Source organism: Chrysemys picta, chromosome 4 (assembly GCF_011386835.1).
Source record: "Chrysemys picta bellii isolate R12L10 chromosome 4, ASM1138683v2, whole genome shotgun sequence".
In the NCBI taxonomy this organism is placed as follows: Eukaryota; Metazoa; Chordata; order Testudines; family Emydidae; genus Chrysemys; species Chrysemys picta.
This window is the reverse complement of record NC_088794.1, coordinates 5,385,806-5,449,110: the sequence shown is the minus strand read 5'-3', so window position 1 is coordinate 5,449,110 and position 63,305 is coordinate 5,385,806. Positions and strand designations below refer to the sequence as shown.

At 45.0% G+C, this 63,305-nt stretch overlaps 6 protein-coding genes and 1 pseudogene across 7 annotated transcripts; all 7 read right to left on the bottom strand.

Annotated features, from left to right (window-relative positions):
* Positions 1-7,292: 7,292 nt before the first annotated feature.
* On the bottom strand, positions 7,293-8,231 carry LOC101936085 (olfactory receptor 5G9-like). The gene has a single exon (XM_005315236.2). The coding sequence runs from the start codon at positions 8,229-8,231 to the stop codon at positions 7,293-7,295; it is 939 nt and encodes a 312-aa protein (XP_005315293.2).
* Positions 8,232-15,769: 7,538 nt separating this feature from the next.
* On the bottom strand, positions 15,770-16,708 carry LOC135983478 (olfactory receptor 5W2-like). Its single transcript, XM_065595786.1, has one exon. The coding sequence runs from the start codon at positions 16,706-16,708 to the stop codon at positions 15,770-15,772; it is 939 nt and encodes a 312-aa protein (XP_065451858.1).
* Positions 16,709-24,961: 8,253 nt separating this feature from the next.
* Positions 24,962-29,257, bottom strand: LOC101948389 (olfactory receptor 5W2-like). 2 transcript variants are annotated; one of them, XM_065595785.1, is made up of 2 exons: positions 29,240-29,257; positions 24,962-25,897 (listed from the first exon to the last, which is right to left on the bottom strand). In XM_065595785.1, the coding sequence occupies exon 2, from the start codon at positions 25,895-25,897 to the stop codon at positions 24,962-24,964; it is 936 nt and encodes a 311-aa protein (XP_065451857.1). In that variant the 5' UTR covers positions 29,240-29,257. The 2 variants fall into 2 exon arrangements, with proteins under 2 accessions (XP_065451857.1, XP_065451856.1); XM_065595784.1 differs by lacking the exon at positions 29,240-29,257 and adding an exon at positions 28,281-28,289.
* A 5,402-nt stretch (positions 29,258-34,659) lies between these two features.
* Positions 34,660-35,598, bottom strand: LOC135982855 (olfactory receptor 5W2-like). Its single transcript, XM_065591231.1, has one exon. It carries the CDS (start codon positions 35,596-35,598, stop codon positions 34,660-34,662), a length of 939 nt encoding a protein of 312 aa, XP_065447303.1.
* A 4,481-nt stretch (positions 35,599-40,079) lies between these two features.
* On the bottom strand, positions 40,080-41,024 carry LOC135983477 (olfactory receptor-like protein OLF1). The gene has a single exon (XM_065595783.1). The coding sequence runs from the start codon at positions 41,016-41,018 to the stop codon at positions 40,080-40,082; it is 939 nt and encodes a 312-aa protein (XP_065451855.1). The 5' UTR covers positions 41,019-41,024.
* An 11,656-nt stretch (positions 41,025-52,680) lies between these two features.
* Positions 52,681-53,622, bottom strand: LOC101931697 (olfactory receptor 5G9-like). The gene has a single exon (XM_005279379.3). It carries the CDS (start codon positions 53,617-53,619, stop codon positions 52,681-52,683), a length of 939 nt encoding a protein of 312 aa, XP_005279436.2. The 5' UTR covers positions 53,620-53,622.
* Positions 53,623-60,431: 6,809 nt separating this feature from the next.
* Positions 60,432-61,720, bottom strand: LOC101931989 (olfactory receptor 5AR1-like; annotated as a pseudogene).
* Positions 61,721-63,305: the final 1,585 nt, after the last annotated feature.

Below are 63,305 nucleotides of genomic sequence, written 5' to 3'. Positions count from 1 at the left end.
TCATTCCTGGTTTCAGAATCACCTTATTGTTCTGGCCGCAATAGGTGGAATGTAAAACCTGTAAGACATGTAAGAGTATCCCAGATTATCTAGCTATTTATAGCATGCCAATCATCATGGTATCCTATGTCCTTCCCTTGCTAGGTTACTCCCCAAAGTAGGAAGGATAGGTTCACTTATTTTGCTGATGGAGACCACATGATGCGCAGAGGAGCTCAGGAGGACGCCACAGCATGCTACAGACTTTTGCAGTTCACAAACTATCCCTCTTGCATGCATATTATCTGCACACAGAGCTCAGCTTTAAGATGCTAAATAAAGCTATGAGTCAACTAGAAATAGTCATGCTCTGATTGTAAATATTATTACAATATTTTTGATAATGTACAGTAACTCTCCACTTAACGTCCTCTCGCTTAACGTTGTTTCAATCTTACGTCGCTGCTCCATTGCAGAACCTGATTGTTTAAAGTTGTGCAATGCTCCGCTATAACGTTGTTTGGCTGCCTGCTTTGTCCACAGCTGGCAGCCCTCCTATCAGCTCCCCTACGCCCCTGCAGTGCCTCCCGCCAGCACACTGCATAGATCAGCATCTTCCCCCTGCTCCCTCCACCTTTGGCCCATGGCTATCAGCTGGTTTGTGGCATTCAGGAGTCAGTGGAGGGAGGGGGAGGAGCGAGTATGCAGTGTGCGGCGTAAAGGGGGAGGAGGTGGGAGCTGAAAAGGCGGCTTAAGGGTGGGGTATTGGGGGAAGGGGTGGAGTGGGTGGGCCGAGGGCTAAGCCCCCGACACCTGGTGCTTGCACAGTAGGGGAAAATTCCCTGGAACCTAACCCCTGCCATTTACATTAATTCTTATGGGGAAATTGGATTCGCTTAACATCGTTTCACTTAAAGTCGCATTTTTCAGGAATATAACTACAACGTTAAGTGAGGAGCTAATGTATGTGACGTTATAAGATTACAATGTATCAGGTTATTTCTACGTGTTCCAAACTCAGGCTGGCAAACTGGTCTGTCTTAAATGAAGAAATGTGTGCTCTGCTTAATTTTGTATCTAAACAGTAACCAGAGTTATCAAGAAGGAAGGGAAACAAAGGAAGCCCAAAAAGGTTAGGAAAAAGCAGCAGGGAACATCCTTCTACATAGACATTTTGTCTTCTGGTAACCAGGTGGAAATGTTTCTCAAAGGGGGGATAGGACTATAAAAAAAGGGGGGCAGACATCCCAAGGCATCTCTTTATCTCTCTCTCTCTCTCTCTCTCTGCATCTGAAGGGATAAAGGAAGCAGCCCTTGGACTTGGGGAGGGGTCCTGACCTAAGAAGTTTGGTCAGTAAGACAGCTGAAAGTATGTGGTGAGGAAACTTTTGCTTTGAATTTCACATCATTTGTTAACTTAGGCACAAGTTGCATTCTAGCTTTATTTTTCTTGTAACTATGTCTGACTTCTATACCTCCTTATTTATATTCACTTAAAATCTATATTTGTAGTCAATTAATCTAATCCAGTGTGTTAAAACAGAAGTGTCTGAGAAGCTAAGTTGCATGGATATTAGTGCTACTAAAGAATAATGGACAATGTAACTTGTATTGTCCAGGAGAGGACTGGGCAGCACAGGATGTACATTTCTAGAGGGAAATCGAAGACTGGGGAGTGTGTTGGGGTCACCCTGCAGTATAACCAAGGGTGGTGAGAGCCTGAGTGTAACCCAACTATTCCTGGCCAGGCTGCAGTTACACACACATGCTCAGGGTGTGATTTGCCTGCTAGACGGTTGTTTGTGAGTGACCCAGGTGGAAGCCACTTCAGCAAGGCATTGCCAGGTTGCAGGCAGATGTGACACAGCTGCTGATTAACCTGGGTTGGACCCTGGTATGTCACAGCCACCAACCTAGAAACTATCCCAATAACACCAAAGGTGTGGTGCTGATGGGCTGTAGTATTCGATTGACATGAAAGGGTGAGGTCACCAACGGGATGGGCCCATGCACTGATCCATGGCTGCAGATGCACAAGGACATTGTGATCATCACCTCCCCCCAGGAGATCCTGGCAGGCCCAATGATGACTCTTCTCTTCTTCACTATGGTTGCAGAAATTATCCCCCATGGGTGTGCAGGCTTGGCTGGTATTATCAGTGCTCCGGGGCATGTTGGTGCCCCCTTCTCCTAAATGGTGCCAAGCTGTGAGGCACTGCAGGGTTGATTGTATTAGCAGGAAAAATTGATGATACAAGTCAGCTACATTCTTTGGTATAATCTGTGGGGGAGGGGTTACAAAGAATTTACGCAAAGTCCTGCTTCCCTGAACACCAGTAGAAACAACCAACAGCCAGCAATCTCCTTATTCAGAAACTCCCAAGTCTGTCACTCCAGGTCTCTACCCAGGAAACTCTATGCCCCTACTTCCTCTAGGAGTCATGCTCATAACTCCTTCTCCTGACTTCTGTGCCTCCTCTGACCCGGAGGTGCTTGGTGCAGTTCTAAGTGAAAATGCCAAGGTCAGGGTAGGCTGCAAAAAGAAGGTTATCAATACTGAAGATCTCTGCAACATTTCTGCAGATGCCGCTACAAAAAAACTCTGAGCATGCCAGCTCCCACCCAATTCTTTTGTTAATTTTACTTATTTCCTATAATTTATAGTCCGTGAAACCGAGTGTAATGTTGCACCCCATAAGGCTTTATAGAAATATGCGCATGAGTGTAAATATGACATAACTGGAATATGTTTTATGTCAGATAGGCCATGTAACAGATCTCTGCAAAGGTTACGATCTACTGGATATATTCTTCCTATTTGGTTGCATATATCATTTTTCCATTTAAAGTTATGAATACTGGCTATGTACTTGTTTGATTTTAAGTAGCCTCAGTGAAGCAGTTGGTCAGATTCTTGGGAAAAGACTATTTTCAGTAACTGCCCAGTCAAGAAACACGCAAGCTAACAATGAACTTTGAGAGACACCAATCCACATCTGAGCTTTCCTGGGAATGTGGTGTTGGCCTGTAAGGAACTGAGTCATGCATGGACATGTGATTTACCCATGTGACTCCAAAACTCCATCTTGGACCTGGATTCTGCATAGGAGATGGAAGGGGTTTCCATCCACAAGAGAGAGACTATATAAGCCCCTAGGAAACCCCTCCATTTTGTCTTCAGCTGGCACCCCAAGGAGATGCCTGAAAGAAACATGAACAAAGGACAGTAACTACAGGGGTGTGAGTGATTGCTGGACCCAGACTAGGAGGAAGTCTAGTCCATAAAAGAGGCTTATTGGACTATCTCTGAGGATGAGATTTACCTACATTTAGTTTTTACTGTGTTAGGCTTAGACTTGCGTGTTTTATTTTATTTTGTTGGGTAATTTACTTTATTCTGTCTTTTATTACTTCGAACCACTTAAATCCTACTTTTTATATTTAACAAAATCACTTCTTACTTATTAATTAACACGGAGTATGTATTAATACCTGGGGGAGCAAACAGCTGTGCATCTCTCTCTATCAGTGTTAGAGAGGGCGAACAATTTATGAGTTTAAACTGTATAACCTTTATACAGAGTAAAACGGATTTATTAGAGGTTTGGACCCCATTGGGAGTTGGGCATCTGAGTGCTGGGGACAGGAGCACTTCTTAAGCTGTTTTCAGTTAAGCCTGCAGCTTGTGGGGGACACGTTTCAGACCTGGGTCTGTGTTTGCAGCAGGCAAGCGTGTCTGGCTCACAAAAAGGGAAGGTACTGAAGACCCAAGCTGGCAGGGAAAACAGGCTCAGAGGTAGTCTCAGCACATCGGGTGGCAGTGCCAAAGGGGTTTCTGGGATCCAAGCTGTCACACAGAGTTTAGGAATATAACTATAAAACAAAGTTTGTTGGGAGGAGGATATGACAAGAACCGATGGACTTCAATTGTAGCAAGGGCGGTTTAGGTTGGACATTAGGAAAAACTTCCTAACTGTCAGGGCAGTTAAGCACTGGAATAAATTGCCTAGGGAGGCTGTGGAATCTCCATCACTGGAGATTTTTAAGAGCAGGTTGGACAAACAAACCGCTGTCAGGGATGGTCTAGATAATACTTAGTCCTGCCATGAGTGCAGGGGACTGGACTAGATGACTTCTCGAGGTCCTTTCCAGTCCTATGATTCTATGATCTCACAAGGAGCAGGGCAAGGGACACACACCTGCCTAGACTTGACATTCAGCTCCACTGTACCCCCCACTACATGCACACACAGAGTGCCCAATGCACACCAAACGCACACACACACAGTGCCCACTACACACAACACACACAGTGCCGACTGCACACCAAACAGACACACACAGCCTCATATAGAGCTCAATCAGAATGCAGAATAATCTCTACTGGGAAGCTGGGACAGCTGGAATATTTCCAACTAGCCTGAACAAAAGGAACCGAAGAGGACTCTGCTGCCCTGGCAGGGAGACAGGACTGGATTTTCCAATTGGTCTATTCCATTGGCAGCTTCTCTGAGGCCTGGTTTATGCTTAAACAATAGATCAACAGAGCAAAGCCGTACGGGGGTGTGAGGGGGGACTTTTCACACCCTGTGTGAGGCAGTTAGCTTGTAATGAGCTTCATTGTAATTCTTCCATTGACCTAGCTACTGTCTCTTGGAGACGTAGATTAACTACATCGAAGGAAAAACCCTTCCATTAATGTGGAAAGCATCTACACACAATAGCTAATGTTAATGTAATGGCCTTAGCATAGACATTCCCTGAATCGATGGGGGAGTTTTTCCCCTTCCTCTTAAAACTATTTTTCTCTCCTTTTCCATCACTTTTCTCCCTCCCTTGGTAAAGCTCTTTCCTTCTTTTGGTAGGTAAACATGTTCAGAAAAGTTGAAATTTTTCCTCTCAGGATAATTCCTTCCTTGCCCTCCCATGAATGGCTCACGGTCATTTCAATTAAAGGCCGAAATTCTCTGAAACTGACTTGTTTACCCATGACTTGGTGACACCTCTTTGTTTTTCCTTCCTTCACTTACAATGAGTTGAGGACGGAAGCAGCATCTGCTCAGAACCCTAAAATCAGAACCGTAAAATCAGAGTCGAATCTTTCCCTGTTTGCTAACCACACCAACATTACCCTTAATACCTCTGTAGCTTCATCCTTGGGTGGCACAGGCTAAATTTGGCTTTGATGACTTTGAGATTTGCTCCCTGGAGCATCTTTGCTTCCAGGACAACAGGTGTGCACAGCACATTCAGGTAATGTTGTTACCGTGTGTTTCCTTGTGGGAATAGAACACAGAGGTCCAGAGATTCAGCCAGTCTGTATCGCTGTCTCTCCCGTGAGGACATTTTAAAATGATAAAAAACTGAGGTGAATGTATTCAACTTTATTTGTCTGTCACCTCTTCAAAGGTCTCTTTAAAAAATTTCCGAGCTTTGGGACACAAATGTGTCTAGAAATGTGTGAATTTCTTCTGGGCTAATAATTTATTGTCAAAAACAATACCGTTTGGATTGACCTGAAACTATTCACAAATGTGTTACAAATACTCCTAATAGCTTTATTCCAAAACAATGTGTGTGTGCGGGGGGAGGATTTAAGTGCCGGTCGCAACGCAACCACCGTAGGAGGCGGTGGTGATCCGTCCCGTTGTAATTTTTAGCCCAGTAGTTGGGGTGTTCACCTGTGAGGTGGGAGATCCAGGCTCAGTTCCCCCTTCTGTCCAGTGCTGGGCAAAGCTGTGTGTGACAATGCACTCCATATGCTTATGAAAATATGCTTCTGAATAGGACATAACTGGAATATGCGTTATGCTAAGTGCCCCATGTAACATATCATTATAAAAATCATAATCTACTAAGTGTGTTCATCCTATTTGTTTACATGGACTATTTCAATATCTGGAGTTAGGAGAATAAGATAAAAACTTGGATTACTGATGCAGACATATTAAGTGGAGGCCATTAAGGGTGCTTCAGAAACAATGAACTCTGAATGGCTGTTTACCTGCCAGTATTCCTGTCTATGTGTGGGCCAACCCAGGAAGAATGGAGACTGGGGTCTTACAGTGACATGTAACCATATCACCTGATACTGAAATCCATCTTGAAGCTGGTACTTTTCCAGACGGGGGTGGAATTCGAAAAAAAGGTTTCCCACCTTAGGGAAGTTCTATATCAAGTTGGGAAGCAAAGAATGAGTGTCTTTAGCTGCCGTAAGAGACGGCCTCCCCCACCACAGAGATACCTGCAACCACCTGGAAACAAAAGGACTGTAACCACAGGGGTGGGTGAGAACAGGCTGGACCCAGGTCAGAAAAGGTATCTGTCCTGAGAAAGATTTTACCTGAAGTAACAACCAGGGTGAGAAGTTAACATTTGCAGTTGATTTCTGAGTGTTTTAAGCTTAGACTTGCATGTTTTGTTTTATTTTGCTTGGTGACTTACTTTGTTCCGTCTGTTCCTACTTAAATCCTACTTTTATACTTAATATAATCACTTTTGTTGATTTGTAAACGCAGCATAAATAATTGTTACCTGGGGGGGCAAAAGCTCTGAATATCTCTCTATCCGTGATATAGAGGGTGAACATTTATCATTTTACCCAGGATAAGCTTCATACAGAGTAAAATTACGTTATTTGGGGTTTAGATCCCATTGGGAGCTGGGTGTCTGCGTGGTGGAGACAGGTCTCCTGCTGAGCTGGTTTCAATCTAGAGCTGCAGCTTTGGGGGCGTGACCCAGAGGCTGGGACTGTCTTGCAGCAGGCTAGAGTGTCTGGCTCAACAAGGCAGGGTTCTGGAGGCCCAGGCTGGCAGGGAAAATGGGCTCAGAGGTAATTTCAGCACATCAGGTGACATCCCCAATGGGGGTGTCTGTGACCAAAATGGTCACACTCTGCACTTGGGTTCCTGCATTTCCAGAAAGTATCCCAGCCCCTGAGTGCTGTGCTATTCCAGTCTGGGTTGTTTTCAATCTCTCCTTTCAAAGTTGTTCTAATGTGGTTAACTAACTAAATAACCATTGGAACACAGACGTGAAGTTGAGCATCTCAGCCTCTAGGTTGCTGCACCTAGCTACCAGTCTCTAGAATCATTCTCTCTCTCTCTCTGTCCCTGTGATCCTTCCCATGTTCTCTGCACTGATCTCAGTTGGGGCCTGCAGACCTTGTTGCAATACAAACAAATTAATAATAATAACAATATAAAAATGAGCAATACTACCACGGGCTCTGCGAAATTACATTGCAATGGGATGGAAATTGAAATCACCTGTTTCCACTCCCCATCACTAAACATGTAATGGGTATAACAGCTTCAGGAATTGGTTAGGAGTTTATTCATTGCTTTCCTCAGGGCGTTCTTCACCTCCGTGTTCCTCAGGCTGTAGATGAGGGGGTTCAACATGGGCATCACCAGCGTGTAAAACGCTGAAGCCACTATGTCTATGTCCATGGAATAGCTGGAGGGGGGACGTAAATACATGAAAAGTGGGATGCCATAAAACAGGACAACAGCGGTCAAGTGGAAAGAGCAGGTGGAGAAGGCTTTGTGCTGGCCCTTGGCGGAGCGGATCTGCAGGATGGTGGAGATGATATAGACATAGGAGAGGAGGACAGGCACAAAGCTGATCACCTGAATGCAGCAGGTGAAAGCAAAGATCACAATCTGATTGATGCGGGTGTCAGAACAGGAGATTGCCAGCAGTGGGGGCATGTCACAGAAGAAATGATTGATGATGTTGGAGCTGCAGAATGACAGCCGAAATGTAAGCCATGTGTGTATCATTGAATCCACCAACCCCACAGCATACACCCCAGCCACCAGCTGGTTACAACGCTGCCTGGACATGGTGACCGTATAGAGCAGCGGGTTACAGATGGCCACATAACGGTCATACGCCATCACAGCCAGCAACAGGCACTCAACATCTGTAAAAACAATACAGAGATACAGTTGCACAGCGCAGGCAGTGTAAGAAATACTTTTCCTCTCAGCGAAGAAATTCAGAAGCATTTTAGGGAAAATTATTGAGGAAAAGCAGAGATCACAGAAAGACAAATTCCTGAGGAAAAAGTACATGGGGGTGTGGAGTTGGGGATCAATCGTGACTAACAAGATCATCCCCCCATTCCCCACCAGAGTGATACCATAAATCAGTAGGAACAGCACAAACAGGGGGACCTGCAGCTCCGGACGATCTGTCAGTCCTGAGAGAATGAACTCAGTCACCTCTGAGTGATTTCCCTTTTCCATCTCCTGTGAACAGAGCTCAGACAGCTACAGAGATGTGGGCAGGTGGATGGTGCGGAAAACCTGTCCCTTCTTTGTAATGAAGTAAGTGAAGATAAATGGAGATCAGTTTCTCAATGGACATCAGTACGTGCTCAGGGAAGGGCTTAGTCCACAGAGCCAGATGTTCACGGCTGGTCATTCCAGGTTTTCGATAAAATACACACTGCGTAAATACAATGACACACAGGTTAATCATGCCCCACAGACGAAAACTCCTGTTCACGTATCTGAGCAGCAAGTAGTGACTTGTGGCTCTGCTGTAAGAGAATCAGGGTGAAAATTGTTTCAGTCTGAAGAGATTATTTGTATGCTCAAAAAGGGGTGATACTAAAGGAGTCTCAATCTTCCTACCCTCTTTGGGCAAGGGGAGCTCTGTGGCTTGGCATGTCGGGTTGGGGTAAAGTTGCTTATTGTGCTAATTAAGCTTTTACTGTAGCCTGTATGAAAACCTAGAGACATAATGGAAAGCACTGGCTTCAGTGACTATGTAATCCCCTATTTTTTCCAAGTAAGGAGGTCACTCCTTAGGCTGAAGCGGTAGGAGTTGGGGCTGAGACTCTCAGTGCTTGAATTCAAAACCTGCTGATCCCCATGGTGTCTGCGTGTGTGTGTGACTGTAATTCCGGACAATCGCACGTACCTGCTGAGAAGAGAGAGAGCGACGTGGTGGCATTTCCCCATCAATAGAAACTGCCAGTTTGGAGAATTCAGGAAGTTTTATACTGAGATGTGTGATCTATGGGACATGATTCGTGAAGCAACTGGGAATACCTGAGCTCAAAGAGCCATAACATCTAACAAATGTGTTCAGTGAACCAAAGCAACCTTCGGTGTAATTGGTGCCCTGGGGATTAATTTGACCTACTCTTTCTTACTGTGTTATTAAATGATGCAATTTCTACAGCGTATGATGTTAGGGGTATATTTCATCCTGCTGTGCAAGTTGGGTACTGGGTAGAGCTGATCCACAAAGGGTTATTTTTTGTGTGGAGACCGAATTTTTTTTGGTAAAAACTTAATATTTCGACTCACGGGGGTACCTCAGATACCACACATAACCAATCTCTTCCATGGGCCAGGCTCCCAGGCTGAACTACACCCCTCCCATGATGCATGGTGGTCTCTCCTCTTGCTGAACTGTCCTAGAATTTCACCAGAGTCCCACAACCATGGTTTAGGGAGGAGGGGAGCTTGGTATTTTAATGGAAAGCTGATAATTTCCAGAGAAAAATAATTTCATGGAAAAAATAGTTGAATGTAAAATCCAATTTCCCATCAAAAAAACTTCTCAAGAAAAATTTTCCACCAGCCTTAGCAACAAATTTGGAATCAAAGGAACAGAAAGTTAGATACAGGTGAAATGTACCAATTGTTTGTAGCTGTAGCTGATATCTTCTCAGTCATTCCTTGTTTCATAATCACCTCATTGTCCCAACCCCATAGGTGGAATGTAAAACCTCTAGCTATGTATAGCATGCCAATCACCATGGTATGCTTTGTCCTTCCCTTGCTAGGTTACTCCCCAAAGTAGGAAGGATAGGTTCACTCATTTTGCTTGATGGAGACCACATGATGACCAGAGGAGCTCAGGAGGACGCCACAGCATGCTACGGATTTCTGCAGTTCACAAAACTATCCCTCTTGGACGCCTATTATCTGCACACAGAGCTCAGCTTTAAGATGCTAAATAAATCTATGAGTCAGCTAGAAATAGTCATGCTCTCATCACAAATATTAATACAATGTTTTCTGATAATGTATGTGAAGTTATAAGATTACACTGAATTATGTTATTAATACATGTTCCAAACTGAGGCTGGCAAACTGGTCTGTCTTAAACAAAGAAATGTGTGCTCTGCTTAATTTTGTATCTAAACAGTAACCAGAGCCATCAAGCAGGAAGGGAAACAAAGGAAGCCCAAAAAGGTGAGGAAAAAGCAGCAGGGAACATCCTTCTACATGGACATTTCGTCTTCTGGTAACCAGGTGGAAATGTTTCTCAAAGGGGGGATAGGACTATAAAAAGAAGGGGTAGACATCCTAAGGCACCTCTCTCTCTCTCTCTCTCTCTCTCTCTCTCTCTCTTTTCCCTTTGATTCACTGCATCTGAAGGGATAAGGGAAGCAGCCCTTGGACTAGGGGAGGGGTCCTGACCTAAGAAGTTTAGTCAGTAAGACGGCTGAAAGCATGTGGTGAGGAAACTTTTGCTCTGAATTTCACATAGTTTGTTAACTTAGGCACAAGTTGCATTCTAACTTTATTTTTCTTGTAACCATGTCAGACTTCTATGCCTCCTTATTTGCACTCACTTAAAATGTATTTTTGTAGTCAATAAACTTTGTTTTATTGTTTTATCTAATTCAGTGTGTTTAAATAGAAATGTCTGAGAGTTGCATGCATATTAGTGCTGATAAAGAAATAGTGGACAATGTAACTTGTATTACCAAGCAAAATAAAATAAAACACGCAAGCCTATGCCTAATACAGTAAGCAAGTGATTACAGATGAAACCTCACACTCAGAAATGTTCCAGTAAGCTTCTTTTACAGACTAGCCTCCTTCTAGTCTGGGTCCAGCAATCACTCACACCCCTGTAGTTACTGTCCTTTGTTCCAGTTTCTTTCAGGTATCTTTCGGGATGGAGATGCTATCTCTTGAGCCAGCTGAAGACAAAATGGAGGGGTGTCTGAGGGATTTAAATAGACTTTTTCTTGTGGATGGACACCCCTCCCTCCCCCTGTGTAGAATCCCAGCTACAAGATGGAGTTTTGGAGTCACATGGGCAAGTCACATGTCCATGCATGACTCAGAACTTCCAGGTAGCAGCCATGGTTCACATGCTACCTTGAAAGTCCTCAAGTAGACTTCTTATGTGGATTGGTGCCTTCCAAGAGCCATTGTCCATTAAGTGTTTCTTGATTGGGCACTTAACTTGCAAATTCCTTTCTAAAGAAGCTGCCCAAATGCCTTACTAAGGCTACTTAAAATCAAACCAGTACACAGCCAATATTTATAACTTCACATTCAAAACTGATACATGCATACAAATAGGTGAATAGATTCAGTAGATCATAACCTTTACAGAGATATGTTACACGGCATATGTAGCATAAAACATATTCCAGTTATGTCAGATATACATTCATGAGCATATTTCCATAAAGCCTTATGGGGTGAAACGTCACACTCATAACTCCTGAGTTCTCTGCTCCCTGTGACCTGGAGGTGCCTGGGGAAGTCGTCACTGAAAATGCCAAGGTTAGGGCAGGCTGCAAAAAGGAGGATATTCCCTAAACTGGTGGTTAACACTGAAGATCTCTGCAGCATCACTGCAGATGCTGTTACAAAATATCTCCGAGCATGTCAGCTCCTTCCCAATTATTCTTTTGTTAATTTTATTTATTTCTTATAATTTATAGTCCATGAAACAGAGTTTAGGAATAAAATTGCAAAACAATGTCGGGGGGAAAGAATAGGACAAGAACCGATGGACTTCAATTGCAGCAAGGGCAATTTAGGTTGGACATTAGGAAAAACATCCCAACAGCGAGGGTGATTAAGCACTGGAATAACTGCCCAGGAAGGTTGTAGAATCTCCACCATTGGAGATTTTTAAGAGCAGGTTAGACAAACACCTGTCAGGGATGGTCTAGATAATGTTTAGAACGGCCATGAGTGCAGGGGACTGGAAAAGATGACCTCTCGAGGTCCCCTCCAGTCCTACGATTCTATGATCTCACAAGGAGCCCTGCACTGGGAGGATGGGGGATGCTTGTCCGCTCTGCACTGGGCAGGGCAAGGAACATGCACCTGCCTACACAGGGCCGGCTCTAGGCACCAGTGCTCCAAGCATGTGCTTGGGACAGCACTTTGCTTCGGCGGCAGTATTCCGGGCTTTTTTTTTTTTCTTCAGCGGAGGCAGCAAAATACCTAGAGCCGGCCCTGACTGTACCCCTCACACACAGAGTGTCCACATCACACAACACACACACACAGTGCCCACTGCACACCAAACACACACGCACACAGACAGAGAAACCAATAGACACACACAGCCTGACACTGAGTTCAACCAGAATGCAGAATAATCTCTACTGGGAAGCTGGGACAGCTGGAATATTTCCAACTAGCCTGAACAAAAAGAACCGAAGGGGATTCTGCTGCCCTGGCAGGGAGATAGGACTGGATTTCCCAACTGGTCTTTTGCATCAGTAGCTTCTCTGAGGCCTGGTATATGGTTAAAAATTAGATCAACAGAGCTCTGTCGCACAGGGCAGGGAAATTTTTCACACCTTGTGTGTGACAGTTAGCTTGTACTGAGCCTAAGTGTAATTCTTCCATTGACCTAGCTACTGCCTCTTCCATCAATGTGGAAAGCACCTATACTATGGCACGGCTGCACACCATAGCTGAGTCAATGTAATGGCTTTAGTACAGACATTCTCTGAATCAATGGGGAAGTTTTCCCCCTTCCTCTTAAAACTATTATTCTCTCCTTTTCCAGTCACTCTTCTCCCTCCCTTGGTAAAGGTCTTTCCTGCTTTTGATAGGTAAATATGTTCAGAAAAGTTAAAATTTCTCCTCTCAGGATAATTCTTTCCTTCCCCTCCCATGAATGGCTCACTGTCATTTCAATTAAAGGCCAAAATGCTCTGAAACTGACTTGTTTGTCCATGACTTGGTGGCACCACTTTGATTTTCCTCCCTTCACTTACAATGAGTTGAGGACGGAAGCAGTACCTGCTCAGAACCCTAAAATCAGACTTAGAGACGAATTTTTCCCTGTTTGCTAACCACACCCACGTTACCCTTAAAACCTCTGGAGATGCTTCCTGGGATGACTTTGAGATTTTCTCCCTGGAGAATCTTTGCTCCCAGGACAACAGGTGTGCACAGCACATGCTATTAATGTTGTTGCCATGTCTTTCCTTGTGGAAATGGAACACAGAGGGCCAGAGCAGCAGCTGGTCTGGATTGCTGTCTCACCCGTGAGGTCTTTTGAATATGATACGAAACTGAGGTGAATGTATTCCACTTCACGTGTTGATCACCTCTCCAAAAGTCTCTTTAAGTAATTTCCCTGCATTGGGACATACGAGTATCTAGAAATGGGTGAATTTCTTTGGACTAATATTTTATTGTAAAAAACAATGCTGTTGGGGTTGACCTGAAACTATTCACAGATGGGTTACAAAGTCTCCTAATTGCCTTGTCCCAAAAGAATGTGTGTGGGGGAGGAGGATTTAGGTGCTGGTCGCAAAGCGGCCACCAGTAGGAGGTGGTGGTGCTACCTCTCTTTGTAATTTTTAGCCCAATAGTTCGGGTTTTCACCTGTGAGGTGGGAGATCCAGGTTCAATTCCCCCTTCTGTCCCATGCTGGGCAAAGAGGTACATTTGGGTTTCCTGCATTTCCAGGAAGCATCCCAGCCACTGAGTGGTGTACTATTCCAGTCTGGGTTGCTCTCGATCTCTCCTTTTAAAGTTGTTCTATGGTGGATAACAAATTAAATAAGCCTTGGAATAGGGACATGAAGTTGAGCATGTGGGTGCCCCAAACTACCACTCTATAGAGTCATTCTCTCTTTCTGGTCCTATGATTCTTCCCGTGTTTTATCCACAATGCTAAGTCGATGGGAGAGGAGTCACTTGTTGAAGTCTGTACTCCACCTCCCTCAGAGACTATGTTCCACCATGGATCTTTCTCAGGGCTGGGCTACAGTAACGCTGTTGGATGATCTATGTTACACTATTTCAGTTACTGGACTGGGAATGGCTGAGCCATTACAAACATTGAAACTATCTCCCCTTGTAAGTATTCTCACACTTCTTATCAAACTGTCTGTACTGGGCTATCTTGATTATCACTTCAAAAGTTTTTTTTCTCTTACTTAATTGGCCTCTCAGAGTTGGTAAGACAGCTCCCACCTGTTTATGCTCTCTGTATGTGTGTATATATATCTCCTCAATATTTATTCCACTCTGTATGCATCCGAAGAAGTGGGCTGTAGTCCACGAAAGATTATGCTCTAATAAATTTGTTAGTCTCTAAGGTGCCACAAGTACTCCTGTTCTTTTTGCGGATACAGACTAACACGGCTGCTACTCTGAAACAATACTTCAGTTACGTAATTCTCCCATTGACATAGCACGGTGTGGACACCGCTGTAAATCAGACTAACTTAGTCAACTTGAAGTAGCATAACTGAGATCAATTTACAGCAGTAGTGTAGACCAGTCCTGAGAACGATGCAGGACAGAACATAGCCCAGTCGCCAGGGCACTGTCCGGCAATGTGGGAGACCCACTTTCAAATGGCTTCTCCCCATCGGACAGGGGGGAGATTGACCTGTATCTCCCACATCCCACAGGAGTGATCTAATCACTTGTTTAAAGTCTACGAGGGAAGCAGCACCATTACCGCCTCTTCCATTCCTATCCATTTTGTCACTGTGGCCCTGCATTGTCTTTGCTTTTACATTGAAAAGTATCCAGGAAGGAAAGGAAATGTTCCATTTCTGGTCATGCTAAATATTTCCTTTGACTCCAAATGAAATTTTGTCAATATTTTCAACTTGCCAAACATTTAGGGAATTTTCAGATTTGAATCAGGTTGAACTGAATTTGTTTTTCATTTTTTTGTAAACACCCATGAACTCAAAAATCAACTATTGCCCCAGCTCTATCCATTTCTCACTCACCATAACCCAATTTGTACAATTCCCCAAATCCCTATTCTTCACAGTCCATAATATTTTCCAGAAGAACTAAGAGTAAGACCTCATAGCTAACCTGCTGATGTGGAATAAACATCTAGTGTCTGATATGACTTTTTCTTTCTGTTTAATTCATATGGTTGAGAAAACTCACCCTTTCCATATTATTTTATATTCAGTTCAGTGCAGATTCTCACATAGGATGCACACACACCATGCTCTCTTTTAGAAATGTTACCCTTGTACTTACTTGTTTTGTTGCTCCCTTAACTTAAAAATAAAGGCCATTGTGATGGAAATCACCTTTTTCCTCCACATGCATGGATATCAACGAGGTCTCTACAACAACCCCACAGAAGACATATAGGGCTGCAGAATATCAGGAGGGTGTGCAAACTCCCTTTGGTTCAGCCATAGAACCACACTTCATACTTGCAACTGCATAACAAAACCAAACCCACGACAAAGCAGAGGGAGATAGATTTGATGCCCCCCCCCCCTCTTCTTTCCCACTACAAATAGCTCTGTGCTTTCAAAGCACATCACATATATTCACACATGTGAAACAGGTGCCTCCTGGAATTTTACTGGGGTAATACCCTAATAAAGCCCCGATCTTAGTTGGGGCCTGCAGGCCTTGTTGGAATACAAACAAACTAATAATAACAAGAATACAATAATGACCAATACTATTACGGGTTCTGTGAAATTACATTGCAATGGGCTGGGAATTGAATTCACCTGTTTCCAGTCCCCATCACTAAACGAGTACTAAGTTAAACAGTTTCAGGAATTGGTTAGGAGTTTATTCATTGCTTTCCTCAGGGCACCCTTCACCTCCGTGTTCCTCAGGCTGTAGATGAGGGGGTTCAACATGGGGATCACCAGCATGTAAAACACAGAGGCCACTTTATCTGTGACCATGGAATAGCTGGAGGTGGGACGTAAACACATGAAAAGTTGGATGCCATAAAACAGGACCACAGCGATCAAGTGGAAAGTGCAGGTGGAGAAGGCTTTGTGTCGGCCCTCGGCAGAGCGGATCTGCAGGATGGTGGAGATGATATAGACATAGGAGAGGAGGACAGTGACAAGGGTGCTCACTACAATACAGCCAACGAAGGCAAACATCACAATCTCATTGATGCGGGTGTCAGAGCAGGAAAGCACCAGCAATTGGGGGATATCACAGAAGAAATGATTGATGATGTTGGAGCTGCAGAATGACAAACGAAGTGTACAAAATGTGTGTATCATTGAATCTACCATGCCCACAGCGTATACCCCAGCCACCAGCCCTTTACAAAGCTGCCTGGACATGGTGACCGTATAGAGCAGCGGGTTACAGATGGCCACATAACGGTCATACGCCATCACAGCCAGCAACAGGCACTCAACATCTGCAAAAACAATTGAGAGATATAGTTGCACAGCGCAGGCAGTGTAAGAAATGCTTTTCCTCTCGGCTAAGAAATTTTGCAGCATCTTAGGGGAAATTATAGAGGAATAGCAGACATCACAGAAAGACAAATTACTGAGGAAAAAGTACATGGGGGTGTGGAGTCGGGGATCAATGGTGATTAAGAAGATCATCCCCCCATTCCCCACCAGGGTGATACCATGAACCACTAGGAACACCCCAAACAGGAGGACCTGCAGCTCCGGACGATCTGTCAGTCCTGAGAGAATGAACTCAGTCGCCTCTGAGTGATTTCCCTTTTCCATCTCCTCTGAACAGAGATCTGGCAGCTACAGAGATGTGGGCAGGTGGATGGTGCGGATGTTCACAGCTGGTCATTCCAGTTGTATGATAAAATACACACAGTGTAAATACACTGACACGCAGGTTAATCATGCCCCGCATACGAAGACTCCTGTTCACTAATCCGAGCAGCAAACAGTGACTTGTGACTCTGCTGTAAGAGAATCAGGGTGAAAATCATCTCAGTCAGGGGTACGACTTGGGGCTGAGGCTTTTAGTGCTGGAGGTCTTGAATTTAATACCTGCTGATCATTATGGTGTGACTGTAATTCAGGATAATAACACGTACCTGATGAGAAGAGAGAGATGTGGTGGTGTTTCCCCATTGACAGAAACTGCCAGTTTGGAGCATTTGGGAAGTTTTATATTGAGATGTGTCATCTGTGGGACATGATTCCTGGAGCGACTGGGAATACCTGAGCTCAGAGAGCCATAACACCTAATTAATGCATTCAGTGAACCAAAGCCACCTTCGGTGTAATTCATGCCCTGGGGATTAATTTTGCCTACTCTTTTCTACTGTGTTATTAAATGATGCAATTTCTACCAGAGTTACAGAGTATGAGGTTAAGGGTATATTTCATCCTGCTGTTTTCAGTGCAAGCCGGGTATTGTGTAGAGCTGATCCACAAAGGGGGTTTGTTTGTGAAGACCGAAATCTTTTTGCTCAGAAATACCAAAGGGGTGCATCAGATACCACACAGCACCAATCTCTTCTATGGGCCAGGCTCCCAGGCTGGACCACATACCCCAGGATGCATGATGGTCTTGCCTATTCCTAATTTCAGAATCCCCTTATTCAGAAACTCCCATGTCTGTCACTCCAGGTCTGTGCCCAGGAAACACTATGCCCCTATTTCCTCTAGGAGTCATGCTCATAAATCCTCCTCCTGGCTTCTCTCCCTCCTGTGACCCGGAGGTGCCTGGGGCAGCCCTCACTGAAAATGCCACGGGCAGGGCAGGCTACAAAAAGGAGGGTATTCCCCAAACTAGTGGTTAACACTGAAGATCTCTGCAGCATCTCGGCAGATGCTGCTACAAAATATCTCCGAGCATGCCAGCTCCCTCTCGATTATGCTTTTGTTAATATTATTTATTTCCTATAACTTATAGTCCGTGAAACAGAGTGTGATGTTGCACCCCATAATGCTTTCTAGTAATATGCTTATGAGTGTAAATATGATATAACTGAAATACGTTTTATGCTAGATAGGCCATGTAACATATCTCTGCAAAGGTTATGATCTGCTGGACATATTCATCCTATTTGCATGCATATCTCATTTTTGTATTCAAAGTTATGAATACTGGCTATGTACTTGTTTGATTTTAAACAGTGAAGCAGTTGGTCAGCTTCTTGAGAAAAGACTATTCTCAGTAAGTGCCCGATCAAGAAACACTTAAGCTAACAATGAACTTTGAGAGATGCCAATCCACATCTGAGCTTTCCATGGAATGTGGCATCGGCCTGTAAGGAACTGCGTCATGCATGGACATGTGACTTGCCCATGTGATTCCAAACCTCCATCTTGGAGCTAGATTCTGTATGGGAGAGGGGAAGGGGTTTCCACCCACAGGAGAAAAACTATATAAGTTCCTGGGGAAACCCCTCCGTTTTATCTTCAGCTGGCACAAAAGATAGCCTCTCCACCCCAAGGAGATGTCTGAAAGAAACTGAAACAGAGGACAGTAACTACAGGGGTGTGAGTGATTGCTGGACCTAGACTAGGATTAAGTCTAGTCTGTAAAAGAGGCTTATTGGAAGATCTGTGAGGGTGAGATTTACCTGCATTTAGTTTTTACTGTATTAGTCTGTTTTGTTTTATTGTGTTTGGTAATTTACTTTATTCTGTCTGTTATTACTTGGAACCACTTAAATCCTACTTTTTGTATTTAATGAAATCACTTTTTACTTATTTATTAACCCAGAGTATGTTTTAATACCTGGGGGGGGGGGAGCAAACAGCTGTGCATATCTCTGTATCAGTGTTATAGAGGGCGAACAATTCAAGAGTTTACCTTGTATAAGCTTTATACAGGGTAAAATGGATTTATTTGAGGTTTGGACCCCACTGGGAGCTGGGTATCTGAGTACTAGAGACAGGAGGACTTCATAAAATGTTTTCACTGAAGCCTGCAGCTTGTGGGGGACGTGGTTAAGACTTGGATCGGTGTTTGCAGCAGGCAAGGGAAAGCTGGCAGGGAAAACAGTCTCAGAGGTAGTCTCGGCACATCGGGTGCAGTCCCAAACTGGTTTCTGTGACCCAACCCGTGACAGTGGCAAAGTTGAGCAGGATCCTGTGCACAGCTGATTGCTTTGAAACACTGGTAGTGATTTTAAGTGAGTTTTGGGTCTGGTGGGTGGAGAACAGACAAAGTGGTGACTTGTTTGTTATTTTCTGTTTCCTTATTTTGAGTAAGGGAAATAGGGACAGAAAAATAAGCAGAATAAGTAAGAGTAAAGATCAGAAGAAGCTGGAACTGCGCAAGTTGCAGACTGCCCAGAAATAGGGTTACCATACGTCCGGATTTTCCCGGACATGTCTGGCTTTTGGGGGCTCAAATCCCCGTCCGGGGGGAAATCCCCAAAAGTCGGGCATGTCCGGGAAAATCGGGAGGTCAGCCGGGCCCGCGGGGAGCCGGGCCGGCCGGGCCCGCGGGCAGCCGGGCCGGCGGGGAGCCGGGCCCGCGGGGAGCCGGGCCGGCGGGGAGCCGGGTCAGCCGGGCCCGCGGGGAGCCGTGCCGGCGGGGAGCCGGGTCAGCCGGGCCCGCGGGGAGCCGTGCCGGCGGGGAGCCGGGTCAGCCGGGGCAGCCAGGCCCGCGGGGAGCCGGTCAGCCGGGCCGGCGGGGAGCCGGTCAGCCGGGCCGGTGGGGAGCTGGGAGCCGGGGGGTGCGCCGGGCTGCCGGGGGCCGGCAGTGCTGGGCGGGCCGGGGGTGGTCGGCCGGGGGCCGGGGCCGGCACCCCAGGGCCCGAGCCGACCCAGGCTGGAAACGCCGGGGGGCCAGCCTGGGCCGCGCCTCCTCCCCCCACACCCCCCTTACCTGCTTCAGGCTTCCCGCGAATCAAATATCCGCGGGAAGCAGGGGAGGGGGCGGAGACTTTGGGGAGGGGGAGGGGTTGGGCGGGGCTGGGGGCGGGGCCGGGGGCCGTGGAGTGTCCTCCGTTTGGAGGCACAAAATATGGTAACCCTACCAGAAAGGCTGAACACAGGGCGCTGGGAAAGTCTTTGTTAACTAAGAAGCCCCTGAGCTGAGTACAGGCACCTGCCAAACTAGAGCTGGCCAGACTGGAAGCAGAGGAGAAGGCAAAGGACCGGGAGTTTCAACTGAAGTTCAAAGAAGCAGAGACAACTGCGCACAAAAGGGCTATGGAAGCAGAGGCAGCCAGGGACAAATTGGCCCTGGAGTTAAGAGACAGAGAAATACAGGCCCAGATTGAGGCCCAGAAACATGAACTGGCTGTTATGGAGGGGAAGAGACAAAACCCTCCAGCAGCTGGCCCCACTTCCCCAAAACTCCACAAATGGGAATGACTATGTCCGCTGTCTGATGAGTGACATTGCCAAATATTTCATCACCTTTGAGAGACTGTGCCCCCTCCGTACAATTCCTGACAATCAAAGAATGACCACATTGGTAGCAAAATGGACTGGCAGAGCTCTGGACATATTCAAAAAGATGCCTATTAATGATGCTTGAAACTATGGTAAATTTAAGGAACAGGTTTTGAAACAGTTTCAGATTATACCAGAAACCTACAGGGTTAAATTCAGGAATCTTAAAAGGGGATCTGGATTGAGTAATGTGGCTTATATAAATGAAATGAGAGATTTGTTAGATAAGTGCGTGAGGGGAAAAGGCATTACAAGCTTGGAAGAAATGTGTGATTTGCTTACTCGGGAACAATTCCTGAATATGTGCAGTGATGATGTAAAACAGTATTAGTGGGACAAAAACGTGGATGCAGGGTGTGGAGTTTGGAGACTCTTTTGAGCCATCGCAAGTGGCAATTAAACGTAAACTGCTGGCAGAGGGGTACAGGGTTGAGGGTAGAGGGGTGCAGGGTTGGGGTAGAGGAGTACAGGGTTGGGGGTAGAGGGGTGCAGGGTTGGGGGTAGAGGGGTGCAGGGCTGGGGATAGAGGGGTGCAGGGTTGGGGGTAGAGGGGTGCAGGGTTGGGGTAGAGGGGTGCGGGGCTGGGGGTAGAGGGGTGCAGGGTTGGGGTAGAGGGGTGCGGGGCTGGGGGTAGAGGGGTACAGGGCTGGGGGTAGAGGGGTACAGGGTTGAGGGTAAAGGGGTGCAGGGCTGGGGGTAGAGGGGTGCAGGGCTGGGGGCAGAGGGGTGCAGGGTTGGAGTAGAGGGGTGCGGGGCTGGGGGTAGAGGGGTAGAGGGGTACAGGGCTGGGGGTAGAGGGGTGCAGGGTTGGGGTAGAGGGGTGCGGGGCTGGGGGTAGAGGGGTACAGGGCTGGGGGTAGAGGGGTACAGGGTTGAGGGTAAAGGGGTGCAGGGCTGGGGGTAGAGGGGTGCAGGGCTGGGGGCAGAGGGATGCAGGGCTGGGGGTAGAGGGGTACAGGGCTGGGGGTAGAGGGGTGCAGGGTTGAGGGTAAAGGGGTGCAGGGCTGGGGGTAGAGGGGTGCAGGGTTGAGGGTAAAGGGGTGCAGGGCTGGGGGTAGAGGGGTGCAGGGCTGGGGGTAGAGGGGTGCAGGGTTGGTGGAAAGCAGAATCACTGTTTTATCCCTATACAAGCAGAGGAGCCCAAGAGGTGCTTTCATTGTAAGTCCACTGAGCGCAGAGGAATAAATGTCCCTTGCTGAGTGGGAACAGGCAGCAGGTAACACATGAAGCTGCTGCGTCTGAGGGCCAGGCTGCTGCCTCTTTCCACACAGGATTTGTAAAGTTTGCTTCTACACAACGAAGCCGTGAGCATATGCATGCAGTTAAACTTAAGGCGAAAGTACTCCTAGGCTTGAGGGACACGGGTGCAGACATTTCTGTGGTCAGGAGGGACCTGATCCAGGAGAACGATTTGTTGCAGGGAAAATGGCAGAATTAGAACTGGTGGGAGGTTACAAAGTCGTTGCACCGTTAGCTAAGGTACACCTGGAAAGTGGTGATTTGCAAGCTGAGCTGACTGTTGCAACAGTGGCACACAATTCTGCACCGTTTCGACAGGGGAATGATTTCTTTGATATGGCAGAATCTATCCCAGGGTTGACTTCCAGGAAGATGCAGGTCGACAGGGGACAGGCCCTGCCCTGGGGTGCACAGAAACATGGTGGAAGTTGGGGTCCTGGTAACCACTTTGGTGGGAACAGACCCCAGGGTCTGTAGCTGGAAGCAAGCCTAACCTGGGGGAAAGAAGGGGATTTTGCTGGCCAGTGAAGGGCTGTCAAAGCTGGTAGCTGGGAGCCCACAACTGGACCAGGGTCACCTTCCCTTTTGGGGGACGCAGGAGTGTCTGACCCAGAGGGGAACCCAGTTAGGCTGCTGTGTGGAAGGGGAAATTAAGCACACCGGGCAGGGAAACTTTTCACACCCTGTGCGAGGGAGTTAGCTTCTACTGACCCTCAGTGTAATTCTTCCATTGACCGAGCTACTGCCTCTCGGAGACGTGGATTAACTACATCGAAGTAAAAACCCTTCCATCAATGTGGAAACAATCTACACTACAGCACTGCTGCACACCATAGCTGAGTCAATGTAATGGCTTTAGTAGAGACATTCCCTGAATCGATGGGGGAGTTTTCCCCTTTCCTTTTAAAGCTATTTGTCTCTCCTTTTCCAGTCACTCTTCTCCCTCCCTTGGTAAAGCCCTTTCCTTCTTTTGATACGTAAATGTGTTCAGAACAGTTGAAATTTCTCCTCTCAGGATAATTCCTTCCTTCCCCTCCCAGGAATGGCTCACTGTCATTTCAATTAAAGGCCAAAATGCTCTGAAACTGACTTGTTTGCCCAAGACTTGGTGGCACCACTTTGTTTTTCCTCCCTTCACTTACAATGAGTTGAGAAGGACGGAAGCAGTACCTGCTCAGAACCCTAAAATCCAGACTTAGAGACGAATCTTTCCCTGTTTGCTATCCCCACCCACATTAACCTTAATACTTCTGTAGCTGCTTCCTTGGGCACTAGAGGTTAAATTTGGCTTTGATGACTTTGAGATTTGCTCCCTGGAGCATCTTTGCTCCCAGGAGAACAGGTGTGCACAGCACATGCAATTAATGTTTTTGCCATGTCTCTCCTTGTGGAAATGGATCATAGGGGGCCAGAGCATCAGCTGGTCTGGATCGCTGTCTCTCCCGTGAGGTCTTTTTAATATGATACAAAACTGAGGTGAATGTCTTCCACTTCATGTGTTCGTCATGTCTCCAAATGCATCTTTAAATAATTTCCCAGCATTAGGGTGAAAAGGTGTCTAGAAATGGGTGAATTTCTTCTGGATTAATAATTTATTGTCAAACACAATACCGTTTGGATTGACCTGAAACTATTCACAAATGTGATACAAATACTCCTAATACCTTTGTCCCAAAACAATGTGTGTGTGGGGAGGGGAGGATTTAGGTGCCGGTTGCAACCCAGCCACTGTAGGAGGCAGTGGTCGTCCTCCACTTTGTAATTTTTAGCCCAATAGTTGGGGTGTTCACCTGTGAGGTGGGAGATCTGGGTTCAGTTCCCCCTTCTTTCCAGTACTGGGCAGAGCTAAGTGTGACACTGCACTCCATATGCTTTATGAAAATATGGTTCTGATTATGACATAACTGGAATATGCTTTATGGTAAGTGCCCCATGTAACATATCATTAGAAAGGTTATAATCTACTAAGTGTGTTCATCCCATTGGTTTACATGGTTTATTTCTATGTCTGGAGTTAGGAGAATAAGATATAAACTTGTATCACTGATGGAGACATATTAAGTGGAGGCCATTAACGGTGCTTCAGAAACAATGAACTCTGAATGGCTGTTTACCTGCCAGTCTTCCTGTGTACATGTGGGCCAACTCAGGAAGAATGGAGACTGCGGTCTTACAGTGACATGCGACCATGTCACCTGATACTGAAATCTATCTTGAATCTGGTACTTTTCCAGGGGGTGGGGGGGGGGGAAATTCCAAACAAAGGTTTTCCACCTTAGGGAAGTTCTATATGAAGTGGGAGAAGCAAACAATGAGTGTCTTCAGCTGGCTGAAAAGATGGCCTCCCCACCCCACAGAGATACCTGGAAACAAAAGGACTGTAACTTCAGGGGTGGGTGACCTTTTCTGACCTGAGTCCAGTCTTTTCTATCTGACCTGAGAAGGATTTAACCTGAAGTAACAACTGGGGTGAGAAGTTAACATTAGTAACTGATTTCTGAGTGTATTAAGCTTAGCCTTGCGTGTTTTGCTTTATTTTACTTTGTGATTTAGTTTGTTCTGTCTGTTACTACTGAAAACCACTTAAATGCTTCTTTTTATAGTTAATAAAATCACTTTTGTTTATTTATAAACTCAGTGTAAGTAATGGTTACCTTGGGGGGCAAACAGCAGTGCATAGCTCTCTTGCAGTGATATAGATGGGGAACATTTACCATTTACCCTGCATAAGCTTTATACAGAGTAAAATGGATTTATTTGGGGTTTAGATCCTGTTCGGAGCTGGGTGTCTGCGTGCTGGAGACAGGTATCCTCCTGAGCCTGTTCTGGGTTCTGAGCAGGTAGGGTTCTGGAGGTCCAGGCTGGCAGGTAAAATGGGATCAGAGGTAATTTCAGCACATCAGGTGACAGTCCCAACGGGGGTCTTTGTGACCGAACCTGTCACACTATGCACTTGTATTTCCTTCATTTCCAGAAAGCATCCCAGCCCCTGAGTGCTGTGCAATTCCAGTCTGGGTTGCTCTCAATCTCTCCTTTCAGAGTTGTTCTACTGTGGATAACTAATTAAATAACAACTGGAGCAGAGATATGAAGTTGAGCATCTCACCCTCCAAGTGGGTGCCCCTCGCCAACAGCTTATAGAATCAATCTCTCTTTCTGGACCTGTGATTCTTCCCGTATTTTGTCCACTGATCTCATTTGGGGCCTGAAGACCTTGTTGGAATACAAACAAATTAAAAATAATAACAATACAATAATGAACAATACTCCCACCGGCTCTGCAAAATTACATTGCAATGGGCTGGGAATTGAATTCACCTGTTTCCACTCCCCATCACTAAATGAGTAAAGAGTTAAACAGATTCAAAAATTGGTTAGGAGTTTATTCATTGCTCTCTTCACGGCATCCTTCACCTCCGTGTTCCTCAGGCTGTAGATGAGGGGGTTCAGCATGGGGATCACCAGCGTGTAAAACACTGAGGCCACTTTGTCTGTGTCCATGGAATAGCTGTAGGTGGGACGTAAATACATGAAGAGGAGGGTGCCAAAATACAGGGCTACAGTAGTCAAGTGGAAAGTGCAGGTGGAGAAGGCTTTGTGCCTCCCCTCAGCAGAGCGGATCTGCAGGATGGTGGAGATGATATAGACATAGGAGAGGAGGACAGTGACAAGGCTGCTCACTATAATGCAGCTCATAAAAACAAACATTACAATCTCATTGTTGCGGGTGTCAGAACAGGAGAGCGCCAACAGGGGGGGGACGTCACAGAAGAAATGATTGATGATGTTGGAGTTGCAGAATGACAGCCGAAATGTAAAACACTGAATCATTAAATCCACAAACCCCACAGCGTATGCCCCAACCACTAGTTGGTTACAAAGCTGCCTGGACATGGTGACCGTATAGAGCAGCGGGTTACAGATGGCCACATAACGGTCATACGCCATCACAGCCAGCAACAGGCACTCAACATCTCCAAAAACAATTGAGAGATATTGTTGCACAGCGCAGGCAGTGTAAGAAATGCTTTTCCTCTCGGCTAAGAAATTTTGCAGCATCTTAGGGGAAATTATCGAGGAAAAGCAGAGGTCACAGAAAGATAAATTACTGAGGAAAAAGTACATGGGGGTGTGGAGTCGGGGATCAATGGTGATTAACAAGATCATCCCCCCATTTCCCACCACGGTGATAACATAAACCACTAGGAACACCCCAAACAGGGGGACCTGCAGCTCCGGATTATCTGTCAGTCCTGAGAGAATGAACTCAGTCGCCTCCGAGTGATTTCCCTTTTCCATCTCCTCTGAACAGAGATCAGGCAGCTACAGAGATGTGGGCAGGTGGATGGTGCGGATGTTCACAGCTGGTCATTCCAGTTGTTTGATAAAATACACACAGTGTAAATACACTGACACGCAGGTTAATCATGCCCCGCATACGAAGACAACTGCTCACTAATCCGAGCAGCAAACAGTGACTTGTGACTCTGCTGTAAGAGAATCAGGGTGAAAATCATCTCAGTCAGGGGTACGAGTTGGCTGAGGCTTTTAGTGCTGGAGGTCTTGAATTCAATACCTGCTGATCATTATGGTGTGTATGTGTGTGTGTGTCTGTAATTCAGGATAATAACACGTACCTGCTGAGAAGAGAGAGATGTGGTGGTGTTTCCCCAATGACAGTAACTGCCAGTTTGGAGCATTTGGGAAGTTTTATATTGAGATGTGTCATCTGTAGGACATGATTAATGGAGCAACCGGGAATACCTGAGCTCAGAGAGCCATAACACCTAATTAATGCATTCAGTGAACCAAAGCCACCTTCGGTTTAATTCATGCCCTGGGGATCAATTTGGCCTACTCTTTCCTATTGTGTTATTAAATGATGCAATTCCTACCAGAGTTACAGGGTATGAGGTTAGGGGTATATTTCATCCTGCTGTTTTCAGCGCAAGCCGGGTATTGTGTAGAGCTGATCCACAAAGGGGGTTTGTTTGTGAAGACCGAAATCTTTTTGCTCAGAAATACCAAAGGGGTGCATCAGATACCACACAGCACCAATCTCTTCTATGGGCCAGGCTCCCAGGCTGGACCACATACCCCATGATGCATGATGGTCTCTCCTCTTGCTGAATTTCCCTGGAACATCACCAGAGTCCCAGAGCCATAGTTTAGGGAGATGGGGAGTTTAGTATTTTGATGGGAAACTTATAATTTCCAAGTAAAAGATAATTTCATGGACAAAATAGTTGAATGAAAAATCCAATTTCCCATGAAAAACACATCTCATAAAAAAATTTCAACAAATTTCGAATCAAAGGAACAGAAAGTTACATACAGGTGAAATGTACTAATTGTTTGCAGCTGTAACTGATATCTTGTCAGTCATTCCTGGTTTCAGAATCACCTCAGTGTCCTGGCCCCAATAGGTGGAATGTAAAACCTGTAAGACATGTAAGAGTACTCCAGATTATCCATCTATTTATAGCATGCCAATCACCATGGTATTCTATGTCCTTCCCTTGCTAGGTTACTCCCCAAAGTAGGAAGGATAGGTGCACTCATTTTGCTTCATGGAGACCACATGATGACCAGAGGAGCTCAGGAGGAGACCACAGCGTGCTACGGATTTCTGCAGTTCACAAAACTATCCCTCTTGCATGCATATTATCTGCACTCAGAGCTCAGCTTTAAGATGCTAAATAAAGCTATGAGTCAACTAGAAATAGTCATGCTCTCATTGTAAATATTATTACAATATTTTTGATAATGTACAGTAACTCTCCACCTAACGTCCTCTTGCTTATCGTTGTTTCGATCTTACTTTCCCGCTCCATTACAGAACCTGCTCGTTTAAAGTTGTGCAATGCTCCGCTATAAGGTCGTTTGGCTGCCTGCTTTGTCCACAGCTGGCAGCCCCTCTATCAGCTCCCCTATGCCACCGCAGTGCCTCCCACCGGTGGACAGCATGGATCAGCGCCTTCCCCCTTCTCCTCCCCCCTCCTGCCCACGGCAATCAGCTGATTTGCAGCGTTTAGGAGGCAGGGGAGGAGCGAGGACGCGACGTGCGGAGTAAAGGGGAAGGAGATGGGGGGAGAGGAGGCGGCTTAAGGGTGGGGTCTTGGGGGAAGGGGTGGAGTGGGTGGGCCGAGGGTTAAGCCCCTGGGGCTTGCACAGTAGGGGAAGCTGCCACTGCTGCTGTGCAACTTGCTTCTCCTACCTACGGGACCTTCACGCTCCTTGCCTGCCTCATTGTCTGCAGTGCCACTGGGCTGTTCCTGTGTGGGGTTCGGCGGGGGCCCCTCCCATTGCTTCACATTCAGCAATGATGGTTGTCGTATTAAACTGTTTCTTTAAAAACTTATACCTGTATTAAATTGCTTGTTACATTTTTTTAAAATGTATATAATGCCTTTTGTCTGGCAAAAAAAAAAATTCCCTGGAACCTAAGCCCCCCATTTACATTTAGCAAAATGGTGTTAAGTGAATTCAATTTCCTCATAAGAATTAAAGTTGCATTTTTCAGGAACATAACTACAATGTTAAGTGAGGAGTTACTGTGTGTGAAGTTATAAGATGACACTGTATCAGGTTATTAATACATGTTCCAAACTCAGGCTGGCAAACTGGTCTGTCTTAAACAAAGAAATGTGTGCGCTGCTTAATTTTCTATCTAAAGAGTAACCAGAGTCATCAAGCAGGAAGGGAAACAAAGGAAGACCCAAAAGGTGAGGGAAAAGCAGCAGGGAACATCCTTCTACATAGAGCTTTTGTCTCCTGGTAACCAGGTGAAAATGTTGCTCAAACCGGAGATAGGACTATAAAAAGAAGGGGCAAACATCCGAAAGCACCGCTCACTCTCTCTCTCTATCGCTGCCTCTACCCACTGATTCACCGCATCTGAAGGGATAAAGGAAGCAGCCATTGGACTGTGAGAGGGGTCCTGACCTAAGTAGTTTGGTCAGTAAGACGGCTGAAAGCATGTGGTGAGGAAACTTTTGCTTTGAATTTCACCTTATTTGTTAACTTAGGCACAAGTTGCATTGTAGCTTTATTTTCTTTTTGTAACCATGTCTGACTTCTGTGCTTCCTTATTTGCACTCACTTAAAATCTATCTTTGTAGTCAATAAACTTTGGGGAGGAGGGGGTTGTTTTATCGAATCCAGTGTGTTTAAGTAGAAGTGTCTGAGAAACTAAGTTGCATGCATATTAGTGCTACTAAGGAAATAATGGACAGTGTAATTTGTATTGTCCAGGAGCGGACTGGGCAGCACAGGATGTACATTTCGGGAGGGAAATCAAAGACTGGGGAGTGTGTTGTGGTCACCCTGCAATATAACCAAGGGTGGTGAGAGCTTGAGTGTAACCCAACTATTCCCGGCCAGGCTGCAGTTACACACACATGCTCAGGGTGTGATTTGTTTGTTTGTGGACCAGCTGGAAGCCACTTCAGCAAGGCATGGCAAGGTTGCAGGTGACACAGCTGTTGCTTAGCCTGGGTTGTACCCTGGTATGTCACAGCTCCCTCCCAATTCTTTTGTTAATTTTATTTATTTCCTAGAATTTATAGTCCTTAAAACAGAGTTTAGGAGTAAAACTGCAAAGCAATGGTTGCGGTCTGGGGGGAAAGGATAGGACAAGACCTGATGGACTTCAATTGCAGCAAGGGTGCTTTAGCTTGGACAATAGGAAAAACATACCAAGAGCGAGGTTGGTTAAGCACTGGAATAATTTGTCCAGGAAGGTTGTGGAATCTCCACTGTTGGAGATTTTTAACACCAGGTTAGACAAACACCTGTCAGGGATGATCTAGGTAATACTTAGTCCTGCCATGAGCACAGAGGACTGGAATAGATGACCTCTCAAGGTCCCCTCCAGTCCTATTAATCTATGGTCTCAGAAGGAGCCCTGCACTGGGAGGAGGGGGGATGCTTGTCTGAGCACTGGGGAGGGCAAGAGACACAAACCTGCCTACACTTGACATTCAGCTCCACTGTACCCCCACCACATGCACACACATACCTCTTTGTTTTTCCTCCCTTCACTTACAACACTGCTCTACAGCCAAAATGCTTCTGAAATAAATGTAGTCAAACTGTACTAATTCTGGGTCACTGAGAACAAAAATGATGCTTAAAATTGTTGATTGGCTCTAGTTTTCAAGATATGCTATTGGGTCAGTATAGACGACCCTTGACTTGGGAATGACCGAGGATAAGTGAGTTATAAAGGGAAGGGATCTCAATTTAAACCAGAAATGACTAAAATACATCTTTGACTGGATCTATGAATTAATCTATGACTGGGTTTGGACAGTACTTGATTTTTAGGCAAAACAATGAATGATGCAATCTGAAGCTGGTATTGCGTCATACATGATATGAATTGCATCATGTTATTCCTAGAAGTCATGGATGATGCAATCATAACGAAGCTTACATCACTCTGCTGAACAAATTGCCCTATATCAGCGCTAGAAATCATACAGTGTAGTGCTGTCTTATTTGTCAGTGTTTGATTTTGCAAAGGGACACATTTCTGTTTAGCCAAAGTGAGCAGAGATGCCTCGTACTTGTGTGAACAGTGCAGATAACTTCTGCTATGTTTGTGGTGAAGTGACTTTTGCATCACAAAAGCGCAGTATAACCACTATGGTTAAGAAAGCCTATCACCTTTATTTTGGCCGCAAAATTGGAGATCAGGACAAGAGGTGGGCCCCACACATATGCTGCAACACTTGTGCAACAAATCTTCACCAGTGGTTGAACAGGAAAAGGAAATCTATGCCTTTTGCAGTGCCAATGATTTGGAGAGAGCCAACAGATCATACCAGCAATTGTTATTTCTGCATGGTGCCTCCAGTTGGGAAAGGTGTGTCAAAGAAGAAAAAGTGGACTGTGCATTATCCAAACATTCCATCAGCTATACGCCCAGTACCCCCCGGAGAAGGACTGCCAGTTTCTGATACACCAGAATCATTTTCACTTGAGTCAGACAAGGAAGAGGATGAAACTTCTGGTCCTGAACCATCAATGTCACAGGACCCACATTTTCTCCCATCCTCCTCCTCTGAACCACACCTCATAACACAAGGTGAACTGAATGACCTTATCAGGGATTTGGAACTACCCAAGAGTAAGGCAGAGCTGTTGGGCTCCAGACTACAGCAGTGGAATCTCCTGGCAGGTGATGTTAGGGTTTCCATGTTCCATGACCGTCAAAAGGATCTTGTCCCATTCTTCTTCATGGAAGGTGATCTTGTAGCCTGCAACAACATCGATGGTGTGATGGCAGCCCTCAACATCGTTCACGATCCAGATGAGTGGAAACTGTTCATTGATTCATCGAAGACAAGTCTTAAAGCTGTTTTACTGCATAATGGCAATGTTTTGCCGTCAATTCCAGTTGGTCATGCAGTCCATATGAAGGAAACCTATGACAACATGAAACAACTTTTGAGGTGCATAAACTATGACCAACATCAGTGGCAGCTTTGTGGCAATTTGAAGGTTGTTGCTCTCTTGCTTGGTCTGCAGACTGGATACACAAAGTACTGCTGTTTTCTCTGCGAATGGGATAGTCGTGCAAGAGATTCCCACTACATCAAGAAAGATTGGCCACTCCGGCAGTCATTGGAGCCTGGGAGGAAAAGTGTTCAGCATCCACCACTTGTTGAATCAAGGAAGATTTTGTTACCACCCTTACACATCAAGCTGGGTCTAATGAAGAACTTTGTCAAGGCCATTGACAAAACAGAAGCAGCTTTCAAGTACCTCCGTGGAAAATTTTCAAGGTTAAGTGAAGCTAAGATAAACTAAGGTGTCTTTGTTGGTCCTCAGATTTGTGAACTTCTTCGAGATGAAGCATTTGACCATGCACTGTGTGGCAAGGAAAAGATGGCATGGAAAGCCTTCCAGTTAGTGGCAATAAATTTTCTCGGAAACAACAAGGCAGACAACTACAGGTTGTTGGTGGAAAACCTCCTCAAGGCATACAAAAGCCTTGGTTGCAACATGTCACTAAAGATACATTTTTTGCACTCTCATCTAGATTTTTTTCCACCGAACAGCGGAGCAGTGAGCGACGAGCACGGTGAGCGATTTCACCAGGACGTTGCAAGACTGGAGAAACGCTATCAGGGCAAATGGAGCCCATCAATGCTTGCAGACGATTGCTGGAGAGTGACAAGAGATGCTCCATTTAATGAATACAAGAGACAAGCCAAGAAGCGCCAAGTAGACACTGAATAGGACTAAACTATGTACATAATAGTTTTTTGCCTTTTGTTTCATAATAAATTATATTTATATAACCCTTTTGCTGATTTTTAAAGTGTTACATAAACAGGACAGGTGAAATATTATCATGTAAAGCAACCATAAACACATGAAAAGACCTAGGTTTACAATTTATGATTAAAACTCTACTATCTACACAATATACATAGACATAAAATGTAAAAACTTAAATATCTTAGAAACAGTAGCCAATCAGTTGTTTTAATTGTCATATTTGAATTCAGCACATCAAAATACATAATAAATAGCACATTTTATCTCTGAAGCAGACAAGTTCTCAAGAATTGTAGACCAGTGTAATTAGTTGAGGACGGAAGCAGTACCTGCTCAGAACCCTAAAATCAGACTAAGAGTTCAATCTTTCCCTGTTTGCTAACCCCACCCACATTACCCTAAATACCGCTGGAACTGCTTCCTGGGATGACTTTGAGATTTGTTCCCTGGAGCATCTTTGCTCCCAGGACAACAGGTGTGCACAGCACATGCAATTAATGTTAGTACTGTGTCTCTCCTTGTGGGAATGAAACACAGAGGGCCAGAGCAGCAGCTGGTCTGGATCACGGTCTCGCCCATGAGGTCTTTTGAATATGATACAAAACGGAGGTAAATGTATTCCACTTCATGTGTCGGTCACCTCTCCAAAAGTCTCTTTAAGTAATTTCCCAGCATTGGGACACAAAAGTGTGTAGAAATGGGTAAATTTCTTTTGGACTAATAATTTATTGTGAAAAACAATGCAGTTGAAATTGACCTGAAACTCTTCACAAATGTGTTACAAAGTCTCCCAATAGCCTTTTCCCAAAACAATGCATGTGTGCGGGGGGAGGATTTAGGTGCGGGTCGCAAAGCAGCCACGGGTAGGAGGTGGTGATGCTCCCTCTCTTTGTAATTTTTAGCTCAATAGTTGGGGTGTTCACCTGTGAGGTGGGAGATCCTAGTTCAATTCCCCCTTCTGTCAAGTGCCGGGCAAAGATGTGCACTTGGGTTTCCTGTATTTCCAGAAAGCATCCCAGTCACTGAGTGGTGTGCTATTCCAATCTGGGTTCCTCTCGATCTCTCCTTTCAAAGTTGTTCTACGGTGGATAACAAATTAAATGACCCTTGGAACAGAGACATGAAGTTGAGCATGTCAGTGCCCCAAACTACCAGTCTATAGAGTCATTCTCTCTTTCTGGCCCTGTGATTCTTCCTGTGTTTTATCCAAAATCTCCCTTCAATGGGAGAGAATGAGGCCATATCTACGCTACTGGCTAAATCGGGACTACTGTGATAGATGAAATGGTGTTGATCGAGTAGGTCTGGGGAAGACATGTTAAGTCAATGGGAGAGGTCTCACCTGCAGAAGTCTGTACTCCACCTCTCTCAGAGACTATGTTCCATCATGGATCTTTCTCAGGGCCGGGCTACACTAACGCTGTCGGCTGATCTATGTTACACTACTTCAGTTACATAACTCTCCCGGTGACATAGCACGGTGTGGACACTGCTGTAAGTCAGACCAACTTAGTCAACTTGAAGTAGCGTAACTGAGATCAACTTACAGCAGTAGCATAGAGCAGTCCTGAGAACGATGCAGGACAGAATAGAACCGAGTCGCCAGGGCATTGACGGCAATGTGGGAGACCCACTTTCAAATGGCTTCTCCCCATCAGACAGATGTGGGATTGACCTGGATCTCCCACATCACGCGGGAGAGATCTAATCACTGGGTTAAAGTCTACAAAGGAAACAGCGCCATTACCGCCTCTTCCATCCATTTCGTCAGTCTGGCCCTACATTATCTCTGCTTTCACATCAAAAAGTATCCAGGGAGGAAAGGAAATGTTCCATTTCTGGTCATGCTAAATATTTCCTTCGATCCCACAGGCAATTTTTGTCAATGTTTTCCAGTTTGCCAAACATTTAGGGAATTTTCAGATTTGGTTCAGATTGAACTGAATTTGTTTTTCAATTTTTTGTAACCACCCATGAACTCAAAAATCAGCTATTGGCCCAGCTCTATCCATTTCTCACTCACCGTAACCCGAGCTGTACAATTCCCATAACCCCTATTATTCAGAGTCCATAACACTTTCCAACAGAAATAAGAGTAAGAACTCACAGCTAACCTGCTCATGTGGTATAAACATCTAGTGTCTGATACGACTTTTTCTTTCTGTTTAATTTATATGGTAGAGAAAACTCACCCTCTCCATATTATTTTGTATTCAGTTCAGTGCAGATTCTCACAGAGGATGCACACACACCATGCTTTTATATGTTTTCTTGGTCCCTTAACTTAAAATAAAGGCCATTGTGATGGAAATCACCTTTCTCCTCCACGTGCATGGATACAAACCAGTGACAATCTCTACAACAACCCCATAGGGGACATAAAGGGCTGCAGAGTATCAGGAGGGTGTGCAAACTCCCTTTGGTTCAGCCATAGAAATCCCACACTTCATACTTGCAACTGCATAATGAAACCAAACCCACAACAACTTCCTTCCCAATACAAACAGCTCTGTGCTTTCAAAGCATATCACAGATATTCACACATGTGCAACAGGTGCCCCCTGGAATTTTGCTGGGGCAATACCCCAATAAAGCCCCGATCTTAGTTGGGGCCTGCAGGCCTTGTTGGAATACAAACAAACTAATAATAAAAAGAATACATTAATGAACAATACTATTACAGGTTCTGTGAAATTACATTGCAGTGGGCTCGGAATTGAATTCACCTGTTTCCACTCCCCATCACAAAACGAATACTAAGTTAAACAGTTTCAGGAATTGGTTAGGAGTTTATTCATTGCTTTCCTCAGGGCGTTCTTCACCTCCGTGTTCCTCAGGCTATAGATGAGGGGATTCAACATGGGGATCACCAGTGTGTAAAACACTGAGGCCACTTTATCTGTGTCCATGGAATAGCTGGAGGTGGGACGTAAATACATGAAAAGTTGGATGCCATAAAACAGGACCACAGCGATCAAGTGGAAAGTGCAGGTGGAGAAGGCTTTGTGTCGACCCTCGGCGGAGCGGATCTGCAGGATGGTGGAGATGATATAGACATAGGAGAGGAGGACAGTCACAAAGCTGCTCACTGCAATACAGCCAATGAAGGCAAACATCACAATCTCATTGATGTGGGTGTCAGAGCAGGAAAGCACCAGCAATTGGGGGATATCACAGAAGAAATGATTGATGATGTTGGAGCTACAGAATGACAAACGAAGTGTACAAAATGTGTGTATCATTGAATCTACCATGCCCACAGCGTATACCCCAGCCACCAGCCCTTTACAAAGCTGCCTGGACATGGTGACCGTATAGAGCAGCGGGTTACAGATGGCCACATAACGGTCATATGCCATCACAGCCAGCAACAGGCACTCAACATCTGCAAAAGAGAGAAAGAGATACATTTGCACAGTGCAGGCAGTGTAAGAAATGCTTTTCTTCTCGGCTAAGAAATTCAAAAGCATCTTAGGAGAAATCATCGAGGAAAAGCAGAGGTCACAGAAAGACAAATTACTGAGGAAAAAGTACATTGGGGTGTGGAGTCGGGGATCTATCCTTATTAACAAGATCATCCCCCCATTCCCCACCAGGGTGATACCATAAATTAGTAGGAACACCCCAAACAGGGGAACCTGCAGCTCCGGACGATCTGTCAGTCCTGAGAGAATGAACTCAGTCGCCTCCGAGTGATTTCCCTTTTCCATTTCCTCTGAACAGAGCTCAGACAGCTACAGAGATGTGGGCAGGTGGATGGTGTGGAAAACCTCTCTCTGTAGTGAAGTGATGATAAATGGAGATCAGTTTCTTAATGGACATGGGTACCCGCTCAGGGAAGGGCTTAATCCACAGAGCCAGATGTTCACAGCTGGTCATTCCAGTTGTTCAATAAAATACAAACTGCATAAATACAATGACACACAGGTTAATCATTCCCCACACACTAACACTCCTGTTTACTAATCCGAGCAGCAAGATGTGACTTCTGTCTCTGCTGTATGAGTATCAGGGTGAAAATCATCTCACTCTGAAGAGATTATTTTTTAGCTAGAGAAGGGGTGAGATCAAAGGAGTGTCAATCTTTCTACCCTCTTTGGGCAGGGTGAGCTCTGTGGCTTGGCATGTTGGTTTGGGGTAACACTTCCTTACTGTGCTAATTAAGCTTTTTAGCATTTACTTTAGCCTGTACGAAAACCCAGAGACATAATGGAAAGCACTGGCTTCAGTGACTATGTAATTGCCTATTTTTTCCAACCCAGGAGGTCGCTCCTTTAGCTGAAGTGGTAGGAATTGGGGCTGAGGCTTTTAGTGCTGGCGGTCGTGAATTCAATACCTGCTGATCACCAAATGTCTGCGTGTTTGTGTGACTCTGATACTGGATAATTGCACGTACCTGCTTAGAAGAGCGAGAGAGATGTGTTGCTGTTTCCTCATCGACAGAAACTGCCAGTTTGTCGCATTCGGGAAGTTTTATACTGAGATTTGTGATCTATGGGACATGATCCCTGAAGCAACTGGGAATTCCTGAGCTCAGAGAGAAACAGAACCTAATTAATGTGCTCAGTGAACTAAAGCCACCCTTGGTGTAACTCATGCCCCGGGGATTAATTTGGCCCACTCTTTCCAACTGTGTTATTAAATGATGCAATTTCTACCAGAGTTACGGAGTATGAGGTTAGGGGTAGATTTCATCCTGCTGTTTTCAGTTGGCAACTACGTAGAGCTGATCTACAAAGGGGATTTGTTTGTGGAGACTGAAAGCTTTTGGCTGAAAACTTAACATTTCGGCTTGGAAATACCACTGGGTTGCATCCAATACCACACACCACCAATCTCTTGCATGGGCCAGGCTTCCAGGCTGGACTATATCCCCCATGATGCATGATGGTCACCAGAGTCCCACAGCCATTGTTTGGAGAGGAGGGGAGTTTGGCTTTTTTGATGGAAATCTGATAATTTCCAGGGAAAAGATAATTTCACGAGAAAAATTGTTGAATGGAAAATCCAATTTCCCATCCAAAAACCTTCTCTAGTTAAATTTTCAATCAACCCGAGAAACAGGTTTGGAAGCAAAGGAACAGAAAGTTAGATATAGCTGAAACATACTAATTGTTTCAGAATCACCTCATTGTTCTGCCCCCAATAGGTGGAATGTAAGACCTGTAAAAATATTACATATCATCTATCTATCTATCTATCTATCTATCTATCTATCTATCTATCTATCTATCGCACGCCAATCACCATGGTATTCTATGTCCTTACCTTGCTAGGTTACTCCCCAAAGTAGGAAGGATATTTTCACGCATTGTGCTCGATGGAGACCACATGATGACCAGAGGAGCTCAGGAGGAGACCACAGCCATCTGCCCTCCATTGTTAATTTGGTGCTTCTCTGTAAAGCTGGAAATGACCAGTGTTCCCTCTAATTTTTTCCATGCATATGCAGATTGAATGTTGTTATGTGCAGCACCAATATTGAGGCCATTTATTGTGCATACTAAACCTAGATATAATGTATATTTTGAAATGTTCATAGGTATGGAGGAAGAAGAAAAAAGAATGTTAAGCAGTGCATCTTGTTAACTATCCCTTGTTTTAAGATGCTTATTTAATATGAAAAGAAAATCAACACTGCCCTTGGAGTACATGTATTTTATCATCCTTTCTAACAACTCAAGCTAGTAAACGCAGCAAAATGTGGCGTATTGAAAACAGGTATATAAATAAAACAAAGTCATTATGGTCATTAAGTGAAAGCATAGAAATATACACCAGAGACCCAATTAAATAAGCTACTCCTACCATAGACCACAATATCTTCAGGGGAAACTGCTCTCAAAAAACGGAGCATCTGCGAGAACACTGGCATGCTACGGACTTCACAAAACTATCCCCCTTGCATACATATTATCTGCACACAGAGCTCAGCTTTAAGATGCTAAATAAATGTCTGCGTCAACTAGAAATGCTCTCACTGCCAATATTAATACAATAGTTTCTGATACTGGAAACAAGAATAAAAGGCATTCACTCGGGATTATACAGTTTCTCTGGAATGTCAACTCTTAATTTGATTAATACTTCACACACACAGAACAGTAAAAATAAGTAATGAAGCGACACAGACAGCAAAACAAATCCACAAACAAATAAGTGACAACAGTGAAAATATGAAGGGAAGTAAAACATCAAGTGGTTGATGATGGGTATTTTAAATGAGTGTTTAGGACCCACTCAGTGCTAAATAAATGTATGAGTCGCAGCCTTTATTTGTTGGTCACCTCTCCAAATGTCTCCTTAAGTATTTCCCAGCATTGGGACACAAAGGTGTCTAGAAATGGGTGAATTTCTTCTGGACTAATAATTTCTTGTCAAAAACAATACCGTTTGGACTGACCTGAAACTACTCACAAATACGTTACAAATAGTGCTAATAGCTTTGTCCCAAAACAATGTGTGTGTGCAGGGGGAGGATTTAGATGTTGGTCGCAAGACGGTCACCGTAAGAGGTGGTGATGGTCCTTCCCTTTTTAATTTTTAGCCCAATAGTTGGGGTGTTCACCTGTGAGGTGGGAGTTCTGGGTTCAATTCCCCCTTCTGTCCAGTGCTGGGCAAAGCTCTGTGTGACACTGTATTCCACATGCTTTATGAAAATATGCTTCTGAATATGACATAATTGGAATATGATTTATGCTAAGTGCCCCATGTAACATACCATTATAAAGGTTATAATCTACTAAGTGTGATCATCCCATTTGTTTGCATGGACTATTTCTATGTCTGGAGTTAGGAGAATAAAATATAAACTTGTATCACTGATGGAGACGTATTAAGTGGAGGCCATTAAAGGTGCTTCAGAATCACTGAACTGTGAATGGCTCTGTTTACCTGCAAGCCTTCCTGTGTACATGTGGGCCAACTCAGGAAGAATGGAGACTGGGGTCTTACAGTGACAAGTGACCATGTCACCTGATACTGAAATCCATCTTGAAGCTGCTACTTTCCAGACGGGGGTGGAATTCCAAACAAAGGTTTCCCACCTTAGGGAAGTTCTATATAAAGTGGGAGAAGCAAACAATGAGTGTCTTCAGCTGGCTGAAGGGACGGTCTCCCTACCCCACAGAGATACCTGCAAGCACCTGGAAACAAAAGGACTGTAACCACAGGGGTGGGTGGGAACTGGCTGGACCCAGGTCATAAAAGGCATCGGACCTGAGAAAGATTTTACCTGAAGTAGCAATTGGGGTGAGAAGTTAACATTTGTAACTGATTTCTGAGTGTATTAAGCTTAGCCTTCTTTTTTTTTTTTTTTTTTTGCTTTGTGACTTTGTTGTGTCCGTTACTACTTAAAACCACTTAAATCCTACTTTTTATACTTAATAAAACCACTTTTATTTATTTATAAACTCAGTGTAAGTAATTGTTACCTTGGTGGGCAAACAGTTGTGCATATCTCTCTTGCAGTGATATAGAGGGCATTTTACATTTGTCATTTTACTCTATATAAGCTTTATACAGAGTAAAATGGATTTATTTGGGGTTTAGATCCCATTGGGAGCTACGTGTCTGGGTGCTGGAGACACGTATCCTGCTGAGCTGGTTTCAGTCTAGATCTGCAGCTTTCCGGCCATGGCCCAGACCCTTAGTCTGTGTTGGAACTGGCTAGTGTGTCTGGCTCAACAAGGCAGGGTTCTGGAGGTCCAGGGTGGCAGGGAAAATGGAATCAGAGGTAATTTTAGCACATCAGGTGACAGTCGCAATGGGGGTCTTTGTGACCGAACCTGTCACACTATGCACTTGTATTTCCTGCATTTCCAGAAAGCATCCCAGCCCCTGAGTGATGTGTTATTCCAGTCTGGGTTGCTCTCAATCTCTCCTTTCAAAGTTGTTCTACTGTCGATAACTAATTTAATAACAATTGGAACAGTGATGTGAAGTTGAGCCCAAAGCCCCCAGCCTATAGAATCATTCTCTCTCTCTGGCCCTCTGATGCTTCCAGTGTTTTGTCCACTGATCTCAGTTGGGACCTGCAGACCTTGCTGGAATCCAAACAAATTAATAATAATTACAATACAATAATGAACAATACGACCACGGGCTCTGAGAAATTACATTGCAATGGGCTGGGAATTGAATTCACCTGTTGCCAGACCCCACCACTAAACGAGAAAATAGTTAGACATATTCAAGAATTGGTTAGGAGTTTATTCATTGCTTTCCTCAGGGCATCCTTCACCTCTGTGTTCCTCAGGCTGTAGATGAGGGGGTTCAACATGGGGATCACCAGCGTGTAAAACACTGAGGCCACTTTGTCTGTGTCCATGAAATAGCTGGAGGTGGGACGTAAATACACGAAGAGGAGGGTGCCAAAATACAGGGCCACAGCAGTCAAGTGGAAAGTGCAGGTGGAGAAGGCTTTGCGCCGTCCCTCGGCGGAGCGGATCTGCAGGATGGTGGAGATGATATAGACATAGGAGAGGAGGACAGTGACAAAGCTGCTCACTGTAATGCAGCTTGTAAATGCAAAGACCACAATCTCGTTGTTGCGGGTGTCAGAACAGGAGAGCGCCAACAGGGGGGGGATGTCACAGAAGAAATGATTGATGATGTTGGAGCTGCAGAACGACAGCCGAAATATAAAAAACGTATTTATCATTGAATCCACCAACCCCCCAGCATAAACCAAAGCCACCAGCTGGTTACAAAGTTGCCTGGACATGGTGACCGTATAGAGCAGCGGGTTGCAGATGGCCACATAACGGTCATACGCCATCACAGCCAGCAACAGGCACTCAACATCTGTAAAAACAACAGAGAGATTCATTTGCACAGTGCAGGCAGTGTAAGAAATGCTTTTCCTCTCGACTAAGAAATTCAGCAGCATCTTAGGGGAAATTATCGAGGAAAAGCAGAGGTCACAGAGAGACAAATTACTGAGGAAAAAGTACATGGGGGTGTGGAGTCGTGGATCAATGGTGATTAACAAGATCATCCCCCCATTCCCCACCAGGGTGATACCATAAATCAGTAGGAACACCCCAAACAGTGGAACCTGCAGCTCCGGAAGATCTGTCAGTCCTGAGAGAATGAACTCAGTCACCTCCGAGTGATTTCCCTTTTCCATCTCCTCTGAACAGAAAACAGGCAGCTACAGAGATGTGGGCAGGTGGATGGTGCGGAAAACCTGTTCCTTCTCTGAAGTGAAGTAAGTGACGATAAATGGAGATCAGTTTCTGAATGGACATCAATATCTGCTCAGGGAAGGGCTTAGTCCACAGAGCCAGATGTTCACAGCTGGTCATTCCAGGTGTTCGATAAAATGCACATGCTGTGCAAATACAATGACACACATGTTAATCATGCCGCACACACAAACACTCCTGTTCACTAATCTGAACAGCAAACAGTGACTTGTGACTCTGCTGTGAGAGAATCAGTCTGAAGAGATTATTCCTTAGCTAAAGAAGGGGTGAGAGTAAAGGAGTGTCAATCTTTCTACCCTCTTTGGGCAAGGTGAGCTCTGTGGCTTGGCATGCCGGGTTGGGGTAAGTCTTGCTTACTGTGCTAATTAAGCTTTCTGGCATTTACTTTAGCCTGTATGAAAACCCAGAGACATAATGGAAAGTACTGGCTTCGGTGACTATGTAATTGGCTATTTTTTCCAAGCAAGAAGGTCGCTCCTTTAGCTGAAGGGGTAGGAATTGGGGTTGAGGCTTCTAGTGTGGAGGTCCTGAATTCAATACCTGCTGATCACCATGATGTCTGGATGTTTGTGTGTGACTGTAATTCAGGACAATCGCACATACCTGCTGAGAAGAGAGAGAGGGATGTGCTGGTGTTTCCTCATCGATAGAAACTGCCAGTTTGGAGCATTTGGAAGTTTTATACTGAGATTTGTGATCTATGGGACATGATTCCTGAAGCAACTGGGAATTCCTGAGCTCAGAGAGAAACAGAACCTAATTAATGTGCTCAATGAACCAAAGCCACCCTTGGTGTAACTCATGCCCTGGGGATTAATTTCGCCCACTCTTTCCTTCTGTGTTATTAAATGATGCAATTTCTACCAGAGTTACAGAGTATGAGGTTAGGGGTATATTTCATCCTGCTGTTTTCAATGCAAGCCGTGTACTGCGTAGAGCTGATCTACAAAGAGGGTTTGTTTGCGGAGACTGAAAGCTTTTGCTGAAAACTTAACATTTCGGCTTGGAAATACCACGGGGTTTGCATCCAATACCACACACCACCAATCTCTTCTATGCGCCAAGCTCCCAGGATTGACTATATCCCCCATGATGCATGATGGTCTCTCCTCTTGCTGAACTGCCCTGGGACTTCACCAGAGTCCCACAGCCATGGTTTTGGGAGGAGGGTTGTTTGGCCTTTTTGATGGAAATCTTATAATTTCCAGGGAAAAGATAATTTCATGGAAAAAATAGTTGAATTGAAAATCCAATTTCCCATCAAAAAAACTTCTCAAGAAAAATTTTCTATCAACCTTACAACAAGTTTGGAATCAAAGGAACATAACATTAGATACAGCTGAAACGTACTAATTGTTTCAGAATCACATTATTGTCCTGACCCCAATAGGTGAAATGTAAAACCTGTTAGACATGTAAGATAGATTATCTATCTATCTATCTATCTATCTATCTATCTATCTATCGGATCCCAATCACCATGGTATCCTATGTCCTTCCCTTGCTGGGTTACTCCCCAAAGTAGGAAGGATAGATTCATGCATTGTTCTTGATAGAGACCACATGATGACCAGAGCAGCTCAGGAGGAGACCACAGCCATCTGCCCTCCATTGTTCATTTGGTGTTTCTCTGTAAAGCTGGAAATGACCAATTTTCCCCCTAATTTTTTCTATCCATGTGCAGATGGAATGTTTTTATGTGCAGCACCAATATCTAAGTCATTTGTTGTCCATACAAAACCTAGATATAATATATATTTTTAAAAGTTCATAGCTATGTAGGAAGAAGAAGAAAGAATATTAAATAATTAACAAGGTGCACTGCTTAAGATGCGTATTTAATATGAAATCAAATAAAAAGAAAATGGACACTTCCCTTGGAGTACATGTCTTTTATCATCCTTTCTAACAACTCAAGCTAGTAAACGCAGCAAAATGTGGCGTACTGAAAACAGCATTATAAATAAAACAAAGTCATTGTGATAATTATGTGAAAACATAAAAAATATTCACCAGAGGCCAATTATATAACCTACTCCTACCATTGTCCACTAAATCTTCAGGTAAAGCTGCTCTCAAAAAATGAAGCATCTGCCAAAACGCTAGCTGCTACGGACTTCTGCCATTCAAAAAACCATTCCACTTGCATGCATATTATCTGCACACAGAGCTCAGCTTTAAGATGCTAAATAAATGTCTGAGTCAACTAGAAATGCTCTCACTGCAAATATTAATACAATAGTTTCTGATACTGGAAATGAGAGTAAAAGGCATTCACTCGGGATTATACAATTTCTCTGGAATCTCAACTCTTAATTTGATTAATACTTCACACACAGAGAACAGTAAAAATAAGTAATAAAGCGACACAGACAGCAAAACAAAGCCACACACAAACAAGTGACAACACTGAAAATACGAAGGGAAGTAAAACATCAAGTGGTTAGTGATGGGTATTTTAAATGAGTGTTTAGGACCCATGCAGTGCTAACACAAAAGAGCCCAGTAGAAACAGGCAAAGTTCTCCTGGTTTCACATTGTGTGTGTCACCAAGTTAAAAACTTGGAGTAGACGGACTCATTACTTTTTTACACGCTGTGCAGGACATTAACACATGGCTTTGGTGTTTGCAGAGTGATCCCTATTTCAAAGAGCTTGCAAATAAGGTCTTTATCCTAGCAAATACCTAGCACCTCCTCCAAACCTAGTGCTGCTTGCTACCTATGAGTCAATGGGAGTACTTTGAAGAGCCAAAACTATACCAGATAGCAAAGCTCTGGCCTTAATGGTTTCCAATATCTCTCCCCAAACAAATGCTAAAACTTAATAGAAATCACTTGTCAGGAGAGGTGATTTCCATTATTTTCTAGCATTTGTTTGGGGAGAGCTGTCTCTCTCCTGCACCGCAGCAGCCACTGAGCTGGGGCTGGGAAGGAGGGACATCTGTCCCCAGCAGTCACAGCCCTGGAGTTGAACAGAGTCACGTCTCTTTCCAGCCGGTGCAGCCCTGCACGTCCCAATTTCCACTCACTCCCTATCTCACCCCACTGCTCCCTCACTTACTCCCTATTCCTCCCAAGGCCACCACCTCATCTGATGCGTGCATTCTCCCCAGGGACGAGGCACCTAATTAGGGGAATGGCCCTTCACAACCTTGTGCGCGAACACCCAGGCACACACCTTAGAAGGAACTATGGAAATGACCCTTCTGAATGGAATCACTATTATAAAAATGGTGTGTTGGATGATGGTGGTGCAGGTTTTGACAGATGAGATGAAAATCTTGATTTTTATGGTTTCAAACGCAAAGAGTAGCCTTCAACTCTCTATGCAAATGCCTTTTATTTCATGGGAAAAGAGCAATTCAAGAATAAAAATGAATGGCCAGGAATTTCATCTTGTGAAATGACCAAGTTGGAACACTAACAGTTCCTATGCACTGAAAATATCCATTCTCTTCCTACAGGTCTCAGGACTTGGTTCCTTCTGAAATATGGATGAGCCCTTCCTGCACAATCTCCTGCATGGATATGTTCCTAGTGGCAGCCTCTTGTCCCTGCCCTGCAACCTGGTGAAGCTTGGGAAGAGAGAATGTGCATACGCCCCTGCCTTCTAGTGACATCACACAGGCGGACTGGGCATCATAAGTCCTACATTCCTCAACTTGTGCCCATGAGGATGCTCAGGGCTTCTCTGCACTGTGCCTAGGTCGGGTGGATATTGCTAGACTTGCTTAAAGAGGTAACCATAACATGGACATGACCCATTAGACCACATCCCCTGCCGGTGTAAATGGATGTCTCTCCCTGGGAGTCATTGGGACAGATTCACAGATGGTATAAATCAGCCTAGCTCCATTGAAGCCAAAGGGCCAGATCTTCAACTGGTCTGAATCTGAGCACGTATGGAATCGTGAATGGGACAACGTACCAAGACACAATCACTTGACATCTTGAAATCAAGACTAGATAGCTCTCTAAAAGAGATGTAATAGTTTTAGTTAGTGGGTGAGGTTCCATGTCCTGTGTTAGCCAACGGTCAGACTAGAAGTCATGAATCTATGGAAAATCTGTGTCACTTAAATGAAGTCAATGAACCAATCCCCAGATGGTGTAAATTGGCATAGCTTCATAGACGTCAATGGCCCAGATCCCTCACTAGTGTCAATCACTGTAGCTCTGCTGAACTCCTGGCTGGCTAAAGGAAACTGCAGCACCATGGACAGCTCAGAACTGGCAGGGACTGGGGGAGTGAGAAAGCGCTCCTGGCTGGCTGCTGGGCCTGAACGTACATTTGCCCTCAGGTAAAGGTGAAGCATTAGTGAAGGCTGGGCTATGTGGCAGTAGCCCAAGGGAGCTGAAAGCAGTTTAGTTAAGGGGACACAGTGATGTGTGGCTGCTATTCCTAGGATCCCCGGTCTGGGACCTGGAGTCGTGGTTAGGCCACTGAAGAAGTGGCTTTCAATTGGACAACATTAAAAGGGGTTCAAAATACTTAGTGGCCCAGCTGGAGAGCTAGGGCCAGAAGGACCCAGAAAAGACAAAACTGTTGCCTCCAGGGAGGAAGCTTTGGGGGTATGGCCAGATACCAGGGCTGGGACTGTTTAAAGACTATGGACACACCCAACCAGAAGGGGTGATTGTGAGAGGTGGGTGCCACACTGTTACCAACCCCTAAAGTCATTAAAGGGGTCCCTTAGAGATTGTCCTAACAGCCCAACCCCTTGTCCATACCCAGAAACCCGATCAAGCTAGGGAAGAGAGAATATGCATTATCCCCCTGCCCTCTATCTCTCTCTCTCCCCGTTGATTCACTGCATGTGAAGGGATAAAGGAAGCAGTGCTTGGACTGGGGGAGGGATCCTGACCTAAGAAGTTTGGTCAGTAAGACTGCTGAAAGCATGTGGGGATAAAACCTTTGCTTTGAATTTCACATTGTTTGTTAAGTTAGACACAAGTTGCATTTTAGCTTTATTTTTCTTGTAACCATGTCTGACTTCTTTGCCTCCTTATTTGTACTCACTTAAAATCTATCTTTGTAGTCAATGAACTTGTTTTATTGTTTTATCTAATCCAGTGTGTTTAAACTGAAGTGTAGGGGAAAGTTTCCTTAAGGCGTCCTTCACCTCCATGTTTTTCAGGCTGTAGATGAGGGGCTTCACCATGGGGATCACCAGCGTGTAAAACACTGACGCCATTTTGTCTGTGTCCATGGAATAGCTGGAGGTGGGATGTAAATACATGAAGAGGAGGGTGCCATGAAACAGGACCACAGTGGTCAAGTGGAAGTGCAGGTGGAGAAGGCTTTGCGCTGGCCATCAGTGGAGCGGATCTGCAGGATGGTGGAGGTGATATAGACATAGGAGAGGAGGACAGTCACAAGGCTGCTCACTACAATGCAGCACATGAAAGCAAACATCACCATCTCATTGGTGCGGGTGTCAGAGCAGGAGAGCGCCAGCAGTGGGGGGATGTCACAGAAGAAATGATTGATGATGTTGGAACTGCAGAATGACATCCGAAATGTACAACACGAGTGTATCATTGAATCCACCCACCCTACGGTATACACCCCAGCGACCAGCTGTTTACAAAGCTGCCTGGACAGCACGTATGATTTGTAATGTACCTTCACGAAGGAATCCCTCCAATAGCTAAAAAGTCAGTATTGGAGACAATGAGAGACTGTGCAGTTGGGAGACACACATACATGCTGACTGTAAAGGAGAAGACAGCATTGCTGAATAGATTGAGGGGCTGAGTTGTCATTCTCTTACATACAGGTTTTACACCACTGTTACTCACTTGCCATGTGTGGACAAGATTGTCTAGTGGATTGGGCACTTGCTGAGCACTTTGGATTTTGGGGCTCGGTTCCTGGCTCAACTGCATACATCCCAGGTTCACCTAAGGAGAGACATATCTCTCTGTGCCTCAGCTTGTCATCTGTAAAATGGGGATAATGCAGCCCTGCCTATCAGGGATGTTGTCAGGATACATACATTAAAGATTGTGAGGTGATGGGAGGTACTGTGGTGATGAGGCCATACAAGGACCTGAACACATTCATGAACCTTCACAGCATCCTTATAAGGCAGGCAAAAATGATTACTCCCATTCAGAGGTGGGTCAAGTGAGGCAGAAAGCGTTTAGGGCCCCCTCTTTCATATCTGTCCAAGAGAGACTCATAATTAGCAGGTGCCTTTGAAAATGCTGCCTCCGGTTAGTCAGAATGAGAAGAGGCAAATATGGTTTATATCGGATGAGAGATTATTTTATTACAAACAAATCCACCCATTCTTAAATAGATGTGATAGATTTATAAATAGATGTCAGCAGCAAATCAGCAAAGTGAAAATAACACTGCTAATATTGTCCCTTTATACATAGAGATAGATTTCACTCAAGGGTTCACATATAATTCATCTATCTATCTATCTATCTACCTACTTTTACTGCATGTGTCAGCAGTTACCAGAGCACTTTATGAGTTTTTTAGCATTGCCTGCTGAGGCTAAGAACAACAATGCTTAATGTTCGGACGGTCCACTCCCTTAGCCCTTTAACCCCAAGATTCACAAAGGGCCTTGAAGTTGAAAGGCTCCATAACCCATTCTACTCATAATCAGGGGTATACATGGGATTTAAATGTGACTATTGTGGGGGGGACACTTTAAAGACTGACCCCCCACCCAATGCCCCCAGGCCCTGCTGGCTCCCCCCCACCTTAGCTCCTGCTGCCTCCCTGGGATCCCCACCCATCCCCCCCATCACCCCACTGCTTCCACCCCTCATTGTCCCAGGCTCCAAACACTAACTGGAGGCTGCGGCAAGAAAGGGACAGGGCTTCCCGGGCCCCCTCTAGCAGAACTCTGCTACCAGCCCGGCGTCCCTGTGGGGCTCAGCAGGAGTGTTAGCTGGAGTGCCATTCCCAGGCACATCTCCAGCCATGGTCACCCCGGCTTCCCCCCTGGCAGAAAGGGGGGAGGACGGGCTTGGGGGAGGCAATCTTGGGGCAGGGGCCGGTTCAGAAGCTGCAGGCAGTGGCAGAGATTCTGGGGGGCCCATGCCCCTGCTCGTCCCCCTTTGTGCACTCCCCTGCTCATCATCATCACTTGACGCAGTGACCAAGACACAAAATGGAGCTAGAAGAGGGTGAAACTTTCCACAAATAGTTTTATCCATTTTTTGGGGGGGGGCAAGAATTGGGCGCCACATCGGAGGAGGAGATGGTAAAATGGTCAGGAGCAACTCTTGAAAATCGGGGGTGGGGCACTGACGGAAAAGTGGGTGGGCCTGCGTGGGACGCTGTGAAAAAAGGCACATGACCCAGTTCACCCCTCTCACGCGTCGCCGCTGAAAGTAGTGGTATTGAAATGATTCATTCAACCCAAAATGAATATTTTTGTTTTGTCGCCTTTTTCAATTCACCAATATTTACGGCAGTTTTCAGTTTGGGGTGAAGCGGATTTTTGTTTCCCAGCAAACTGAAGGCAGGTCCAGCTCTATCCATGTCCCATTCACAGTACCCTGAGCCGTAATGTTCCCTGAATCCCTGCTCTTCAGAGTCTAGAATATTTTCCAGTAGACCTAAAAGCAAGAACTCACAATAAACATGGCGATGTGGTGTAAATATGTTATGTGGGATATGACTTTTTTTCCTGTTTATTTCTCTTTTACAAAAAATGCCACCCCGCCTCCCCACCCCGAGATGCCATTTTGGTAATCAGGTCACTGTCCCAGAGGTCTCAGAGGAGTAGCCGTGTTAGTCTGTATCAGTAAAAACAACAAGGAGTCCTTGTGGCACCTTAGAGACTAACAAATTTATTTGTGCATAAGCTTTTGTGGGCTATAACCCACTTCATCTGATGCATGGCGTGGAAAATACAGTAAGCAGGTATAAATATACAGCACATAAAAAGGTGGGAGTTGCCTTACCGAGAGGGGAGGTCAGTGCTAATGAGGCCAATTCAATTAGGGTTGATGTAGCCCATTCCCAATAGTTGACAAGAAGGGGTGAATATCAACAGAGGGAAAATTACTTTTTGTGGTGCTAATGAGGCCAATTCAATCAAGGTAGATGTGGCCCATTCCCAGCAGTTGACAAGAAGGTGTGAGTATCAACAGAGGGAAAATAAGTTTGTAGTGACCCAGCCACTCCCAGTCTTTATTATTCAGGCTTAATTTGATGGTGTCAAGTTTGCAAATTATTTCCAGTTCTGCAAGTTTCTTGTTGAAGTCTGGTTTTGAAGTTTTTTTGTTGAAGAATGACGACTTTTAAATGTTATTGAGTTTCAAGGGAGCTTGAAGTGCTCGTCTTCTGGTTTTTGAATGTTACAATTCTTGATGTCTGATTTGTGTCCATTTATTCTTTTGCGTAGAGACTGTCTGGTTTGGCCAATGTACATGGCAGAGGGGCATTGCTGGCAGTGTCCACAAACATTGCGCTCTCATAGAAACTTTACATTTGCTCTAACTTGTGTTGTTGCTCTCTTAACCTAAAATAAAGGCCATTCTGAGTGAAAGCCTCTTTCCATCCTTGGAGCATGGACAACAAGCCAGGTGACAATCTCGACAACTGATTTTGACCACACAGAACACATAAAGGACAGCAGAGAACCAGCAAGGTGTGTGAACTTCCCTTTGGTTCAGCCACAGAAATCCTGCACTCCACACTTGCAACTGTATAATGAAACCAACTCCATGGCAAAGGAGAGGAAGATGGATTAGGCGCCCTATTTCTCTCTCACCACAGACAATTGCGTACTTGCAAAGCACATCACATATATTTGTATATTTATACATCTGAAACTGGTAACCCTATCAACCCCTCAGTGCCCAGTGGCAAAGAGCTCAATGTCATGTTAAGCAATTCCTGTCAGCCCTGACAAACTCACTACACCTAATGTGTTGCTGTGATGGTATTTATCTATAAAGAACATTGTGTAAGGCATCAAATGAAAACTTATATCATACTGGTCTTCATACTCATTGCGTGATGTAACAATTAAAAAGCTATGGATATGTACTAACAATATGCTCAAACGAGGAAACCAGGCAGCGCTGGTAAACAAGTTTATCCAAGATAAATAAGTTGGTTTACCTTGTGACACTGGCAGACCACATGCCAGCTCGTGCAAAAGCTGGAACCAGTCTGGCTCTCCCGCGTGTTTGTATTGTTAAAATAGGCATTAGGATTATAGGAATGTGTTTAGAGTTTAGATGCTATGAAATGCTTGTAAGTTTCTGCCAGCATTATTCTCACTTATAATACCTCTATCTCATGTTATTAGGTTATATTTAAGTGCTTGTAACAGGAAATCACCAGACAGGAGAAAAGCATTAATAGTTTCTAACATGGATCAGAGGGGTAGCTGTGTTAGTCTGTATCCACAAAAACAACGAGGGGTCCGGTGGCACCTTAAAGACGAACGGATTTATTAGGGTAAGCTTATGCCCTAATAAACCTGTTAAGTCTTTAAGGTGCCACCGGACTCCTTGTTTCTAACAGGAGATGGTATCTTCCGTCCAACAAAGGAGATCCATCAACACCCGCAAACCGTTGTGGAACGTCAGAGAACAACAGACTTCATTGACGGATTCCTCCCACTCCCTGAAGAGGAGATGTGCAAGTGAATTGCTCCCAACAGCTCCACTTGCAATTGAAGCAGAATAATAATTTTAAAAATAATTTAAAAAAAAACAACGAAAAAGGAGGAACTGTCTTTTCTTCTGCTTGGACTCCGAGGGGCAAAGATTACTAGGCATAAGATCCCCAGTACTTGGCCTGGTTTAGCCCTGAAAGATACATGCAGTTGCTTATTATAGAAGCTTCTATTACCTTTTGAAACCTGATTAACTCATCTGTGTGTGTATGTTGACCAGCTTTAACCTTGTAAATAACTCTCATTTCTTTTTTCCTAGTTAATAAATCTTTAGATGGTTTCTTATAGGATTGACTACAAGTGTCTTCAGTGTGAGATCTAAGGTGCAATTGACCTAGGGTAAGCGACTGGTCCTTTAGGACTGGGAGAAATATTAAGATTGCTGAGATCTTTGGTGTAAGAAGCCATCTGTCACAAAAGTAACCTTACATGGGTGGCAAGATAGATAAAGTACCCAAGGAGACTGTCTTTGACTCCATGTTAAGGCTGTTATAGTGCCCGAGGAGTTTACACTTGCAAATCAGTAGGTGAAATCTAAGCCTAGAACTCACAACCAATTTGGGGTTTGCACCCTGGTTGTTAATAGTCTGCCCTTGGGTTGGTATTTACACTTTTGAGCCACTCCCGGACATCCGGTCACATCTGTCTGCCTAGGTCTCCAATGTAAATGGAACAGGGTAAGACAAAGACAATGAGAATTATATTTGCATTTGAAATCAACTGGAAAAGCCCATTAACAAAAGGGAGAGAAAACCAGCATAGACAGCAAGGCATTCACACACCAGCAGGACAGAGGAACTCTGGAGGCACAAGAATACATTTCAAAGGCATACTGGACTATAAGAAGAAGGGGAAAAGACATTTTGTGCTTCATCACTGAGGGGACAAAGAGGTCCATGAACAGTCGATCCCCAGCCAGGTGAGTTGGTGCCACAGAGAGGTGCCTTTAAGTGAGAAACAGTCTCCGGGCAGGTCGACGCTACGGGGAAAAGTCGAGCTAAGCTACGCAATTTGAGTTATGTTAGTAGCGTAACTCAAGTTGACGTAGTTTAGATCTACTTACCGCGGGGTCCACACCAGGCTGGATCGATGGGAGAAACTCTCCCATCAACTCCCCTTACTCTTCTCATTCTGGTGGAGAATCGGAGTGAACGGGAGTGCATTTGGCATGGACCGCTGGTGGATCAGTCGCTGCAGCGTAGACCCACCTAGTAGTAGAGATAAGCCCTCAGATAAGGATTGTAGCCTGTTGAGTTTTAGCCACTGGAAAATGCATTGTACTTTTTCTTTCATTTGTAAGCATTTTCTGTTTCTATTATCTTTGCTTAAACCTCTGCTCTTTTTTAGTAAAGGTATTCTTGGTTTTACTGTCAGTTCATCTCAGTGCAATATATTAAAGCACAAATCCTCAGTCAATCTAGTAGCCTGGTGCGTATACTATCTCTCTGGAGACAGTGGACTCAGTCATTTCTGAGAGAGTCGAGGGCTAGGGGCTGGATACTGCTGGGGAACACGTTTCAAGCAACTTTCAGGATTGGAGTGCAACTGAGGTGACCTGCGAGGCAAAGTAAAGGCTGGCTGACCTTTGGAGGAGATTGGTTGGGGGGATGCAGGAGGGTTACCAAACTGGCGGGTCAGAGAGCTGATACATAATTTAGCCCCTGTAAGTCCCTTGCTCACTGATGCACGGGAGAGACTGGGTGACTCACAGGCTTGAATTCCCCAAGGAAGCGTCACAACCTTCTTGAACCTTTCTGAGGCTGCCAGACATTGTTGGAACACAATAAAAGAAAGAAAAAAACAATACAAATAATTCACAGTGATAACAAGCATGATGAGAAATGAGATTGCAATGGAGTGGGAACTGAGTTCTCCTGCTTCCACCTCCCAGTCAGTAACTCAGTAGGGAGTAAACAGGCTCAAGAGAAGGTTAGCAATTTGTGCATCACTTTCCACTGGGCGTCTTTCACCTCCTTGTTCCTCAGGCTGTAGATCAGGGGGTTCAGCATGGGGATCACGACTGTGTAGAACACAGAGGCCATTTTGTCAGTATCCAGGGAGTAACTGGCGGAGGGTCGGAAATACATGAAGAGGAGGGAGCCATGGAACATGGCCACGGCCGTCAGGTGGGAGGTGCAAGTGGAAAAGGCTTTGCGCCTGCCCTCGGCGGAGCGGATCCGCAGGATGGTGATGATGATATAGGTGTAGGAGAGGAGAATGATCACAAGGCTGCTCACGACCACGCAGCCAATCAAGGCAAACATCACAATCTCGTTGACGCGTGTGTCAGAGCAGGAGAGCGACAATACCGGCGGAAAATCACAGAAGAAATGATTGATGACATTGGAGCTGCAGAATGATAAACGAAAAGTAAAAATGGTGTGTACCATTGTGTCCAGCAAGCCCACAGCATACACCCCAGCCACCAGCTGATGACAGAGCCACCTGGACATGGTGACCGTATAGAGCAGCGGGTTACAGATGGCCACGTAACGGTCATACGCCATCACAGCCAGCAGGAGGCAATCAACGTGACCAAAAGTACCAAAGAGATACATTTGCACAGCGCAGGCAGTGTACGAAATCCTTTTACTCTCGGCCAAGAAGTTCAGCAGCATCTTAGGGGAAATTATAGAGGAATAGCAGAGATCACAGAAAGACAAATTACGGAGGAAAAAGTACATGGGGGTGTGGAGACGGGGGTCAATCTGGATTAACACGATCATCCCCAGATTCCCTACCAGGGTGACAATGTAGATCACTAGGAACAGCACAAAGAGAGGGACCTGAAGCTCCGGACGATCTGTCAGTCCCAAGAGAATGAACTCAGTCACCGTTGAGTGATTTCCCTTTTCCATCTCCTCCGAACCAAGATCAGGGAGCTGCGGTGACGTGGGCAGGCAGGTGGCTCAGGAATTCTATCCCTTCCTATAAGGAGAGAAAGTGAAGAAATGATGGAGGTTAGTTTCTTAGGGGACTCTCCTGCTGAATCAAGAAAAGGCCTTAGTCCACCGAGGCAGATGTTCATAGCTGATTATTCCAGTTATATGATAAAATGGACACACAGCATCAATGTAAGAACAAGTGGGTTAACTATGCCCCAAACATAGGCATTGCTGGTCTGTAAGCACAGCAGCGAATAGTGACTTTTGACTATTGCATGAGAATGTCTGACAGAAACTCTCACCCCTTGTTTTCAGCCTATCGGAGCTCTTCCCAGTTCATAAAAAGGTGAGCTCTGTGCTCTGGCATTTCAGTTCTGGGTTACTTAGTGTGACCCACTTACTTAGTGTGATAATTAAGCCTGTTCAGAAAATGAAAATCGGCTTTGCATTTGTTTGTATGAAATCCCAGAGTCATAATATAATGCACATACCCCCGCACCTGTAAACTGCTTCTTTCTCCAAAAGATGAGGGGTTTTTTTTCTTTAGCACAAGACAGAGAAAGTGATGTTTTGGCTTCCAAAGATCTTGGTTCAATCCCTGCTGATGACCTCAGTATCTGAATTTGTATGCAAGCATGATTCAGTCCAACCGCATGTACCTGCAGAAGATAGAGAGATGTGTCTTTGCTTCCCCCATCAAGAGAAGCTGCTACTCTGGAGAACTCAGGAGGTTTTACACTGTTCTTGGTGACCTGGGGGAACTGATCCCTGAAGCAATTGTGTTCACCAAGGTGCACAACACACAATTAAAATGCACTGGGTCGGCCAAAGCCACCCCCAGTGTAACTCGTACACTGGCATTTAATCTGTTGGACTCTTTGCTTTTTTTGTTATTTAACGGTCCCATTTCTGCAGAGTTACCCAGGGCAGAGCTAGGGGTATGTTTCATTCTGCTGCTTTCACTGTGAGCTGTGTGAAGAGCGGAGGGTGTGTGAGGAATATCATGGGAGTGGGGAGGAAAGGAGATTGAGGGAGAAAATGGGATGTCAATGGAGTTACCCCAGTGTAAGATGTCCATGTCTCCAAATCCCCCCTTGTCCTACAAAATGATGTTGTCATCCTTCTTCCAACCCCATGACTCTAATGACAGCAAGCACACCCCGGAATCAGTCTGGTATCCCACGCTGACCCCCATGCACGCTGCTGAATAATAATATTAACCAGCAACATCTCCTTTATTTATTTATTTTATTCTCCCTTCACTCCTCTCCCTTTCACATCTCCCCGTCTCTTTTCCCTAAGTCTTTCCATGGCGTGATTTCCATTCTCCCTTCCCCCTCTCTCAGAGCTAGATTGTCACAGTCTTTCCTCAGCTAGGGAGAATAAGGCCTCTCCCCTTGCCCCTTGCTCAATGGTGCTCAAATCATGGATTCTGGCCATGATGGAGATGGCAGGAGCTGCTCACCCAATACACCCCTCTGGGAGCAAGCGGTCGGGGAGGATGACAAGGAGTGGGAGGAACCCTGGCTCCACCCCCATTACTCACCATATAGAGTAGTTGACTGCCTGCACTCTGCCTGGTGGGTAAGGGTGTAGGCTGCTCCAGGATGATTAGTTATTCCTCCCCCATGAAGCATAACAGAAACTGTGACTGTTTCTGATCTCCTTGGGTGGTGCAGCTACCCACTGACCCATACTCAGGGCAAACTGTAAGGTTACAATCTAGCATTTCATCTCTTTCCATTCATCCCCTTTCCCATGTTCCTACCCCTCTCTCTTTCTCTAACTTGACAATCCTCAGTCTTCTCCTCTCAGCTCCTTCACCCTGCCTTCCACTCCTCCTCTAGCCCTGGTTCTCAGGCCTCATCAGAGCTGGTGGCCTTTGGGATAGGGAATCTCTCTTGTCCAATAACATAAGTGTCATAGAATCATAGAAGATTAGGGTTGGAAGAGACCTCAGGAAGTCATCTAGTCCAACCCCTGCTCAAAGCAGGACCAACACCAACTAAATCATCCCAGCCAGGGCTTTGTCAAAACGGGCCTTAAAAACCTCTAAGGAAGGAGATTCCACCACCTCCCTAGGGAACCCATTCCAGTGTTTCACCATCCTCCTAGTGAAATAGTGTTTCCTAATATCCAACCTAGACCTCCCCCACTGCAACTTGAGACCATTGCTCCTTGTTCTGTCATCTGCCACCACTGAGTACAGCCGAGCTCCATCCTCTTTGGAACCCCCCTTCAGGTAATTGAAGACTGCTGTCAAACCCCCCTCACTCTTCTCTTCTGCAGACTAAATAACCCCAGTTCCCTCAGCCTCTCCTTGTAAGTCAAGAGCTTTAGTGTCCAGAGCTTTAGTCTTGTGACATGACTCAGTCATAACACCAGCAGCTCAAGTGCACTGCAAAGTTGAATTCTCTTCCTACAGATCCCACCACTCGGTTATTTCTGTAATACAGATGGGCCTTTACTGCACAATCATTCTCATGGAGAATGTCCTAGCAGCAGCCCCTTGTCCCTGGTCAAGCTAATGAAGACAGAATGTAAATTATTGATTTAGATGGTGTTGGTCCTTCTTTGAGCAGGGGATTGGACTAGATGACCTCCTGAGGTCTCTTCCAACCTTAATATTCTATGATTCTATGATTATCCCCTCCCTTCTAGTGATGTCACACAGGAGGGCAAGGCTCTGTCAAAACCTAGATTCATGGATATCCAGGCCAAATGGGACCTTTGTGATCATCTAGTCTGACTACCTGTACAACGCAGGACAGAGAACTGCCCCCAAATCATTCCCAGAGCAGATTTTTTAAGAAAAACCTCCAATCTTGATTTAAAAATTGTCATTGATGGAGAATCCACCACGGCCCTTGGTAAATTGTTCCAGTAGTTAATTACCTTCACTGTTAAAAATGTGCTCCATATTTTCGGTCTGAATTTGTCAATGGTGTGGCACATCTTTAGAGAAGTCCTGTTACAGTGAATGAATGTCTCATGATAAAAAGAGAAATAAGTCCCTCAACCATTTATGAATGTGGGGTAGGGGGTGAGGGTGGAATTGGGGAAAGCTCTGTCTCTTGTACTCTTATAGAGACAGACACCCTCCTTTCCACTGGGAGGTGTTACATTGCACTTCATCTGATTTTCCAGGATGAGCCAAATCTTTCCCCCCTTTCCGGCCCCATGCACCAGGCTGGTAGCACAAAGGGGGTGCAAAGCCAACCCAGTCACCAAGTTGAGGAGTCCCCTGCCATGGGTGAGTTGCTAGGTAACGTAGAGTAGGGGTAGCCATATCTGCACCATCAGCTCTAACCGGTCGCCAGTTTAGGGGTGTGGCCAGAGAAAAGGGGGTGTGGCCAGAGAGCCCTTGTGCTCTGTGGAGCCTTGCCCAGCACACTACAGCCTCATCCCAACAGTATTTAAATACACAAACCAACCAACCCTAATGGGATGATATTAATTATTGTTGCAAAGAGCAAGAATTCTATTCAGTTTTACATTTTTCCCCACTAGGTGGCAATAGCACTACTAGAGCTCCCCAGCTGTTTCATAGATTCTAGGATTCTAGGATTGGAAGGGACCTCGAGAGGCCATCGAGTCCAGTCCCCTGCCCGCACGGCAGGACCAAATACTGTCTAGACCATCCCCGACAGACATTTATCCAACCTACTCTTAAATATCTCCAGAGATGGAGATTCCACACCCTCCCTAGGCAATTTATTCCAGTGTTTAACCACCCTGACAGTTAGGAACTTTTTCCTAATGTCCAACCTAGACCTCCCTTGCTGCAGTTTAAGCCCATTGCTTCTTGTTCTATCCTTAGAGGCTAAGGTGAACAAGTTTTCTCCCTCCTCCTTATGACACCCTTTTAAATACCTGAAAGCTGCTATCATGTCCCCTCTCAGTCTTCTCTTTTCCAAACTAAACAAACCCAATTCTTTCAGCCTTCCTTCATAGGTCATGTTCTCAAGACCTTTAATCATTCTTGTTGCTCTTCTCTGGACCCTTTCCAATTTCTCCACATCTTTTTTAAAATGCGGTGCCCAGAACTGGACACAATACTCCAGCTGAGGCCTAACCAGAGCAGAGTAGAGCGGAAGAATGACTTCTCATGTCTTGCTCACAACACACCTGTTAATACATCCCAGAATCATGTTTGCTTTTTTTGCAACAGCATCACACTGTTGACTCATATTTAGCTTGTGGTCCACTATAACCCCTAGATCCCTTTCTGCCGTACTCCTTCCTAGACAGTCTCTTCCCATTCTGTATGTGTGAAACTGATTTTTTCTTCCTAAGTGGAGCACTTTGCATTTGTCTTTGTTAAACTTCATCCTGTTTAACTCAGACCATTTCTCCAATTTGTCCAGATCATTTTGAATTATGACCCTGTCCTCCAAAGCAGTTGCAATCCCTCCCAGTTTGGTATCATCCGCAAACTTAATAAGCATACTTTCTATGCCAATATCTAAGTCATTGATGAAGATATTGAACAGAGCCGGTCCCAAAACAGACCCCTGTGGTACCCCACTCGTTATGCCTTTCCAGCAGGATTGGGAACCATTAATAACAACTCTCTGAGTACGGTTATCCAGCCAGTTATGCACCCACCTTATAGTAGCCCCATCTAAATTGTATTTGCCTAGTTTATCGATAAGAATATCATGCGAGACCGTATCAAATGCTTTACTAAAGTCTAGGTATACCACATCCACAGCTTCACCCTTATCCACAAGGTTCGTTATCCTATGAAAGAAAGCTATCAGATTGGTTTGACATGATTTGTTCTTCACAAATCCATGTTGGCTGTTCCCTATCACCTTACCACCTTCCAAGTGTTTGCAGATGATTTCCTTAATTACTTGCTCCATTATCTTCCCTGGCACAGAAGTTAAACTAACTGGTCTGTAGTTTCCTGGGTTGTTTTTATTTCCCTTTTTATAGATGGGCACTATATTTGCCCTTTTCCAGTCTTCTGGAATCTCTCCCGTCTCCCATGATTTTCCAAAGATAATAGCTAGAGGCTCAGATACCTCCTCTATTAGCTCCTTGAGTATTCTAGGATGCATTTCATCAGGCCCTGGTGACTTGCAGGCATCTAACTTTTCTAAGTGATTTTTAACTTGTTCTTTTTTTATTTTATCTGCTAAACCTACCCCCTTCCCATTAGCATTCACTATGTTAGGCATTCCTTCAGACTTCTCTGTGAAGACCGAAACAAAGAAGTCATTAAGCATCTCTGCCATTTCCAAGTTTCCTGTTACTGTTTCTCCCTCTTCACTAAGCAGTGGGCCTACCCTGTCTTTGGTCTTCCTCTTGCTTCTAACGTATTGATAAAAAGTCTTCTTGTTTCCCTTTATTCCTGTAGCTAGTTTGAGCTCATTTTGTGCCTTTGCCTTTCTAATCTTGCCCCTGCATTCCTGTGTTGTTTACCTATATTCATCCTTTGTAATCTGTCCTAGTTTCCATTTTTTATATGACTCCTTTTTATTTTTTAGATCATGCAAGATCTCGTGGTTAAGCCAAGGTGGTCTTTTGCCACATTTTCTATCTTTCCTAACCAGCGGAATAGCTTGCTTTTGGGCCCTTAATAGTGTCCCTTTGAAAAACTGCCAACTCTCCTCAGTTGTTTTTCCCCTCAGTCTTGATTCCCATGGGACCTTACCTATCAGCTCTCTGAGCTTACCAAAATCTGCCTTCCTGAAATCCATTGTCTCTATTTTGCTGTTCTCCCTTCTACCCTTCCTTAGAATTGCAAACTCTATGATTTCATGATCACTTTCACCCAAGCTGCCTTCTACTTTCAAATTCTCAACGAGTTCCTCCCTATTTGTTAAAATCAAGTCTAGAACAGCTTCCCCCCAGTAGCTTTTTCAACCTTCTGAAATAAAAAGTTGTCTGCAATGCAGTCCAAGAATTTGTTGGATAGTCTGTGCCCCGCTGTGTTATTTTCCCAACATATATCCCGATAGTTGAAGTCCCCCATCACCACCAAATCTTGGGCTTTGGATGATTTTGTTAGTTGCTTAAAAAAAGCCTCATCCACCTCTTCCACCTGGTTAGGTGGCCTGTAGTAGACTCCTAGCATGACATCTCCCTTGTTTTTTACCCCTTTTAGCCTATGAATGTAAAAAAAAATTGCTTGAGCCCCAGAACCTAATTGCTCAAGCCCTGGAATCTCGTTCATTACAAATTAAGCACAGCCTGCACTAGTACTGTGTAATATATTGTATTTCCTTCTTCCTGTATTACTCACCTTCCCTTGTCCCCCAAGGGGAAGAAACCCCATTTGATCTATTAGGTTTCTGTTAAGAAGGCTGGAAAACTGCTTTTTATAGAAGGTATTTTTAAAATATTTTATTTGTGATAAAACAATGATATTTACAGTTAGGCCCCATCATATGAAAAGGACGAGATACATAACAGCACACATGCTCGTATCCATCAAATACACTATTATCATGTATCCCAACAATGTCTGGCAGCCTCATTGTGCTGAATGCTGTACCAACACCTGGTGGAGACAAGTCCTGCCCCAAAGAGCTTGCTGTTTAAATAGACAAGACAAAAGAAGCATTATCACCTCTGCTTTACAGATGAAGAACTGAGGTCCAAAGAGGCGGAGTAATTTGACCAAGCCCATGGAGGGAACCTATGGTAAAGTTCGGAGCTGGATTCAGCTCACCTGAATCCTGAACTAATGTTTTAACTCCAGAAGTATCCTTGTCAAGCGTGGTGCTACTAACACTCCAGCAGAGCTTTGTGGGACGCTAGGCTTCTTGAGTCAGTCTCCCCATCACTTGCAGCTAATAAAAATCCCATGGTAGGAGGGATGACACTAGCATTCAGGAATGTTATTTACAGGACATTGATCAAATTCCATCTCTGGCCAATATATTCTACCTCGGTAACATCCCCCTCCTCATTTCAATTGGAGCTGCTAGGGCTAGCTTTTAAAAAGAGCCTTCTGGTTTTGGATGCCTCCATGTTTGACTGTGCAACCTTAAACATATGGGCACAGTGACCCTACCCAATCCCATCTTTTCCAAGGTGCTATCATCAGGGATGCTGCACCATTTTGCCTGCCTCCCATCCCTGCCCGTTATTCTGAGACATGTTAATGTAGAGAGGATGAAAAATAATTTCTCGACATCACTCTCCCCAGGGCGTTCTTCACGTCCTTGTTCCTCAGGCTGTAGATGAGGGGGTTCAGCATGGGGATCACCACCGTGTAGAACACGGAGGCCATTTTGTCAGTGTCCAGGGAGTAGCTAGAACTGGGCCTGGTGTACATGAAGAGAAGAGTCCCATGGAAGATGGTGATACACAGGAGGTGGGAGGCGCAGGTGCTGAAGGCTTTTTGTTTCCCCTCGGCTGAGCGGGTCTGTATGATGGTGAGGAGGATGTACAGGTAGGAGACCAGGATCGAGAGCGTGGTGCTCATCTCCACCAAGCTGACGGTGATGAAGAGCAGGCGCTCGTTGAGCCATGTGTCAGAGCAGGAGAGCGCTAGCAGTGCGGGGATGTCACAGAAGAAATGATTGATGACATTGGAGCTGCAGAAAGACAACTGAAAGGTGAAATAGGTATGAACTAGCGAATCCACCAAACCTATTGTGTATGCCCCAGCTACCAGGCTGACACACAGCAGCCTGGACATGGTGATATTGTAAAGCAATGGCTTGCAGATGGCCACACAACGGTCATAGGCCATCGCGGCCAGGAGGAAGCATTCCGCATCCAAGAAAGAACCAAACACATAAGACTGTGCCGCACACCCAGCAAAGGAAATGGCTTTGTTCTCTCTTAAGAAGTTCAGCAACATCTTGGGAGCAATGGCGGAAGAGTAGCAGAGGTCACAGAAGGACAAGTGACTGAGGAAGAAGTACAGGGGGTGTGAAGCTGGGGGTCCATCTTGATTAACACGATCATCCCAAGATTGCCCAGCAGAGTGACAGTATAGATAATTAGGAACACCATGAAGAGGACAACCTGCAGCCGTGGACTGTCCGTGAATCCCACAAGGATGAACTCAGGGACTGTGGTGCTTCTGTTTCCTTGATCCATGTCAACAGTGTGTCCGTTCTCTCTGCTGCTGAAATGAGACAGAAGGCAAATGGTGAAACTCAGTGGGCGTGAGACACAGTAATTGAAATGAACTTCCACTAAACAATAGATACAAATGCAAATGACTTTGGTTTTATTCTGAATCAGAATAAAAGGCAGAATATGATTTTTTTTTCACTCAATGGAAAGTTCCAAAAAATATTGATTTGGAAATGTGGAAATGGTTCATTTTGACACTTTCAAATAGAATGTAATATTTTGACATTCTCAAATCAAAATGTTTTGTTTCATCTTGGTTTCACATCAGTCTCTGTCCTCCTAATCTGCCTCAGGCCTCCGTTCTCCTCTATGGGCCAGACTCCCAACTGGACCACATCTCCCACGATGCCCCGTGACATGCTGTACCCCTGTGTCCACCCCTTTCAAAGGATTATGATAAATTTTGTACAAATTATGCCTTGTGAGGTATCATTTGAAAGCTTATAATGTGCTGATCATTATGGTTATCTCCTATGACTCCCCATAGCAACTGAGGCAAACTCAGATGAACATTGAACTGACCTGAGACAAAATATTTCAATGCTGGTCAACAAACCCAAATATTTAGATTGTGTTCGACCCAACCTAAAATGACATATTTATTTTCCGTTTCCCCAATGGAAAATCCAAAAAATTGACAACATCACAATTATAATATTTTCATTATTGTTCTCTTGGTTTTTTTTTAACTGATCCTGCATATTGAGCAACGGTCTTCCTTGGATGGTCCCCAATGATATTCAAGTCATTTTCCTGGGCTTCCCACTTATTATAGAATTTAGCCATGTAGATTAATAGTTCATCACTCCCCCATCCCTCCCCACCTTCCTTTGTATTAATGCAATGAAATACATGTGACATCATGTTCCTCTAGCTGCTGAGAAAGGCTCCCCGCCCACACAGCTCTGCCCGTGGCACTCCATCCTGACTTGCAGCCCCCTACCACCTCAATCCTGAGCTTTACAACACACAGCTCTGCTAGCACCCTTCGATCCCAACCGGCGGGCCCTAGACCTGGGCTCCCTGCACACACAGTCTGCTTTGCTAATGCTCCTTAGTCTGACCTGCAGCCCCACTGCTATGCCAGTCCTGGGTTCCCTGACCCACCCACTCAGCGCCGCTGTTGCCCCTCAGTCCCAACCAGCAGCCCCTCTGCTATCCCACACACACAGCTCTGCTGGTGTAGCCCACAGAATCTCTTTCTCTTCCACCCGATTTTGTTCCTAATGTTTACCATCAAATCCACTTCGGTGGCACACATGAGTAAAACTTCAGGGCCTACATTTTCAAAAGCCTTCTCTCATTTCGGTGTCCACATTTCCCCTGCTGTGTAGCACTGATGGGCCAGATTCTCAGCTGATGTAAATCAGCGTAGCCCTATTGGAGTCAAGAGAGTTACAATGATTCATCCCAGCTGGCCCATCCCAATGATGAGGAGATTGCCCAGAACAATCACCATGTGGGACAGTAAGAACAGGACAAAAATACAAGCTGCCTAGAGTGGGAAAGTCCAAGGAGAAGAAATTCCATCACCACTCTGTGGTTCCCCTGATCCA

Coding starts and splice junctions, on each gene's coding strand:
- LOC101936085 (XM_005315236.2), bottom strand. CDS start 8,231: ATGGAAAAGGGAAATCACTCAGAGGTGACTGAGTTCATTCTCTCAGGA.
- LOC135983478 (XM_065595786.1), bottom strand. CDS start 16,708: ATGGAAAAGGGAAATCACTCAGAGGCGACTGAGTTCATTCTCTCAGGA.
- LOC135982855 (XM_065591231.1), bottom strand. CDS start 35,598: ATGGAAAAGGGAAATCACTCGGAGGCGACTGAGTTCATTCTCTCAGGA.
- LOC135983477 (XM_065595783.1), bottom strand. CDS start 41,018: ATGGAAAAGGGAAATCACTCGGAGGTGACTGAGTTCATTCTCTCAGGA.
- LOC101931697 (XM_005279379.3), bottom strand. CDS start 53,619: ATGGAAAAGGGAAATCACTCAACGGTGACTGAGTTCATTCTCTTGGGA.